We start from the raw sequence: 71,494 nt of genomic DNA on the forward strand, positions 1-71,494 counted from the left end.
ACCCTCTACAATGGCGACCGCGGCAGGAGCCCGGTGGTTTGGAGTATGTGACTTGGCAGAGGGGGTGAGGGAACGAAGCAAAATGGAGGAGAGAATATCCTCGTATTTGTGGCAAAAGGTCAACCTCACCAAACCTTGGGTTTCAGAATTGATCAATGCGGAGCAACCGGTAATGGCGGCGGCCGCATGGACAGAAAGCAAGGCGCACAAAAGGCACTTGGAGAAGGCAGTTTGGCTGGTTTGCCTGTCCGAGCAGGTAGTCAAGACAGAGGATAGGGTCGAAGAGTTAGAGCAGGAGTTGAGAGAAGTGAGGGCCAGCGCAGGGGACAGCGCGAGTGTAGCGGAACGACTGCGGGAAGAAATGGCAGAAATGAGACAGGAAAGCGAGTCTAACCGGTGTGAGAAGGACTATCTCCACTGCCAGATAGTGGAGGGTAAAGAAAAGGAACGGAGGCTCCAGGAACTCTATGCTCGGAGTACAGAGCAGTGTAGGAAGCTGGAGGGGAAGTACCGGGACATCCAGGCAGCATACCGAGTGGCTCGCGAGGAAGTAGGGGACTGTGCCCATGGGCCGTGCCAGGCACGAATAACGGAGTTGGAGGAGGCCTTGTCCAAGGTCAGGGGACAGATACACCTGGTAGGTCCAGGGGGGTCCCCAAGGGGCAAGGTGCTCCTCGCAGCGGATGATTCCCCAAAGGCCAAGGGGAATAGACCGCCTCCTGAGGCACCGGGATTGTGTCCGGGCCGGCAGGGGGGGATCGGACTGCACGTTCAGGGGCAAGTCCAAGGGGGGTCGGCAGGGTACCCCCAGCTGGCGGCGTGTCCGCCTGGTTTCGTATGTGGGTCCCCATGGGATGGGGACAGACCGCTGCCTGGGATGCCGGTGATGGGGCCGGGTCAGCAGGTAGGGTTTGGACCGCCCGGTCAGGGGCAGGTCCAAGGGGGGTCAGTGGTGTATCCCCAGATAGCGGCGTCTCCTATATGGGTAGTTAGCCCGGGGACAGGGGGGCTACCCAACGAGGCAGGAGAGCTGGACAGTGGGGAGGAGGAGCAGGAACCCCAGGTAGGGCAGATGTGCCCTGTCAGGCAAAGGAGGTATGGTCCCCCGGCGGGGATGGCAAATAGGGGACCGGTTGAGGGCGACATTATCGTTCCTCATGGGGCATCCGCGCTCAGGGGGATGGTGGCCCACGTTCCCAGACTAACTCCAAAGGGGGATCCGTCGCTGCATTTTATGGAGGTGGAACAGGCTGCCAACATCAATGACTGCGACGAAGGGGAGCAAATAAAGATGCTCCTGATAACCCTAGATGCCCAGCTATGCAGGACAGTGACCTCTGGGAATGGGGGAAGACCTGACACCTGGGCGGCAGCACAGACTGCTGTTCTGGAGGCAATGGGCTTGAATCTGGGGAGCCCTTTCATGAGGGTGGGGGAAACCAAGCAGCAACCAGGGGAATCTCCCACCATGTTCGCAGACAGACTGTGGACTGTCTATATGGAGGCATGCGGGATTCAAGCGGATAGACGGAATTTAGGGGAAAGAACTGCCCACTGGCTGAAGACCCTAGTTGCCAATTGTCTCCCTAACGTTAGGGCAAAAGCCGAACACTGGTTCGACCCGCAGACCCCGGCCCTTAACGAGGAAGAGGTCCTCAGGAAACTTACCCTCGCATATCGTAATGGGGAGAGGGGTGAGGACAAGCCCCTTAAGGGTAAAGTGCACGAAATCGTGCCAGCAGCCCCTAAGAGAGAGTGGAAGCATGAGGGCACCCGGACCTCGGACAAGAAACCGGTATGCTACGGGTGTGGGAAGGCCGGGCATTTCAAGAGGGAATGTAAAAACCCCAGCAAGCAGGAGAGGGCTCCCGCAGTAGAGAGTCAGACCCCGGTGGCAGGAGCAGCTGCTCCGGAAACCTTCGAGGTAAAGAAACTTTTAGCCTTTTTGCAAGGCTCAGGACAGGTGGCCATGGCAACGGGCCAGGGTCAGCCCGCCCCCGCACCCAGAGAAGCCTCCGAATGACTAGCCCCTCAGCAACCCACCTTTCTATGCCCACTGGAGTATGGCCCGTGCGGGAGACCCTGGGTCAAAATGGAGGTCCAGGATACGGTCGGGAGTTACCTACTGGACACAGGTGCTTCCAGTACTATAGTCCACACGGACAATCCCCGGGCATCCCCTCTGTCTAGCGGGGTACCCTATAGTCTCATTGGCTTTACCGGGAACGAAAAAGTGGGTTTTTTCTCTGTTCCCCTGTCTATCAGGTTAGGGGCACTCCAGGCGCACTGGAAATGCGTCCTGATGAGATGGGAACAGGAGGGGAAAGGGATCCTAGGAGCTGACTTCATAGTGGCTCATCAGATCCTGGTGGACCTAAGAAATCACTGCCTGTGGGGTGCAGCAACGGAAGGGGCTGAAAGGGAGTTGAGGGTAATAGACAGAGCCCAGGAGAAGGGGGCTTTGTGCGTGGTACAGCCAAAGGAAGGGTACGATCTAGAAGCCCTGGAGAGGAATACCCCGGAAGAATTCAGGGAGTATGTCCGCAAGAATCTGGCTGCTTTTGCCACCCACAAGCATGATTGTGGGAGAGTAACTGGGACAGAGGTCAGGGTAGATGGGGACCCCATGTCCCAGCCCCAGAAACAGTACCGCTTCCCCCGGGAAGCAGAGGCAGACTTGGAGGTGGCCCTAAACTCACTGGTGCGGCAAGGAGTGTTGAGGACAATTGCCACCCATGTAAACTCCCCGCTCTGGCCGGTGAGGAAGCCGGACAACTCCTGGAGGGCCACCGTGGACTACAGAGTCCTGAATAAACACATTCCAGCCTGCGCCCCAACGGTGGCGGCCGTGGCAGACTTGCTAGGAGAAATTCCAGCATCCGCCTCAATTTTTACGGTGCTGGATATTTCGAATGGATTTTGGTCAGTCCCGGTCAGAAGGGAAGACCAATACAAGTTTGCATTTACTTTTAAGGGGCAACAATACACCTGGACCTGTCTCCCGCAGGGATTCCACAACAGCCCGAGCATTTTCCATCAATGTATGGCAGAATGCTTAAAGGGCTTCAGTGAGCCACACAAGCTGGTGCAGTATGTGGACGACATCCTGTTGTTCACCAGTACTAGGGAGGAGCATGGGCCCCTAGTGGACGAGCTGTTGGGGATGTTACACAAAGGAGGGCTGAAAGTTAACCCTAAAAAGGCACAGATCGGGCTAGGAGAGGTGAAGTTCCTGGGGTTAACCCTGAGAGCTGGGGAGAGAGGGATTGACACCGCCAGGAGACAAACAGTGCAGGAACTCCCAGTCCCCGTAGATGTAAAGGGGATACGGTCCTTTTTAGGAATCACCGGCTACTGCAGGGATTTCATTGAGGACTATGCCACCACAGCAGCGCCTCTGCTTAGGCTGCTGCACAAGGGGGTGGAGTGGGACTGGGACAGCAAATGTGAGACGGCGTTCGTCCAACTCAAGCAGGACTTGCAGAAAGCCCCAGCCCTGGGAGCCATTAACCCCCGGGAGGAGTTTTTCCTGGAGGTGGCCGCAGGCAGCGATGGCCTGAGTGCTGTGCTCCTCCAGACCCGACATGGCAAATTGAGGCCGGTGGTGTACTCCTCTCGGGTCCTCACAGACGTGGAGCGGGCATACTCCAACTGTGAGAGGCATCTGCTGGCCACCCACTGGGCGGTAAAACGAATGCAGGTATTTGTTAGGATGGGCCCCATCACTCTCCTGACACACCACACCCCGACCCAGATGCTGCTGGACGGCCGGATTAAGGACGGCACGGTCAGCAGCGCCAGGATCACCAGGTGGACCCTCCTGCTGTCTCAAATGGCCCTTCAGGTAAAAGGGCTGAATGAGCCACAGCTCGCAGCCAACCTGATATACCCCGGGGAGCCACACCACTGTTCCGTAGAAGGGGTATGGGAGGTAGGGTTCGGACTCAGGGCAGGGCTGCACCCGACAGGGAGGGAGATCTATGTGGATGGGTCCAGCACGGTAGCGGAGGGCGTCAGGCTCACGGGTTGCGGGATCTGGGACCCCGATGCCGACATAGCCCTGGCCCTTAAACTTCCCCATACACTCAGCGCCCAGCAGGCAGAGCTGGCTGCAGTGATGTATGTGGTGACCCACCCCGACCGTTTTCCCACGCCGTATACCATCTGCTCAGATAGCATGTTTACATGCAACTCCTGCACGGAGTACCTGGCTATCTGGTCCCGCCGAGGATACACCTCCTCGGATGGAAAACCACTGGCCACAAAACCCCTCCTTGAGAAAATCGTGGCGGCAGTTGGGCAGGGGGAGGACAGGTATATCTTCAAGGTGAAAGCTCACTCCAAAACAGAGCCACGGGGCGAGGGGAACCAGAAAGCAGACGGCCTGGCTCGAGAGGGGGCTAAGAATGGAATAGCGTGGGACCCGTACGAAGAGGGACAAGTAGCGGCCGTTACAAGACAGCCCCAGAGGGGGGATGGGACGAGTTTGGCCCCAGATCTGGCCACTGCCCAGGGACAGGACCCCGAGCTGAAGAAAGTCATAACGGCCATGGGTAGACAGGAAAGGATAGAGGGGCCCTATGGGGGAAAGGACATCACACTGAAGGAGGGCATGCTCTTCAGGGGGGACCAGTGGATAGTGCCTTCCCAGCATCATAGGGAATTTATCGAAATGGCCCATGAAAGCCCCGGAGCGGGACATCCCGGCCCTGAGACCACCTGGCAACGGGTGGAGAGGGTGGGGTGGTGGCCGAGCCTCCGGGAGGATGCTCGCGATTTTTGTGCGAGCTGCCTGGTGTGTGCTACCAATAACCCGGATCCCAAGAAGAGAAAGGTCTCGTTGGGGCACATCCGCAGGGTGGAGGGGCCCTGGCAGTCGATACAGATCGACTATATTGGACCCCTTCCCCCAGCGACGGGGGGTTACAAGTACTGTCTGGTGTTGGTGGATATTTTCACCAAGTGGGTGGAAGCCTTCCCCTGCCGAACAGCCACCGCAGCAGGCACAGCGAGGATACTGGTCAGGGAGGTATTCTCGAGGTGGGGACTCCCACAGTTTGTGGAGTCAGATCAGGGGAGTCACTTCACAGGACAAGTGATGCAAGCAACCCTGAAAGTCCTGGGGATTAAGGCTAAATGGCATGTGGCTTATAACCCTCAATCCTCAGGTCCTGTGGAAAGGTTAAACAGGACTATAAAGGAAAGGATCAGGAAAGAAACAGGCAGCTCGCCCAACCGGTGGGTAGAAATCTTACCCTTAGTTTTAATGGGGATCCGGGCAAGCCAGTCCAGGAGCACAGGGTACTCCCCGCACGAGCTCATGACAGGGAGAGTCATGAGAACCCCGATCCATGTCAGGGTACCTTCCCTGACGGAGGGGCAGCTTAGGGAGGTAAATCGAGACAAGTTTGCTAAGAAGCTGATGGAGCAGCTGAAAGAAATTAACTGGCAGGCAGCATTTAACATGGGAACCCAGCACCGGAGGAACAAGCTGCTGCTCGAGCCCCACACTACCCAGGAATGGGCCATAGGGGACCAAGTAATGGTCCGGAATTTCGCACGGGTAGGAGCCTTTGAGCCACTGTACGCGGGACCGTACAGTATAGTGGACAAGGCCAGCCCCATGGTTTACGCAGTACAGCTCCCCCGGAAGATTAAATGGTTCCACGTGAATCAGTGCAAACTTTTCGACCCCACCAGGGCCGGTAAGAGTAAGTTGGGAAGGGGGCTGGGGGTGATAGTGGAGAAACCGCCTGCAGAATTAACGACGGTGGGGGAGGTCCCTGACTCCACGGTCACACAACCGGGGACAAGGTGCTGTCCCGAAGGGGCAGTCCCAAAGAAACCGACAGTGCTGCAAGCACCCAGCCCAGGGACAGTAAGGATTCCCAAGCCCTTACCTGTGGGTCAGGTAGCCTGCCTTAGTATAGAGGCTAAGGAGGCGGAGGAGAGGGAGGTATCACCTTGGGCTTGGGAACCAGTCAGGGGACGAAGGAGCAAGCGGGTCTCCAAGCCCCCGGTAAGATGGTCCCCATCACACCTCCCTGTCACCCGGTCCCGCAGTAAGGGGACCCGAGTAGAAGGGAGCGATGAGGGATCACCGAACCCTGTTGGGAAAGGAGAGGCAAGGGGCAGCCCGAACCCCCGGGAGGGGACGGTCTGGCCCGAGCCGTTGGACCAAACAGGCGGAATGCCCCAGTGTAACGGGGCACAGTTTTAATTTGGCCACCCGGAGACGGGTGGCATTGTATATATCATATTCCTTTTCCTTTCCCCCTGCTAGTTCTAAATTAGTGTGTAGTTGTGTGTGAGGGATTTGGGATCGTGGGGACACAGAAGCGCCTGGTGCAAGGGTAAAATGATGAAGCACCAGGCACTAGGACCCTGGGGAGCCGGGCTGTGGACACAGAACCACAGACAGGCTGCGGCAACTTCAAAGCGGGAGCTGCTGCTGCCACCGGATAGCGGCAGGCACTAGGACCCTGGGGAGCCGGGCTGTAAACACAGAACCCCAGACAGGCTGCGGCAACTTCAAAGCGGGAGCTGCTGCTGCCACTGGATAGACCCTTGGTGAAATAAACAGATGCAATTGTAAATAGTTGTATGGATTCGCGTGAAATGTGTACTTGATTGTGATATATGTACAGGGACCCTTACGTTTGGGGTTCCGGTGAAATGTGTACTTGATTGTGATATATGTACAGGGACCCTTACGTTTGGGGTTCCGGTGAAATGTGTACTTGATTGTGATATATGTACAGGGACCCTTACGTTTGGGGTTCCGGTGAAATGTGTATATGTTACTGTCTGCTTGAATTAAGTATGGTCTTGTCTTTCCCTCTCATTGAAATCAGGGGTAGCCTAGATTAAGGGAACTGTCTTGGGAATTGTAATTTCGCATGTTGTTGGGGGGGGCCTACGGTCCACACAAGAGGAAATGATTGCCCTTCACCTGTGTCGATACGGTCCAAGCAGGTAGGGACGTATCGAAGGGGCATCTGTAAGGTTTTCGGGCAATTCGGCCTTTTTGGAACTGCCCAAGAATAAAAACTCAGAGACTGTAAACCGACTTTCCAGCCAAGGGAACAGAACCAGTTTTCCCAGCAGGCTTGGCCCGCTGAGCTGAGTAAGGGCATAAATACATAAACATGTACAAACACCCCCCTAGGAGCTACAAGGAAGAAGGAGCCAGACAACAAGATAACATCAAGACACAGACAAAGGGGCACGGGAATACACAGGAGGCTTGCATGCAAGCAGGACAATGGGATGGTCATAGCCCCATGCAGATGTAAATGACTTGGCCTCCACCAGAGCAGAATCCAATTAGCACCCCATCAACATAGCGAGGTGAGAATAGCAGCCATCTCCGGAGCAGCTGGAAGACACTGAAATTCTCCACAGAAGAGCCTAACCTCATTAAAACTAGAAATCAGACTGTCTGAGTCCAGCATATTGCGCTGGAAAAGCCCCTAGAAAATCAGCGGTAGAGAAAAGCCAAGTTGGAGGCGGACCTGGGGGAGGTACTCCAATCTTGACAGGAGCTACCGGCAGAAACTCACTGGGAGGAGGGGGGCGGAGCCAGCGCCAAATTCAAATCGCGCAGGTCTGAAAAAAACCAAGTTGGAGGCGGACCTGGGGGAGGTACTCCAAGCTTGACAGAAGCTACCGGCAGGAACTCACTGGGAGAAGGGGGGCGGAGCCAGCGCCAAATTCAAATCGCGCAGGTCTGAAAAAACCAAGTTGGAGGCGGACCTAGGGGAGGTACTCCAAGCTTGACAGAAGCTACCGGCAGGAAAACCAAGTTGGAGGCGGACCTGGGGGAGGTACTCCAAGCTTGACAGAAGCTGCCGGCAGAAACTCACTGAAAGAAGGGGGCGGAGCCAGCGCCAAATTCAAATCGCGCAGGTCTGCCTAGCTGGAAGAAGCGGACCTGCAAGGAGAACCCGGAAACATAAAGCTCTGACCGGCTCAAAGGGGGCGGGACCAGCGGGAACTTTAAAAACCTACCTTTTCAATGCAAAAGGGGCTGGCCGATCACAGAACAAAGCCAGGTATAACTATATAAAAGGGGCTGTGTTTTCGAGTAGGGTCTCTTCGTTCCTGGCTCGACCTCTGCACCCCTGACTTGACCTCTGCAGCCTGTGACCGTAAGTAACCCGCAACAGCTTGCGAAGCTCCCTTGATTTTAATAGTGGTTGAGGCTTTGGGGAAGGGAACTTGTTTTGTGCCTTGTGATTTTGCTAAAACCTGTGTAACCGTAAGAATTTTCGTTGTGTCCGCTATATTACCTTTTGAATAGACTTAGTTGTATTAGAGCATAAGATTTTATTGTGTTTCTTCTGTTGATGATTTTGACCTGGGTTTTGCAATAAACCTTGATTTGCTGATAATTGGAGTCGTTTAAATTCTTCAATCTCTCACCAGCGACCTCTGACCAAGTCATTGTTAAAATACTCCTCACCTTAATTCCGGGTTCAAGAATCGAGGGTCATCTTGAGCGATTCACTCAGGACAGACTGCTGGTTAGGGAATAAACAGCAGTGTCCTATTCTCTCTCTTGGGAAAGCTACTCTAGTGGAGTAGGAACCGGGTGGCTGTTGCACCACCGGCAAGAGAGAGAATCACCTGGGTATTGGTAGGGGTCTGGAGATCTGTGTGATATAAGTCTCAGGCTGTCGGTTAGGAATAAACGGCAGGCTTGAATCAGTGCTCTCTTCAGTGGAAGTGTCCCAGCGCGACATCCCCTGGCCTCTGAAGTTTCAGTGCCAGCTGGAGAGAGACACACACAGATATTCAAACCCCAGATATCGGCCCAGTAGTGGAGTAGCGGAGATGGTACCCTCTACAATGGGTCGTACTCATCGTACACAACGGACATTGATTCTACCGGATATCGGTGCAAAGGTGTGTCGTAACCAAAATTTGCAAGGGCGTTGCCCAGTTCAAGGTAGACCACTTTGTTGATTCATACCTGACGATGCCGGGTTCATAACTTCAATGATGGTGCTCACTGGCAATCTGGCATTGTCGTGCGTCAAACGGGACCTGTCTCTTACCAAGTTCATGTCTGGGGGAAACTAATGAAACGACACCTCGATCACAATCGCTCACAGTGGTTGCTTCCTCGTAAGTGCCTCAAAAGAAACCTGTCCTGGATCTTCCGGCTCCATTACTGAACCAGGGAGCGGCTGAATGGAAATGTGCATTAGGAAGATAAGGGAAGTGACTTGAAGTTAACTGTTTATTTCAAAAGGAACATGTACAATTATGTTTGAGGTGAGGGATGCAGTTAGTGTCCCTTCTGATTTTACCTGCAGGAAGTGCTGCCATCTCCAGCTCCTCCAAGACCGAGTTAGGGAACTGGAGCTGGAGTTGGAAGAACTTTGGATCATTCAGGAGGCAGAAGGGGTCATAGATAGCAGCTTCAGGGAATTAGTTACACCAAAGATTGGAGATAGGTGGGTAACTGTAAGAGGGACTGGGAAAAAGCAGTCAGTGCAGGGATCCCCTGCGGTCGTACCCCTGAGAAACAAGTATACCGCTTTGGATACTTGTGGGGGGGACGCCTTACCAGGGGTAAGCCATGGGGTACGGGCCTCTGGCACGGAGTCTGTCCCTGTTGCTCAGAAGGGAAGGGGGGAGAGGAGCAGAGCATTAGTAATTGGGGACTCTCTAGTCAGGGGCACAGATAGGAGATTTTGTGGGAGCGTGAGAGACTCACGTTTGGTATGTTGCCTCCCAGGTGCAAGGGTACGTGATGTCTCGGATCGTGTTTTCCGGGCCCTTAGGGGGGAGGGGGAGCAGCCCCAAGTCGTGGTCCACATTGGCACTAACGACATAGGTAGGAAAGGGGACAAGGATGTCAGGCAGGCTTTCAGGGAGCTAGGATGGAAGCTCAGAACTAGAACAAACAGAGTTGTTATCTCTGGGTTGTTGCCCGTGCCACGTGATAGTGAGATGAGGAATAGGGAGAGAGAGCATTTAAACACGTGGCTACAGGGATGGTGCAGGCGGGAGGGATTCAGATTTCTGGATAACTGCGGCTCTTTCTGGGGAAGGTGCGACCTCTACAGACAGGATGGTCTACATCTGAACCTGAGGGGCACAAATATCCTGGGGGGGAGATTTGTTAGTGCTCTTTGGGGGGTTTAAACTAATGCAGCAGGGGCATGGGAACCTGGATTGTAGTTTCAGGGTAAGGGAGAATGAGAGTATAGAGGTCAGGAGCACAGATTTGACGTCGCAGGAGGGGGCCAGTGTTCAGGTAGGTGGTCTGAAGTGTGTCTACTTCAATGCCAGGAGTATACGAAACAAGGTAGGGGAACTGGCAGCATGGGTTGGTACCTGGGACTTCGATGTTGTTGCCATTTCGGAGACATGGATAGAGCAGGGACAGGAATGGATGTTGCAGGTTCCGGGGTTTAGGTGTTTTAGTAACCTCAGAGAAGGAGGCAAAAGAGGGGGAGGTGTGGCGCTGCTAGTCAAGAGCAGTATTACGGTGGCGGAGAGGATGCTAGATGGGGACTCTTCTTCCGAGGTAGTATGGGCTGAAGTTAGAAACAGGAAAGGAGAGGTCACCCTGTTGGGAGTTTTTTATAGGCCTCCTAATAGTTCTAGGGATGTAGAGGAATGGATGGCGAAGATGATTCTGGATAAGAGCGAAAGTAACAGGGTAGTTATTATGGGAGACTTTCACTTTCCAAATATTGACTGGAAAAGATATAATTCGAGTACAATAGATGGGTCGTTTTTTGTACAGTGTGTGCAGGAGGGTTTCCTGAAACAATATGTTGACAGGCCAACAAGAGGTGAGGCCACATTGGATTTGGTTTTGGGTAATGAACCAGGCCAGGTGTTGGATTTGAAGGTAGGCGAGCACTTTGGGGACAGTGACCACAATTCGGTGACGTTTACGTTAATGATGGAAAGGGATAAGTATACACCGCAGGGCAAGAGTTATAGCTGGGGGAAGGGCAATTATGATGCCATTAGACGTGACTTGGGGGGGATAAGGTGGAGAAGTAGGCTGCAAGTGTTGGGCACACTGGATAAGTGGGGCTTGTTCAAGGATCAGCTACTGCGTGTTCTTGATAAGTATGTACCGGTCAGACAGGGAGGAAGGCGTCGAGCGAGGGAACCGTGGTTTACCAAGGAAGTGGAATCTCTTGTTAAGAGGAAGAAGGAGGCCTATGTGAAGATGAGGTGTGAAGTTTCGGTTGGGGCGATGGAGAGTTACAAGGTAGCGAGGAAGGATCTAAAGAGAGAGCTAAGGCGAGCAAGGAGGGGACATGAGAAGTATTTGGCAGGAAGGATCAAGGAAAACTCAAAAGCTTTCTATAGGTATGTCAGGAATAAGCGAATGACTAGGGAAAGAGTAGGACCAGTCAAGGACAGGGATGGGAAATTGTGTGTGGAGTCTGAAGAGATAGGCGAGATACTAAATGAATATTTTTCGTCAATATTCACTCAGGAAAAAGATAATGTTGTGGAGGAGAATGCTGAGCCCCAGGCTAATAGAATAGATGGCATTGAGGTACGTAGGGAAGAGGTGTTGGCAATTCTGGACAGGCTGAAAATAGGTAAGTGCCGGGACCTGATGGGATTTATCCTCGGATTCTCTGGGAGGCCAGGGAAGAGATTGCTGGACCTTTGGCTTTGAGTTTTATGTCATCATTGGCTACAGGAATAGTGCCAGAGGACTGGAGGACAGCAAATGTGGTCCCTTTGTTCAAAAAGGGGAGCAGAGACAACCCTGGCAACTATAGACCGGTGAACCTCACGTCTGTAGTGGGTAAAGTCTTGGAGGGGATTATAAGAGACAAGATTTATAATCATCTAGATAGGAATAATATGATCAGGGATAGTCAGCATGGCTTTGTGAAGGGTAGGTCATGCCTCAAACCTTATTGAGTTCTTTGAGAAGGCGACTGAACAGGTAGACGAGGGTAGAGCAGTTGATGTGGTGTATATGGATTTCAGCAAAGCGTTTGATAAGGTTCCCCACGGTAGGCTATTGCAAAAAATACGGAGGCTGGGGATTGAGGGCGATTTAGAGATGTGGATCAGAAATTGGCTAGCTGAAAGAAGACAGAGGGTGGTGGTTGATGGGAAATGTTCAGAATGGAGTACAGTCACAAGTGGAGTACCACAAGGATCTGTTCTGGGGCCGTTGCTGTTTGTCATTTTTATCAATGACCTAGAGGAAGGCGCAGAAGGGTGGGTGAGTAAATTTGCAGACGATACTAAAGTCGGTGGTGTTGTCGATAGTGTGGAAGGATGTAGCAGGTTACAGAGGGATATAGATAAGCTGCAGAGCTGGGCTGAGAGGTGGCAAATGGAGTTTAATGTAGAGAAGTGTGAGGTGATTCACTTTGGAAGGAATAACAGGAATGCGGAATATTTGGCTCATGGTAAAGTTCTTGAAAGTGTGGATGAGCAGAGGGATCTAGGTGTCCATGTACATAGATCCCTGAAAGTTGCCACCCAGGTTGATAGGGTTGTGAAGAAGGCCTATGGAGTGTTGGCCTTTATTGGTAGAGGGATTGAGTTCCGGAGTCGGGAGGTCATGTTGCAGCTGTACAGAACTCTGGTACGGCCGCATTTGGAGTATTGCGTACAGTTCTGGTCACCGCATTGTAGGAAGGACTAGGAGGCTTTGGAGCGGGTGCAGAGGAGATTTACCAGGATGTTGCCTGGTATGGAGGGAAAATATTATGAGGAAAGGCTGATGGACTTGAGGTTGTTTTCGTTGGAGAGAAAAAGGTTAAGAGGAGACTTAATAGAGGCATACAAAATGATCAGGGGGTTGGATAGGGTGGACAGTGAGAGCCTTCTCCCGCGGATGGATATGGCTGGCACGAGGGGACATAACTTTAAACTGAGGGGTAATAGATATAGGACAGAGGTCAGAGGTAGGTTCTTTACGCAAAGAGTAGTGAGGCCGTGGAATGCCCTACCTGCTACAGTAGTGAACTCGCCAACATTGAGGGCATTTAAAAGTTTATTGGATAAACATATGGATGATAACGGCATAGTGTAGGTTAGATGGCTTTTGTTTCGGTGCAACATCGTGGGCCGAAGGGCCTGTACTGCGCTGTATTGTTCTATGTTCTATGTTCTAAAGAACTCTAACAGATTTGTCAGACACGACCTCCCTTTGACGAAGCCGTGCTGACTCAGTCCTATTTTACCATGCACTTCCAAGTACTCCGCAATCTCATCTTTAATAACAGACCAATCTTACCAATGACCGAAGTCAGGCTAACCGGCCTATAATTTCCCGTCTTCTGTCTCGCTCACTTCTTAAACACAGTGTTACATTGGCCACTTTCCAGTCCTCTGGGACCTTTCCTGCCTCCACAATTTCCTCAGCTATCTCTTTTAGAACCCTGGGGCGTAGTCCATCTGGTCCAGGTGACTTATCCACCTTCAGACCTTTCAGTTTCCCCAGAACCTTCTCCTTAGTAATGGTCACTGCACTCACCTCTGCCCCCTGGTTCTGGAGCTCTGGCATCCCACTGGTGTCTTCCACCGTGAAGACTGATGCAACGTAACTATTCAGTTCCTCTGCCATTTTTTTGTTTCCTATTATCACTTCTCCAGCCACGTTTTTCAATGGTCCAATGTCTATTTTTGCTTCACTCTTACCTTTTATATATTGAAAGAAACTCTTCCTATCTTCTTTTATATTACTAGCTAACTTGAACTCATATTTCATCTTCTCTCCTCTTATTGCTTTTTTAGTTGTCCTCTGCTCGCTTTTAAATGATTCCCAATCCTCTGGTTTCCCACTAATACTCGCCACTTTGTCTGCTTTTTCTTTAGCTTTTATGCTGTCCTTGACATCCCTCATCAGCTATGGATGCCTTGTCCTCCCCGCAGCATGTTCCCTCCTCCTTGGGATGAATTTCTGTTGTGCCTCCCCAATAACCCCCAAAAACTCCTGCCATTGCTGTTCCACTGTCTTCCCTGCTAGGTTCCTTCTCCAATCAACTCTGGCCAGCTCCTCCCTCATGTCTTTGTGTAGTTACCCTTATTTAATTGTAATCCCGTTACATCTGATTGCAGCTTCTCCCTCTCAAACTGCAGGGTAAATTCTATCATATTGTGGTCACTGCTCCCTAAGGGTTCCTTCACCTTAAGTTCCCTAATCAAGTCTGCCTCATCACACATCACCAAATCCAGAATTGCCTGTTCCCTAGTGGGCTCTGTCACAAGCTGCTCCAAAAAACCATCTCTTAAACATTCAACAAATTCCCTTTCTTGGGATCCACAACCAACCTGATTTTCCCAGTCCACCTGCATATTGAAGTCCCCCATGATCATTGGAATATTGCCTTTTTTACATGCTTTCTCTATCTCTTGATTTATTTTCTGCCCCACATCCTGACTACTGCTCGGGGGCCTGTACATAACTCCCATCAGGGTCTTTTTACCTTTGCGATTCCTCAACTCTACCCACAGAGATTCTGTGCCTTCCGATCCGATATCGCTCCTTGCTATCGGTTTAACTTCATTCCTTACTAACAATGCAACCCCGCTCCCTTTGCCATCCGCCTGTCCTTTCGATAGGACACATATCCTTGGATATTTAGATCCCAGCCCTGATCCCCTTGCAGCCATGTCTCTGTGACGCCCACAACATCGTACCGGCCAATTTCAATATGTGCACCAAGCTCATTTACCATGTTCCGTATACTGCGCGCATTTAGGTCCAACACCCTCAGTCCTGCATTGACCACCTCCCGTCTCACACTCGTCACCTTTTCTGCTCTGCCTGACGGTGATGTTCTATTAGTTTGGTTCTCTATTTCCCCTTCAGTTCTGGCACCTTCTAAGCTCACGCTCTGATTCCATCCCCCTGCCATATTAGTTTAAATGATGTGGAGATGCCGGCGTTGGACTGGAGTGAGCACAGTAAGAAGTCTTACAACACAAGGTTAAATTCCAACAGGTTTGTTTCAAATCACTAGCTTTCGGAGCACTGCTCCTTCCTCAGGAGAATATTAGTTTAAACCCTCCCGAGTGACACTAGCAAACCTCCCAGCCAGGATATTGGTGCCGCCTGAGTTTAGATGTAACCCGTACTTCTTGTAGGTCACACCCGCCCCAGAAGAGATCCCAATGGTCCAGAAATCTGAAACTCACTGGTCTATACTTCCCTGTTTTCTCTCTACCTCCCGTTTTGAATAGCGCCGGAATGTGGAGACTCGGGGCTTTTCACAGTAACGTCATTGCAGTGTTAATGTAAGCCGACTTGTGACAATAAATATTATTATTATTATCATTACAGTAGGGAAGTTGCTGGAGTCCATTATCAAGGATTTCATAGCACAGCATTTGGAAAGCAGAGGTGTAATCAGACAAAGTCAGCTTGGATTTACAAAAGGGAAATCAGGCTTGACAAATCTACCAGAATTCTTTGAGGACGTAATGAGAAGGGTTGACCTGGGAGAACTGGTGGATGTGGTTTATTTAGATTTTCAGAAGACTTTCTACACCGTTTCACAAAGCAGAATACTATGTATAGTTAACGCCCATGGGAGTATGGGTAGTGCCTTGAGATGGAGAGAAAGCTGGTCAGCAGACAGGAAGCAAAAAGTTGGAACAAATGGGTCTCTTTCTGAGTGTCAGGCTGTGACTAGTGGGGTATCGCAGGGATCTGTGCTCAGACCCCAACTGTTCACATTATATATTAATGATTCGGACAAGAGAAAGAAATGTTTTATCTCAACATTTACAGCTGATAATTAGTTACAGTGGGGGGGGAGAGTGAGCTGTGAGGAGGATCCAGAGATACTTCAGCGGGATTTGGACAGGCTGAGTGAGTGGCCACATGCCTGGCAGATGCAGTATAATGTGGATAAATGTGAGGTTATCCGCTTCGGGAGCAAAAATAGGAAGGCAGATTATTATTAAATTGAGAGAGGTGGATACTCAGCGAGACCTTGCTGTCCTCGTGCATCAGTCGCTGAAAGTAAGCGCGCAGGTACAGCAGGCAGTAAAGAAGGCAAATGGTATGTTGGCCTTCATAGCGAGAGGATTGGAGTCTAGGAACAGAGATGTTTTACTGCAATTGTATCGGGCATTGGTGAGGCCACACCTGGAGTATTGTGAGCAGTTTTGGTGTCCTGGTCTGAGGAAGGATGTTCTTGCTATGGAGGGAGAGCAGCGAAGGTTAACCAGGCTGATTCCTGGGATGGCGGGACTGTCATATGAGGAGAGACTGAGTCGGTTAGGATTATATTCATTGGAGTTTAGAGAATGAGGGGGTCTCATAGAAACTTACACAATTCTACCAGGATTAGACAGATTCAGAAAGAACGTTCCCGGTGGTGGGGGAGTCCAGACCGAGGGGTCATAGTTTGAGGATAAGGGTAAACCTTTTAGGACTGAGGTGAGAAGAAATTTCTCCACCCAGAGAGGGGTGAATCTGTGGAATTCACTCCCACAGAAAGTAGTTGAGGCCAAAACATTGTAATTTCAAGAAGGAATTAGATTTGTTCTTGGGGCGAAAGGGATCGAGGGATATGGGGGAAGGCGGGATCAGGGTATTGAACTTGATGGTCAGCCATGATCACAATGATTAGCGGAGCAGACTCGAAGGGCCGAATGGCCTCCTCCTGTATCTCTGTCTGTTTCTATGTCGGGATTCTATGAACCAGATCCCAAATTAAATTCCTCCCCGGCCCACCCAGATTGGGGAGATTTTCCAAACAGGGAAGAAATTCCCAACACCAGGTCGATGACTGATCCATGAATTGTTGTGTGTTGGCCTCTATCTCTCCAGTGATATCCCATTGACAGAGTTAGAAAGACTGCTCAGAGTGGAGTGTGACAGATTGAAGTGTCGGACTGCACGCGGTGTGAGCTGTCACCTGACCAATATGGAGCTCGCTCTCCAAGTGTCACATCTCCCAATAAATTACTCTCCGTCTCTTCATTCTTCCTCATTCTTTAACTTTACACCTCAACATCTTAACAGAATCATTTCACTGAAATGTGCAGAGTTTATCTGGTATGAAAGTAGTGATGTGATCATTGACCCAGATTTATTTGTGAGGAAGAATCTAACACGAGACCAAATGTGTAAATGCATCACCCTCTTTATTTCACAGTGAGAATCCATTCCCAGCAGTTTGAAAAACAAAAGACAAACAAAGACTAGAAGACGATGGATTATTTACTGCACCAGACAAACCTGTGAATGGGTCACCTGTTAACGGGAGTCAGATCTGAATCGATCATTTTCTCAGTCACAGATTCAGTCTGTCGATATTCCCAAAGTCAGCTCCCAGTGTGGGTTTGAGGAGATCGGAATGGAAACTTTATTCCACCTTCAGTCTCTGGATTCTAATTTTAAACTGGGATTCTTTCTCCGGTTTAAGGACCAGTTTTAAGCTGCTTCACACCTGGGTCACAAAACTCCCACTTTCACTTTCCTGACCTGGGCCCATCTGTTTCCTGAACTTGGACTGATCTGAGTCAGACCAAACCGAATTGAGAAACAACCTTTTTAATCATCCCCACCACAATGTCCAGTGTTTGATTCTCAGGACTGGCAGGAAAAGGGAATATTTTACTGCCCACACAGGGTGTGGTCTCCATTAGCATGTTTCTCCAGTGAGTGACGTGTTCTTCCTACAGTGTCCAGTGTCTATTCCACACAGTCTGTTATCTGGTCCATTCCCATTATATTTCAGAGCACAGGACACAGAACTATTCAAACATTGAAGCAAAATCTTCCCGATGATGTGATGAAAATCTCATTATTTTACAAATGGTGAACACACTGTCTCTTTACAGTTTAAACATTCCCTTGTAATTAAATAATTCCACCTGGAACTAACACCGAGTGAGAGAGCCCAGGAACAGTCCCACATCTGATCACTCCATGATTTCACATTTAACAGCTTCAATACTCTGTGCTCAGTCACAAATCCCAACTCTTTTCACATCAACTTGAAACATTCTGGGCAGTATGATGGATAAATATGAATATATTCCATGGCTGTGTGAAGATAGAAAATTCTGGAACTATATCTGACACTAGGACCATCTCAGTCTCAGTCTCACAATTCATTGAAAGCAAGATTACAGAAAAAGCAAATTAGTGCAGTGATTAATCTCCGTTCCCCAATAGAGGGCCCACCACCCGGTACAATTGGGTTTTGCCCTGTATCTGTGCCGTGTGGAGATGTGTTCAGCAATGAATTTGAGACGTTGAAGGGAGACCCAATTATAAATAATATTAACGGGAAATAGAGCAGGCGGGACTCAGAGACAGTCAAATATATCAGGGCTGGAGTCACATGTACGGTTAACGTGTGGGTGGACGATCACGTGTTTGCTCCACATTTGGTTGGTTAAGTGAGTGGTTAAGAACATGGCAGGTGGAATATGATGTGGTGATGTTTGGGCTCCTTAGTTAAGGGTGGATGAACCGAGTTTAGTGGGAGTGCATTCCCTGTTTATCAGACAGATTACACACTCGAGGGACAGTGTGGGAAGGTGGAGTTCAGGTCGAAGATCAGCCATGATCTTCCTGAATGGTGGAGCGGATTGAAGAGTCTCTGTTTTTATTTAATTTTGAGGCAGACAAAACGGTCCAGCCCCAGGTGAGAACCAAGATGACCGGACAATGTGGGGAGAAACTGGACATCGAGAAAAGAGCATTGTTTAGAATCATTGAGCTAAATAATCAATGGGACAGTGGATGGAAATGAGGAAGCAATGTTCACTGTTAATGTCGCTGAATAATTTTGAATCTAGAATAAATGCTGCAGTGTGTGTGTGGGAGTCATAATTACTAACTGCCAGTAGAGGGCAATATTTCTAAACAGGGTCACAGGGATTTGGAGATGGACATTGGTGGAATTGTCCAAAATGCCAATATTGACACATATACGTAACCTGTCTGATGAACAGACATTGCGTTCCCTCAAAGGTAAATATAACCGTCTTGAGGTAAGGAGATTAAAACTATGCTCAGTATTCCAGATTAAACCCAATGGAAAGTTAAACAGGTTCAGAATAGAGTGAAGCACATCTCACTGTTTGATGTTTAGAAAGGTAACAGAACCTCCCAGAAAACCTTCATTCTCCTGTCTTTTCAAAGCCAATTCCATTTAGCCCTTCTATGTTCAGAAAAGCAATGACAAAATATGTGTTATCGAAGGATTGGTTGTCCTGTTCCAGCTCCATCAGTAATTGAATCACACGTTCTTCCATTTGTTGTTCATTAACTTTCGTGTCAAAAACCCTGCAACAGGATTAAGAACAGATGAATTTCATTTTTATCCTCCTGACAAAACCTGTTTGGAAACCAAGTTGGTTGCGAGCGCAACAGGGACAGGAGTTGACTATTCAGCCCATTGAGCCACCTGCAGCAGTCAGTTGGAACAGAGAACATACAATGCAGAAGGCGGCCATTCGGCCCATCGAGTCTGCACCGACCCGTTTCCCCAGAACCTTCTCCTTAGTAATGGTCACTGCACTCACCTCTGCCCCCTGGTTCTGGAGCTCTGGCATCCCACTGGTGTCTTCCACCGTGAAGACTGATGCAAAGTAACTATTCAGTTCCTCTGCCATTTCTTTGTTTCCTGTTATTACTTCTCCAGCCACATTTTTCAATGGTCCAATGTCTATATTTGTTCTCTCTTACCTTTTATTTATTGAAAAAACACTCTTCCTATCTTCCTTTATATTACTAGCTAACTTGCGCTCATACTTCATCTTCTCCCCCTTATTGCTTTTTTTAGTTGTCCTCCGCTTGCTTTTAAAGGCTTCCCAATCCTCTGGTTTCCCACTATACTTCGCCACTTTGTATGCTCTTTCTTTAGCTTTTATGCTGTCCTTGACATCCCTCATCAGCCATAGAACATAGAACAATACAGCGCAGTACAGGCCCTTCGGCCCACGATGTTGCACCGAAACAAAAGCCATCTAACCTACACTATGCCATTATCATCCATATGTTTATCCAATAAACTTTTAAATGCCCTCAATGTTGGCGAGTTCACTACTGTAGCAGGTAGGGCATTCCACGGCCTCACTACTCTTTGCGTAAAGAACCTACCTCTGACCTCAGTCCTATATCTATTACCCCTCAGTTTAAAGTTATGTCCCCTCGTGCCAGCCATTTCCATCCGCGGGAGAAGGCTCTCACTGTCCACCCTATCCAACCCCCTGATCATTTTGTATGCCTCTATTAAGTCTCCTCTTAACCTTCTTCTCTCCAACGAAAACAACCTCAAGTCCATCAGCCTTTCCTCATAAGATTTTCCCTCCATACCAGGCAACATCCTGGTAAATCTCCTCTGCACCCGCTCCAAAGCCTCCACATCCTTCCTATAATGCGGTGACCAGAACTGTACGCAATACTCCAAATGCGGCCGTACCAGAGTTCTGTGCAGCTGCAACATGACCTCCCGACTCCGGAACTCAATCCCTCTACCAATAAAGGCCAACACTCCATAGGCCTTCGTCACAACCCTATCAACCTGGGTGGCAACTTTCAGGGATCTATGTACATGGACACCTAGATCCCTCTGCTCATCCACACTTTCAAGAACTTTACCATTAGCCAAATATTCCGCATTCCTGTTATTCCTTCCAAAGTGAATCACCTCACACTTCTCTACATTAAACTCCATTTGCCACCTCTCGGCCCAGCTCTGCAGCTTATCTATATCCCTCTGTAACCTGCTACATCCTTCCACACTATCGACAACACCACCGACTTTAGTATCGTCTGCAAATTTACTCACCCACCCTTCTGCGCCTTCCTCTAGGTCATTGATAAAAATGACAAACAGCAACGGCCCCAGAACAGATCCTTGTGGTACTCCACTTGTAACTGAACTCCATTCTGAACATTTCCCATCAACCACCACCCTCTGTCTTCTTTCAGCTAGCCAATTTCTGATCCACATCTCTAAATCACCCTCAATCCCCAGCCTTTGTATTTTCTGCAATAGCCTACCGTGGGGAACCTTATCAAACGCTTTGCTGAAATCCATATACACCACATCAACTGCTCTACCCTCGTCTACCTGTTCAGTCACCTTCTCAAAGAACTCAATAAGGTTTGTGAGGCATGACCTACCCTTCACAAAGCCATGCTGACTATCCCTGATCATATTATTCCTATCTAGATGATTATAAATCTTGTCTCTTATAATCCCCTCCAAGACTTTACCCACTACAGACGTGAGGCTCACTGGTCTATAGTTGCCGGGGTTGTCTCTGCTCCCCTTTTTGAACAAAGGGACCACATTTTCTATCCTCCAGTCCTCTGGCACTATTCCTGTAGCCAATGATGACATAAAAATCAAAGCCAATGGTCCAGCAATCTCTTCCCTGGCCTCCCAGAGAATCCTAGGATAAATCCCATCAGGTCCCGGGGACTTATCTATTTTCAGCCTGTCCAGAATTGCCAACACCTCTTCCCTACGTACCTCAATGCCATCTATTCTATTAGCCTGGGGCTCAGCATTCTCCTCCACAACATTATCTTTTTCCTGAGTGGATGCCTTGTCCTCCCCTCAGCATGTTTCCTCCTCCTTGGGATGAATTTCTGTTGTGCCTCCCCAATAACCCCCAAAAACCCCTGCCATTGCTGTTCCACTGTCTTCCCTGCTCGGCTCCTTCTCCAATCAACTCTGGCCAGCTCCTCCCTCATGTCTTTGTAGTTACCCTTATTTAATTGCAATCCCGTTACATCTGGTTGCAGCTTCTCCCTCTCAAACTGCAGGGTAAATTCTATCATATTGTGGTCACTGCTCCCTAAGGGTTCCTTCACATTAAGTTCCCTAATCAAGTCTGCCTCATTACACATCACCAAATCCAGAAATGCATGTTCCCTAGTGGGCTCTGTCACAAGCTGCTCCAAAAACCCATCTCTTAGACATTCCACAAATTCCTTTTCTTGGGATCCACGACCAACCTGATTTTCCCAGTCCGCCTGCATATTGAAGTCCCCCATGATCATTGTAATATTGCCTTTTCTATCTCCTGATTTATTTTCTGCCCCACATCCTGACTACTGCGAGGGGGCCTGTACATAACTCCCATCAGGGTCTTTTTACCTTTGCGATTCATCAACTCTACCCACAGAGATTTTGTGCCTTCCGATCCTATATCGCTCCTTGCTATCGATTTAACTTCATTCCTTACTAACAATGCGACCCCGCTCCCTTTGCCATCTGCCTGTCCTTTCGATAGGACACATATCTTGGATATTTAGATCCCAGCCCTGATCCCCTTGCAGCCACTTCTCTGTGATGCCCACAACATTGCACCGTCCAATTTCAATATGTGCACTAAGCTCATTTACCTTGTTCCGTATACTGTGCGCATTTAGGTCCAACACCCTCAGTCCTGCATTGACCACCTACCTCCCTTTTCACATTCTCCTCAGTCACTGTACCCTGTACTGTGGCCCTTTTTGATTTTTGACTATGGCTTCTCTGCCTTACACTTTCCCCCTTACTGCTTTTTGTTTCTTGCCCCGTTTTACGTCCCTCTGACTTCCTGCATCAGTTCCCACCCCCCTGCCACATTAGTTTAAACCCTCCCTAACAGCACGAGCAAGCATTGTTAGGACATCGGTTCCAGTACTGCCCAGGTGCAGACCGTCCGGTATGTACTGGTCCCACCTCCCCCAGAACCGGTTCCAATGCACCAGGATTTTGAATCCCTCCCTCTTGCACCATCTCTCAAGCCACGCATTCATCCTATCTGTCCTGATATTCCTACTCTGACTAGCTTGTGGCACTTTGGCAATCCTGAGATTACTACATTTGAGGTCCTACTTTTTAGTTTAACTCCTAACTCCATGAATTCAGCTTGTAGGACCTCATCTCATTTTTTACCTATATCGTTGGTGCCTATGTGCACCACGACAGCTGCCATTCACCCCCCCCTGCCCCAGAATGTCCTGCAGCCGCTCTGAGACATCCTTAACCATTGCACCAGGGAGGCAACATACCATCCTGCAGTCTCGATTGTGTCCGCAGAACCGCCTGTCTATTCCCCTTACAATTGAGTCCCCTATCACTATTGTCATGTGAGAGAACCTTTAAGAAATGGATGTTTATCAAATCGCTGTAGTTATGTATGAGTATGGGTGGGGATGGGCTGTCTGTCTGTTTTACCTTCGCTTTGAGCTCGCAGCTACAGGGTGTGTTTAGTTTCATTTTGCAGATTGGGAGCTGCATCCAGCAAAACCAGGTGTAATTCTGATTTATTTCTGAATGAAAGGAATGTCTTCAAATCACTTGCTAATTTAAAAGTGATAACTGCTCTCAGTAGAGAATTTAAACCTGATGTCTGTGTTGAAGAGGGTTTTTGTCTTATGGATGTTGCAAGGAAAGATTAAGGATTACTTATAGAGTACTGTATTCTTTGTGGGGATTATTGGTGTTGATAGTTGTTAAGATGTTTATTGTGGGTTTATAAGATGTTAACTGGATTCACAAATAAACATTATTTTAATTTAAAAGTACTTTAACTCTCTGTTGCACTACACCTGTGAAGTGGGTCCTTGTGCTCCCCATAACCACAATCTACTAAAAGTTGTGGGTCAGGTGAATTCTATGATACACTTTGGGGTTCTCTAAACCCTGGGCCATAACAAATTGGGGGCTCGTCTGGGATAAAAGTCTATCTTTCATGATTGGATTGGCTTAGTGAATGTAAAGACAGTGAGTGGTGAGCATATTGTGGTTGCTTTTCAGGTGCGGTCTTTCAGTTTAAGTTGGGAGTGTGTTGTGGACAATGGCTCTATCAGAGGCTCTGAAGTTTTTGGGAGTGGAGATGGTCACACGCAGTACCTTACGGACAGAGACTAAAAGCAGACTGTTAGATTTGGCAAAAACATTGCAGTTAACATTACCTGACAGAATACGAAAAGAAGAGGTACTTACCGTGGTAGCTGGGCATTTAAAATTGCCCGAGATACAGTCTGGCTCATTGGATATGGCAAAGATCCAGTTGCAGATGAAACAACTTGAACATGAAAAATAATTAAAGCAGCTTGAATACGATAGGAACCTGGGATTGTAGTTTTAGGGTAAGGGAGAATGAGAGTATAGAGGTCAGGAGCACAGATTTGACGTCGCAGGAGGGGTCCAGTGTTCAGGTAGGTGGTTTGAAGTGTGTCTACTTCAATGCCAGGAGTATACAAAATAAGGTAGGGGAACTGGCAGCATGGGTTGGTACCTGGGACTTCGATGTTGTGGCCATTTCGGAGACATGGATAGAGCAGGGATAGGAATGGATGTTGCAGGTTCCGGGGTTTAGGTTTTTTAGTAAGCTCAGAGAAGGAGGCAAAAGAGGGGGCGGTGTGGCGCTGCTAGTCAAGAGCAGTATTACGGTGGCGGAGAGGATGCTAGATGGGGACTCATCTTCCGAGGTAGTATGGGCTGAGGTTAGAAACAGGAAAGGAGAGGTCACCCTGTTGGGAGTCTTCTATAGGCCTCCAAATAGTTCTAGGGATGTAGAGGAAAGGATGGCGAGGATGGTCCTGGATATGAGCGAAAGTAACAGGGTAGTTATTATGGGAGACTTTAACTTTCCAAATATTGACTGGAAAAGATATAGTTCGAGTACATTAGATGGGTCGTTTTTTGTACAGTGTGTGCAGGAGGGTTTCCTGGCACAATATGTTGACAGGCCAACAAGAGGCGAGGCCACGTTGGATTTGGTTTTGGGTAATGAACCAGGCCAGGTGTTGGATTTGGAGGTAGGAGAGCACTTTGGGGACAGTGACCACAATTCGGTAACGTTTACGTTAATGATGGAAAGGGATAAGTATACACCGCAGGGCAAGAGTTATAGCTGGGGGAAGGGCAATTATGATGCCATTAGACGTGACTTGGGGGGGATAAGGTTGAGAAGTAGGCTGCAAGTGTTGGGCACACTGGATAAGTGGGGCTTGTTCAAGGATCAGCTACTGCGTGTTCTTGATAAGTATGTACCGGTCAGGCAGGGAGGAAGGCATCGAGCGAGGGAACCGTGGTTTACCAAAGAAGTGGAATCTCTTGTTAAGAGGAAGAAGGAGGCCTATGTGAAGATGAGGTGTGAAGTTTCAGTTGGGACGATGGATAGTTACAAGGTAGCGAGGAAGGATCTAAAGAGAGAGCTAAGACGAGCAAGGAGAGGACATGAGAAGTATTTGGCAGGTAGGATCAAGGAAAACCCAAAAGCTTTCTATAGGTATGTCAGGAATAAGCGAATGACTAGGGAAAGAGTAGGACCAGTCAAGCACAGGGATGGGAAGTTGTGTGTGGAGTCTGAAGAGATAGGCGAGATACTAAATGAATATTTTTCGTCAGTATTCACTCAGGAAAAAGATAATGTTGTGGAGGAGAATGCTGAGACGCAGGCTAATAGAATAGATGGCATTGAGGTACTTAGGGAAGAGGTGTTGGCAATTCAGGACAGGCTGAAAATAGATAAGTCCCCGGGTCCTGATGGGATTTATCCTAGGATTCTCTGGGAGGCCAGGGAAGAGATTGCTGGACCTTTGACTTTGATTTTTATGTCATCATTGGCTACAGGAATAGTGCCAGATGACTGGAGGATAGCAAATGTGGTCCCTTTGTTCAAAAAGGGGAGCAGAGACAACCCTGGCAACTACAGACCGGTGAGCCTCACGTCTGTAGTGGGTAAAGTCTTGGAGGGGATTATAAGAGACAAGATTTATAATCATCTAGATAGGAATAATATGATCAGGGATAGTCAGCATGGCTTTGTGAAGGGTAGGTCATGCCTCACAAACCTTATTGAGTTCTTTGAGAAGGTGACTGAACAGGTAGACGAGGGAAGAGCAGTTGATGTGGTGCATATGGATTTCAGCAAAGCGTTTGATAAGGTTCCCCACGGTAGGCTATTGCAGAAAATACAAAGGCTGGGGATTGAGGGTGATTTAGAGATGTGGATCAGAAATTGGCTAGCTGAAAGAAGACAGAGGGTGGTGGTTGATGGGAAATGTTCAGAATGGAGTTCAGTTACAAGTGGAGTACCACAAGGATCTGTTCTGGGGCCGTTGCTGTTTGTCATTTTTATCAATGACCTAGAGGAAGGCGCAGAAGGGTGGGTGAGTAAATTTGCAGACGATACTAAAGTCGGTGGTGTTGTCGATAGTGTGGAAGGATGTAGCAGGTTACAGAGGGATATAGATAAGCTGCAGAGCTGGGCTGAGAGGTGGCAAATGGAGTTTAATGTAGAGAAGTGTGAGGTGATTCACTTTGGAAGGAATAACAGGAATGCGGAATATTTGGCTAATGGTAAAGTTCTTGGAAGTGTGGATGAGCAGAGGGATCTAGGTGTCCATGTACATAGATCCCTGAAAGTTGCCACCCAGGTTGATAGGGTGGGGAAGAAGGCCTCTGGAGTGTTGGCCTTTATTGGTAGAGGGATTGAGTTCCGGAGTCAGGAGGTCATGTTGCAGCTGTACAGAACTCTGGTACGGCCGCATTTGGAGTATTGCGTACAGTTCTGGTCACCGCATTATAGGAAGGACGTGGAGTCTTTGGAGCGGGTGCAGAGGAGATTTACCAGGATGTTGCCTGGTATGGAGGGAAAACCTTATGAGGAAAGGCTGATGGACTTGAGGTTGTTTTCGTTGGAGAGAAGAAGGTTAAGAGGAGACTTAATAGAGGCATACAAAATGATCAGGGGGTTGGATAGGGTGGACAGTGAGAGCCTTCTCCCACGGATGGAAATGGCTGGCACGAGGGGACTTAGCATTAAACTGAGGGGTAATAGATATAGGACAGAGGTCAGAGGTAGGTTCTTTACGCAAAGAGTAGTGAGGCCGTGGAATGCCCTACCTGCTACAGTAGTGAACTCGCCAACATTGAGGGCATTTAAAAGTTTATTGGATAAACATATGGATGATAATGGCATAGTGTAGGTTAGATGGCTTTTGTTTCGGTGCAACATCGTGGGCCGAAGGGCCTGTACTGCGCTGTATCGTTCTATGTTCTATGTTCTATGTTCTATGATAGAGAGGAAAAAGAAAAAGAGAGAGAAAGAGATAGAGAAGAAAAAGAAAAAGGGAGAGAGGAAAGGAGAGAAGAAAGAATGGCCCTAGCAGAACAAAAAGAAAGAGAAAGGGAGATACAGATCAGGGAAAAAGATAAAGAGTGAGAGTTTGAACTTCAGAAAATGGCCATGAAACATGACAGTCAGTTAAAATTGGCGGATGTAAAGGGAAACATTGGTGGATAGTGATGAGGATAAAGAGAAAGAGCATCATCGTCGAAGGCTTGGTCGGGATCTACTTAAATATGTCCAAGCATTGCCAAGGTTTGATGAGAAGCCTTTTTCATTTCATTTGAGAAGGTGGCTAAACAAATGAAATGGCCACAGGACATGTGGGTGTTACTGATTCAAACAAAGCTGGTAGGGAGAGCGAGTGAAGTGTTTGCATCACTATCAGAGGAGGTATGAGGAGGTGAAAAAATACATCTTCGGTGCATATGAACTAGTGCCTGAAGCCTCCAGACAAAGGTTTAGAAATTGAAAGAATGAACCTGGTGAAACATACATGGAGTTTGAAAATGAAAAAAAAAAGAAAATCACTTATTGTCACAAATAGGCTTCAAATGAAGTTACTGTGAAAAGCCCCTAGTCACCACATTCCGGCGCCTGTTCGGGGAGGCTGGTACGGGAATTGAGCTGTGCTGCTGGCCTGCCTTGTTCTGCTTTCGAAGCCAGCGATTTAACCCTGTGCTAAACAGATCCCTGAAAGGATCAAACAGAGTAATTTTGATTGGTGGATAAAGTCACAGTGTTGGTAGTTGAAGAAAAGCACTGGGAAGGCTGATGTGGTAAAACAGGATAAGACAGTGGGGTTTGTTAAAGTGGTAAAGGAAAGCGCAAGGGAAGCGAAGGAGGTGCAAAAGATTGTACAGCCTGATCAAGAGGTGATTGATAAGGTGCCAGATCTCTTTAAAGAATTTACTTGTGTGGGTAAAGTTTATTCAAGTGTATCAGGGGGATCAGGTAAAGAAGTCACAATTTTAAGAGATAAGGGAGCTAGTCAATCTTTAATGGCAAGTGATGAGGAGTTATGTAGTTTGGGAAGAATATTGTCAGAAAAGGTGGTAATACGTGGAATTCAGGGTGAGAAGAGCAGTGTTCCATTATATAAGGTACGGTTGGAAAGTTCAGTGAAGAGTGGTGAAGTGGTAGTAGGAGTAATAGAGGAACTATCTTGTCCAGAAATACAGCTTATCTTGGGTAATGATATAGCTGGATCGCAGGTGGGAGTGATGCCTACTGTGGTTGATAAGTTGGATTTGGATTTGGATTTGACTTATTATTGTCACATGTATTAGTGGACAGTGAAAAGTGTTGTTTCCTGCATGCTGTACAAACAATTCACACCGTACATAGGGAAGGAAGGAGAGACTGCAGAATATAATGTTACAGTTATAGCAAGGTGTAGAGAAAAGATCAACTTAATACGAGGTCGGTCCATTCAAAAGTCTGATGGCAGTTGTGAAGAAACTGTTCTTGAGTCGGTTGGTACGTGACCTCAAACTTTGGTATCTTTTTCCTGACGGAAGGAGGTGGAAGAGAGTATGTCCGGGGTGCGTGGGGTCCTGAATTATGCTGGCTGCGTTTCTGAGGCAGCGGGAATTATAGATAGAGTCAATGGATGGGAGGCTGGTTTGCGAGATGGACTGGGCTACATTCACCACCTTTTGTAGTTTCCTGCGGTCTTGGGCAGAGCAGGCTCCATACCAAGCTGTGATACAACCAGAAAGAATGCTTTCTATGGTGCATCTGTAGAAGTTGGTGAGGGTCGTAGCTGACATGCCAAATTTCCTTAGTCTTCTGAGAAAATAGAGTCATTGGTGGACTTTCTTAACTATCGTTGGAGGGGAATTTGGCCACACAGTCATAGGTGTATAAGGAGTAGAGTAGGGGGCTGAGGACACAGCCTCGTGGGGCACCGGTGTTGAGGATGATCGTGGAGGAGGTGTTGTTGCCTATCCTTACTAATTGTGGCCTGTGGGTTAGAAAGTTTAGGATCCAGTCGCAGAGGGAGGAGCCGAGGCCAAGGCCACGGAGTTTGGGGATGAGTTTCGTAGGAATGATGGTGTTGAAGGCTGAGCTGTAGTCGATAAATAGGAGTCTGACATAGTTGTCTTTGTTATATAAGTGTTCCAGGGTAGAGATGGCGTCTGCTGTGGACCTGTTGCAGCGGTAGGCGAACTGTAGTGGATCAAGGCAATCCGGGAGGCTGGAGTTGATTCGTGCCATGACTAACCTTTCGAAACACTTCATGATGATGGATGTCAGAGCCACTGGGATGCACCTAATGAGTCAACCAAATTTAGTCCTTTTGAACTAATTTTTGGTCATAGATTTCATAGAATTTACAGTGCAGAAGGAGGCCATTCGGCCCATCGAGTCTGCACCGGCTCTTGGAAAGAGCACCCTACCCAAGGTCAACACCTCCACCCTATCCCCATAACCCAGTAACCCCACCCAACACTAAGGGCAATTTTGGACACTAAGGGCAATTTTGGACACTAAGGGCAATTTATCATGGCCAATCCACCTAACCTGCACATCTTTGGACTGTGGGAGGAAACCGGAGCACCCGGAGGAAACCCACGCACACACAGGGAGAACGTGCAGACTCCGCACAGACAGTCACCCAAGTCGGGGATCGAACCAGGGACACTGGAGCTGTGAAGTAATTGTGCTATCCACAATGCTACCGTGCTGCCCAATGAGGTAAGAGGACCACGTAAATTGATTAAGGAAAAATTAGTGAGTGAGAAAGCGAAACTTACATTCTTGGATTACGTGTCAAATTTTAGGGAATGATTAAGTAGAGCAGGTGAATTGGCTGGACAACATTTAAAGATTGCACCACATGTGATGAAACGGGTAGCGGACAAGAAAGCAAAAGTTCGTAGTTCTGCCAGTGGGGATAAAGTTTTAGTGTTGTTACCAATGGTAGGTGAACCGTGAAAAGCTAGGTTTTCTGGACCTTATCAGGTTGAAAGGAAATGAAGCGAGGCGAGTTATGTGGTAAGAACGCCAGATAGAAAGAAAACTCACCGAGTGTATCATGTGAATATGCTTAAAAGGTACTTTGAAAGGGAAGGAGAGAAAAAAGAGGCGGTTTTAATGATTCTAACTCAAAGTGACGAACCAAATCCAGATGACTTTGAATTTGACATACCTCAAATTAAATTGGAAAACAAGGATGTTCATAAAAATTGGGATAAATTGTTGGGTTACCTTCCAGAGGAAAAACAAACTGACCTGAAAGAGTTATTGATATCACATGGGCAGGTTTGTGGAGATAAGTTGGAAAGCACTAAAATGGCTATACATGATGTAGATGTGGGAAATGCTGTTCCAATCAAACAACATCCATATAGACTTAACCCTTTAAAATTGGCACAGGTTAACAAGGAAATTGAAAGTATGCTTCAAAATGGTATAATTGAAGTGGGTTGCAGCAAATGGAGCTCACCCAGAGTGATGGTACCAAAACCGAATGGTATCCAATGGTTGTGTGTGGACTATAGAAAGGTTAATGCAGTTACAAGAACGGACTCTTATCCTATCTCACGTTTGGAGGATTGCATTGAGAAGGTGGGATAATCAGCTTTTATTTCCAAACTGGATTTGCTTAAAGGTTACTGGCAGGTACCTTTATCCGAAAGGGCGAAGGAGATTTCAGCTTTTGTGACTCCAGATGGTATATACCAATTCAAAGTTATGCCATTTGGCATGAAAAACGCACCAGCCACATTTCAACGGTTAACTAACACAGTCGTTTCAGGATTACCCAATTGTGCGGTATACATCGACGATCTGGTAATTTTCAGCCAGACATGGACAGAACATTTAAAACATCTGATGGAGTTATTCGATCGACTTCAGGAGGCGGGTTTGGTGGTAAACCTAGCCAAAAGTGAATTTGGAAAAGCCCGAATCACTTTCCTTGGCCATACAATCGGACAGGGTCGGATGGTCCCACGGGATGTGAAAATAAAAGTTATTGGGGAGTTTCCAATACCCTCGACACAACGGGAAGTAATGCGATTTCTTGGCATGAGTGGATTTGATCGAACATTTGTGCCAAATCTTTGCAGCGTGGTTGTTCCACTGATGGACTTGCTGAAGAAAGTCGAAAATTTCAGTGGACAGCGGAGTTTCAACGGACATTTGCAGGTCTAAAGATTGTGATAACCAATGCTCCTGTGTTGGAGAATTACAAGGGACTCTGCGATCAGATTGAACTAAAGTATCTGACCTTAAAGAGAAATGCCGAGGCGTAGGGAAATGCATGGATCGTGCAGAGACCTTCTTGTTCAAAGAGACTATCAATCAAGAAGGATTCCAGTTGGCTGAAGAAGAACTAAAATTGACTATGTTATTATAAATGTTTACGTGTTTTGTTTTGTTAAAAAAAAACGTATATTCACTGTCAATATTTCTTAAAGGAAAGTGAGAAGGTGAAAAATGAAACCATCTTGAAATTGATTGTTTCTTTTTTTTTCTTGGGGGAGGTGTCATGTGAGAGTACCTTTAAGAAATGGATGTTTATCAATTAGCTGTAGTGGATGTACCTTTAAGAAATGGGTGTTTATCAAATAGTTGTAGTGGGTGTACCTTTAAGAAATGGATGTTTATCAATTAGCTGTAGTGGATGTACCTTTAAGAAATGGGTGTTTATCAAATAGTTGTAGTGGGTGTACCTTTAAGAAATGGATGTTTATCAAATAGCTGTAGTGGGTGTACCTTTAAGAAATGGGTGTTTATCAAATAGCTGCAGTGATGTCAGAGTGTGGGTGGAGCTCTGCTGTCCGTCTGTTTTACCTTCGCTTTGAGATCGCAGCTACAGGGTGTGTTTAGTTTAGTTTTGCAGATTGGGAGCTGCATCCAGCAAAACCAGGTGTAATTCTGATTTCTTTCTGAATGATCACTTGCTAATTTAAAAGTGGTAACTGCTCTCAGTAGAGAATTAAAACTGATGTCTGTGTTGAAGAGGGTATTTGTCTTATGGATGTTGCAAGGAAAGATTAAGAGTTACTTATAGAGTACTGTATTCTTTGGGGGATTTATTGGTGTTGATAGTTTTTAAGATGTTTACTGTGGGTTTATAAAGTGTTAACTGGTTTCATAAATAAACATGGTTTTAATTTAATAGTACTCTAGCTCTCGGGTGCATCACACCTGTAGAGTGGGCCGTGTGCTCCCCATACCACAATCTATTAAACGTTATGGGTCAGGTGAACTCCATGATACACTTTGGGGTTCTCGAAACCCTGGCCGACAACACTATAGCCCTGCCATTCTTCTTCCTGCCCTCCTGCGCAGCAGAGCCAGCCACGGTGCTATGTACCTGGCTGCTGCTGCCTTCCCCTGGTGAACCAACTCCCTCATAGAACATAGAACACACAGTGCAGAAGGAGGCCATTCGGCCCATCGAGTCTGCACCGACCCACTTAAGCCCTCTCGTCCACCCTATCCCCGTAACCCAACAACCCCTCCTAAGTTTTCTGGTCACTAAGGGCAATTTTGCATGGCCAATCCACCTAACAGCATGTCTTTGGACTGCGGGAGGAAACCGGAGCACCCGGAGGAAACCCACGCAGACACGGTGAGAAGGTGCAGACTCCGTACAATGACCCAGCGGGGAATCGAACCTGGGACCCTGGCGCTGTGAAGCCACAGTGCTAGCCACTTGTGCTACCGTGCTGCCCTGAACAGTATCCAAAGCGGTATACCTGTTTTTCAGGGAGATGACTGCAGGGGACACCTTCACTGCCTTCCTACTCTTGCTCTGCCTTTAGCTCACCCATTTTCTATCTCCCTCAGTAATTTTCATCTTCGGTGTGACCAACTCGCTAAACGTGATATCCAGACTTAATACAAAGAACAAAGGAAAGTACAGCACAGGAACAGGCCCTTCGGCCCTCCAAGCCTGCGCCGACCATGCTGCCCGACTAAACTACAATCTTCTACACTTCCTGGGTCCGTATCCCGCTGTTCCCATCCTATTCATGTATTTGTCAAGATGTCCCTTAAATGTCACTATCGTCCCTGCTTCCACCGCCTCCTCCGGCAGCGAGTTCCAGGCACCCACTACCCTCTGTGTGAACAACTTGCCTCGTACATCTCCTCTAAACTGTTAATGACACAGAGTTAATGACACAGTTCTAAAGAGAGTGCAGTAGCAGTGGGACCTCGGGGTGCCCATCGTGACTAGAAGGTAAAACCAACATGAGGCTGGTGTGAACATCATTTCCATCTGGTACTGGGTAAAGATGGAGACCCTCCCCCCCCCCCACTCCCCCACCCCTTGCACACCCTCCCCCCCCCCCCCCTCACCACCGCCAGGCTGATTCCCTGCCATTCCGGCGGGAAAAACACCAGTGTGAGAAACATTCTTCACAATGTAGTGTGCCAAAGTCAGGATGCGTGGCGCTGCCCACAGGGTTGAGGGTGGAGAGCGCCCACAACCCTGGACCCTGGAGCACCACAGCAGTGGGTTGGGGGAGATTGGGCCCTTGGATCTTCCGTATTCTGTGTTCTGGAGGGGGTCCTCCTGCTGGCCTGTTTCTGGGTGACCAATGTTGCTGGAAATCGATCTGCATTTTCAGGAGGTCCACCTTCTTTTGTCAACATGGCTCAGTGTTGTTGGACATCTTTTCAATATGACACCCGGGCAGGAGGGCGGACTACACACCATCCAGGCCTGACCCACAGCTGAAAACAGCGGAAAACACCCAGGGGAATAATTACTGATGGGTGGCAAGATTCAGAGTGTTTTCCGGCAAGCGGCCACGTTCCTGCCCACGCTCCTGCCCACGTTCCTGCCCATGTTGCTACCCATGTTGCTACCCACGTTCCTGCCCACGTTCCTGCCCCTGTTCCTGCCCACATTCCTGCCCACATTCCTGCCCACGTTCCTGCCCACATTCCTGCCCATGTCCCTGCCCACATTTCTGCCCACGTTCCTGCCCCCGTCCCTGCCCACGTCCCTGCCCACATTTCTGCCCTCGCTTCTGCCAATTCTCTAGCCCATGTTCTTGCCCACGTTCCTGCTCTCGTTCCTGACCACATTCCTGTCCACGTAACTGCCCACGCTCCTGCCCACATTTCTCCCAATGTTCTTGCCCACATTCAGCCCACGTTCCTGCCCCCACCACAACTCTGAGTCTCTAAATGGGGGAATGTAGAGGGGCTGGTTTAGCACAGTGGGCTAAACAGCTGGCTTGTAATGCATGACAAGGCAGCAGCGTGGGTTCAATTCCCGTACCGGCCTCCCCGAACAGGCGCCGGAAAGTGGCGACTAGGGGCTTTTCACAGCCTACTTGTGACAATAATTGATTATTATTATTAGTAGTAATTCCGCCCCAGGCTGAGACATATTGAATTGGATTGGATTGGATTTGTTTATTGTTGCGTGTACCGAGGTACAGTGAAAAGTATTTTTCTGCGAGCAGCTCAACAGATCATTAAGTACATGCGAAGAAAAGGGAATAAAAGAAAATACATAATAGGGCAACACAAGGTACACAATGTAACTACATAACACCGGCATCGGATGAAGCATACAGGGTGTAGTGTTAATGAGGTCAGTCCATAAGAGGGTCATTTAGGAGTCTGGTGACAGTGGGGAAGAAGCTGTTTTTGAGTCTGTTCGTGCGTGTTCTCAGACTTCTGTATCTCCTGCCCGATGGAAGAAGTTGGAAGAGTGAGTAAGCCGGGTGGGAGGGATCTTTGATTATACTGCCCGCTTTCCCCAGGCAGCGGGAGGTGTAGATGGAGTCAGTGGATGGGAGGCAGGTTTGTGTGATGGACTGGGCGGTGTTCACGACTCTCTGAAGTTTCTTGTGGTCCTGGGCCGAGCAGTTGCCATACCAGCTGTGATGCAGCCAGATAGGATTTTGGATTTTGGATTTTGTTTATTGTCACGTCTCACGACTCTCTGAAGTTTCTGAAGATACAAGAGCTGACAGAAAGAAACACCAATCACAATATATCAGTCGCTAAACTCACCTGCCATAGTACCAAACATGAGGTTCTGTTACTATTTCAACTGTTGGATCTGTTGGTTGAGGCGGGTTGGTGACTTGAGGAACTACCTCAAGAAATACTCGGAATCTCTGCTGTATTTCGCCATTTTTCAAGAATCCATAAACTCCCCAAGGTGCAGAGACAGGAACAATAGTACCTGTGGACAGAGACACTGTTACAGCATTTAACTGGGTGATCAGCTGATAGATAGTCAGAGGTTACAGGTCAGGGGGCACGGTCACTTTGGTGAGATGTGGAAAATGTTGTGATATCACTTTAAGGGAATATGCAAATGACCAAGTTGCCAGGATGGAGAGCAGCATGTGACCAGCATGGTCCCACTCGCAGTGTGAGTGCCGACTGTTGTGTTCTGCTTCTTCATGTAGCATGGTGAGAATGAGCTCAAACTGGAGGCCTGTGACCAGTGGTGTGCCTCAGGGATCAGTGCTGGGTCCATTGTTATTTGTTACTAATAATGATTTGATGAGAATGTAGGAGGCACTGTTAGTACATTTGTAGATGACACCAAGATTGGTGGCATAGTGAACAGTGAAGAAGGTTATCTAGGATTGCATTGGGATCTTGATCAATTGGGATAGTGGGTAGATGAATGGCGGATGGAGTTTAATTTAGATGAATGTGTGGTGATGCATTTTGGTAGATCGAATCGGGGCAGGACCTACTCAGTTAATGGTAGAGAATTGGGGAGAGTTATGGAACAAAGAGATCTAAGAGTACAGGCTCATAGCTCCTTGAAAGTGGAGTCATGGGTGGACGGGATGGTGAAGAAGGCATTCAGCATTCTTGGTTTCATTGGTCAGAACATTGAATACAGGATTTGGGACGTCTTGCTGAAGTTGTACAAGACATTAGTAAGGCCACCTTGGAGCACTGTCTACAGTTCTGGTCCTATTATAGAAAGGATATTATTAAAATTGAAAGAGCACAGAAAGGATTTACTCAGATGCCACCAGGACTTGATGGTTTGAGTTAAGAGGAGAGGCTGGATAGACTGGAACTCTTTTCCCTGGAGTGTCAGAGGCTTTGGGGTGAACTTATATAGGTCTATAAAATAATGAGGGACATTAAGGTCAATATCTTTTCCCAAAGATAGGGGAGTTTAAAACTAGAGGGCATAGGTTGAAGGTGAGAGGGGAGATATACAAAAGGGTCCGGAGGGGCAATTCTTTCACAGGGAGGGTGGTGAGTGTCTGGAATGTCCTGCCAGAGGTAGTAGTAGAGCTGGATACAATTTTGTCTTTTAAAAAACATTTAGACAGTTATATGGGTAATATGGGCATCGAGGTATATGGACCAAATGCAGACAATTGGAACTCTCTTGGGGGTAAGAATTGGGCGGCATGGACAAGTTAGGCCGAAAGGCCTGTTTCCATGCTGTAAACTTCTATTACTCTATAAGCTGCCTCCTTGATGTCGGCTCCGACAAAGGAAGGTTCAGACTTGGAGATGGTTTAACACATTTATTGAACAGTTAACAATTCTCCTACTTGAGTTCGACGCTCCTGCTGATCTTGCTGTAGTAACTCAGTCTAACTAACCAGTCTGCTCTCAGCCATGCGGTGAGTGTGATGCTTCCTGATCTGCCCCTGTCTCTCTGAGTGTCGCCTGTGGAAAGAGAGAGAGCCTGTGTGCCCTGTCCTTTTATATGGGTAGCCCCCTTGTGGTAGTGTCACCTCTGGGTGTCTTGACTGCCCATTGGTCGTGTCCTATCTTACTGACCTATTGGTTGAGTGTCTGTGTGTCATGATGCCTCTGGTGCTCCCTCTAGTGTTTATTTAGTTGCAGTGTGTTTACATTAACCCCTTGTGTATTTACAGTGATGCACATCACCACGCCGACACCATATTGAAATGTCCGTCCCGCTCACTCATATCACTCTGTGCAGCCCCCTCCCTTCACCAGGCTGTGCAGCATGTTAACACCCAGCTGGGAAAGTGTCACAGCCTCGAGGGACAGTCTGTTCCTCAATCTACCCCCTGCTGCCCCTGAGCCCCCCCCCACACCCCCTCCCTGTCCCCCGAGCCCTACCCCCCCACACACCCCTCCCTGCCCCCCGAGCCCGACCCCCCACACCCCGCCCTGCCCCCCCGAGCCCTACCCACCCCACACACCCCCCTCCCTGCCCCCCGAGCCCGACCCACCCCCCACACGCCCCTCCCTGCCCCCCCCGAGCCCTACCCCCCACACCCCCCTCCCTGCCCCCCGAGCCCTACCCCCCCAACACCCCCCTCCCTGCACCCCGAGCCCGATCCCCCACACTCACCTCCCTGCCCGCTGAGCCCTACCCCCCCACACCCCCTGCCCACACCCCGATCCCTACCCCCCAACAGCCCCCCTCCCTGCCCCCCGAGCCCAACCCCCCACACCCCCTCCCTGCCCCACCCCGAGCCCTACCCATCCCCCACACCCCCCTCCCTGCCCCCCCGAGCCCTACCCACCCCCACACCCCCCGCCCTGCCCCCGAGCCCTACCCACCCCCCACATGCCCCTCCCTGCCCCCCCGAGTCCTACCCCCCACACCCCCCTCCCTGTCCCCCGAGCCCTACCCCCAACACCCCCCTCCCTGCACCCCGAGCCCTACCCCCCCACACTCCCCTCCCTACCCCCTGCCCACACCCCGAGCCCTACCCCCCCACACCCCCCTCCCTGCCCCCGAGCCCTACCCCCTCGCCCCCTCCCTGCCCCCCGAGCCCTACCCCCTCGCCCCCTCCCTGCCCCCCGAGCCCGACCCCCCACACCCTCCTCCCTGCCCCCAGATCCCTACCCCCCACACCCCCCTCCCTGCCCCCCGAACCCTACCCCCTCGCCCCCTCCCTGCCCCCCGAGCCCTACCCCCTCGCCCCCTCCCTGCCCCCCGAGCCAGACCCCCACACCCCCCTCCCTGCCCCCCGAGCCCTACCCCCCCACACCCTCTGCCCACACCCCGAGCCCTACCCCCCCACACTCCCCTCCCTGCCCCCCGAGCCCGACCCCCCACACCCCCCTCCCTGTCCACAAGCCGTAACCCCCTCACTCCCCACCTGCCCCCCTGAGCCCTACCCCCCACACCCCCTCCCTGTCTCCCAAGCCCTACCCCCTCACCCCGCTCCCTGCCCTCTGAGCTCTACCCCCCAAAGCCTCCTCCCTGCCCCATGGGGCCAACCCCCCCACAACCCCTCCCTGACCCCCCCCCGAGCCCAACACCCCCACACCCCCCTCCTTGCCCCCTCACCCTATCCCCCACTCCCCCTTCCTGCCCCCCTCGGCTTACCCCATTGCCGAGCCCCTCACCCCAGCCCCCCTCACATCCCCTCCCTGCCCCCCTCAACCTACCCCGTTATCCCACCCCCCTCGCCATACCCCCCACACCCCTCGCCCTACACCCCCCAAACCCCCTCGCCCCCCCAAACCCCTCACCCCCACGCACCTACCCCTTGCACAACCCTCCATCCACATTGACCTTCTTGTCTTCCTCAAGCCATCAGGACCCCCCTCCCCCCCCCCCCCCCCCCCCCCATGACCCCAGAACGCACCTCACACTCGTCCCCTGGTCAAACTTTGTGCCTTTGTTGTGGCGGCTGCTGAGTGTCACAGAGCTGTCCAGAAAGACACTGGTGTGTGTCACTGCTGGAAGGGGGAGACAGCACAGAGCTGTCCAGATAGACACTGGTGTGTGTCACTGCTGGAAGGGACAGACAGCACAGAGCTGTCCAGATAGACACTGGTGTGTGTCACTGCTGGAAGGGGGAGACAGCACAGAGCTGTCCAGATAGACACTGGTGTGTGTCACTGCTGGAAGTGACAGACAGCACAGAGCTGCCCAGATAGACACTGGTGTGTGTCGCTGCTGGAAGGGACAGACAGCACAGAGCTGTCCAGATAGACACTGGTGTGTGTCACTGCTGGAAGGGACAGACAGCACAGAGCTGTCCAGATAGACACTGGTGTGTGTCACTGCTGGAAGGGGGAGACAGCACAGAGCTGTCCAGATAGACACTGGTGTGTGTCACTGCTGGAAGGGGGAGACAGCACAGAGCTGTCCAGATAGACACTGGTGTGTGTCACTGCTGGAAGGGACAGACAGCACAGAGCTGTCCAGATAGACACTGGTGTGTGTCACTGCTGGAAGGGGGAGACAGCACAGAGCTGTCCAGATAAACACTGGTGTGTGTCACTGCTGGAAGGGACAGACAGCACAGAGCTGTCCAGATAGACACTGGTGTGTGTCACTGCTGGAAGTGACAGACAGCACAGAGCTGCCCAGATAGACACTGGTGTGTGTCGCTGCTGGAAGGGACAGACAGCACAGAGCTGTCCAGATAGACACTGGTGTGTGTCACTGCTGGAAGGGACAGACAGCACAGAGCTGTCCAGATAGACACTGGTGTGTGTCACTGCTGGAAGTGGGAGACAGCACAGAGCTGTCCAGATCGACACTGGTGTGTGTCACTGCTGGAAGGGACAGACAGCACAGAGCTGTCCAGATAGACACTGGTGTGTGTCACTGCTGGAAGGGACAGACAGCACAGAGCTGTCCAGATAGACACTGGTGTGTGTCACTGCTGGAAGGGACAGACAGCACAGAGCTGTCCAGATAGACACTGGTGTGTGTCACTGCTGGAAGGGACAGACAGCACAGAGCTGTCCAGATAGACACTGGTGTGTGTCACTGCTGGAAGGGGGAGATAGCACAGAGCTGTCCAGATAGACACTGGTGTGTGTCGCTGCTGGAAGGGACAGACAGCACAGAGCTGTCCAGATAGACACTGGTGTGTGTCACTGCTGGAAGGGACAGACAGCACAGAGCTGTCCAGATAGACACTGGTGTGTGTCACTGCTGGAAGTGGGAGACAGCACAGAGCTGTCCAGATAGACACTGGTGTGTGTCACTGCTGGAAGGGACAGACAGCACAGAGCTGCCCAGATAGACACTGGTGTGTGTCACTGCTGGAAGGGACAGACAGCACAGAGCTGCCCAGATAGACACTGGTGTGTGTCACTGCTGGAAGGGACAGACAGCACAGAGCTGTCCGGATAGACACTGGTGTGTGTCACTGCTGGAAGGGACAGACAGCACAGAGCTGTCCAGATAGACACTGGTGTGTGTCACTGCTGGAAGGGACAGACAGCACAGAGCTGTCCAGATAGACACTGGTGTGTGTCACTGCTGGAAGGGACAGACAGCACAGAGCTGTCCAGATAGACACTGGTGTGTGTCACTGCTGGAAGGGACAGACAGCACAGAGCTGTCCAGATAGACACTGGTGTGTGTCACTGCTGGAAGGGACAGACAGCACAGAGCTGTCCAGATAGACACTGGTGTGTGTCACTGCTGGAAGGGACAGACAGCACAGAGCTGTCCAGATAGACACTGGTGTGTGTCACTGCTGGAAATGTGATATTTTTCAAGGGCTTCACCTGTCCGAAGCCTTTTCGACCTTAACGAATGCTTCCTTTTTCTTTTTGACAAGGTTGATAACATCGCTCGTTATCCAGGGTTCCCGATACTTTCCACCTTTATCTTTCATCCCCACAGGTACACCTCCTCCTCTTTATTAATATCGTAAGAAGTTTTACAACACCAGGTTAAAGTCCAAATGGTTTGTTTAAAACACGAGCTTTCGGAGCGCTGTCCCTTCCATTCCCCTGAGGAAGGAGCAGTGCTCCGAAAGATAGTGTTTGAAACAAATTTGTTGATCTTTAACCTGATGCTGTAAGACTTCTTACTGTGCTCACCCCAATCCAACGCCGGTATCTCCACATCATCTTTATTAATATCAACATAGAATGTTAATATCACACATGGGAAACGTTCCCAGATTCTGGGAACATAAAGCCTGAAGGTATCAAAGCAATAGCCCAAATAGCGCCTCAACCCACTAGTCACATGTGACCGAGGAACGCTCTGGGATTGACAATTCTTTGCTCAGTGTGTCAGTCTGTACAGAAAGTTTCAAACGTGACAGGTTAAAGAGTGAGTGGCTGTTTTATAATCTGTTGTTACTTTGAAGGAACATCTGACATACCTGCAACATTCCCACAACGTGCATAACTGAATAGTTTCTCCAGACCGATCGCCACTGCAGTTTTAATATCCACACCATCAACTTCAGTTTCAACCTTCTGCCGAATTTGGTATTCAAACTCAATATAATTCTAAAACAAGGAAATAAAATCCATTACCATGTGACACAACTGAACTCGCACCAAAACACATCAGTGTTGAGGGGACTGTCCTCGTTCCCAGGTGTGGGAGCAGTATTCATGTCCTGCATGGACTGACCTGGTAAAAGGGTTTGGAATTTTTGATGGGAGTCTTGGCATCACCACTTCCAGATTGATTTCCCTGACCCCCTCATGCACTCTTTCAACTTTAGAGTTATCCTGCCCATTGGGCCTCACACCTTCCCCTTGGGCTTTCAATGAAACAAATGTGGAGAATGTTCTGGAAGGCCATCGACACTGAATCATGTCCAGTAATTGTGTTTCCCTTTGGCTGTTTTACCACATTACTGAAACAGAAAGGTTTCAATGGGTTAGGAATTGGTCCTCGTATCCAGGCACTAATCCAGGTGAAAATAAAACAATGTCATTGGACCATAAGAAATAGGAGCTGGAATAGGCCCAATAACTCCTCAAGCCTGTTCCACCGATCAACAAGATCATAGAACATAGAACATAGAACATTACAGCGCAGTACAGGCCCTTCGGCCCTCGATGTTGCGCTGACCTGTGAAACCACTCTAAAGCCCATCTACACTATTCCCTTATCGTCCAAATGTCTATCCAATGACCATTTAAATGCCCTTAGTGTTGGCGAGTCCACTACTGTTGCAGGCAGGGCATTCCACGCCCTTACTACTCTCTGAGTAAAGAACCGACCTCTGACATCTGTCTTATATCTATCTCCCCTCAATTTAAAGCTATGTCCCCTCGTGCTAGACATCACCATCCGAGGAAAAAGGCTCTCACTGTCCACCCTATCCAATCCTCTGATCATTTTGTATGCCTCAATTAAGTCACCTCTTAACCTTCTTCTCTCTAACGAAAACAGCCTCAAGTCCCTTAGCCTTTCCTCATAACATCTTCCCTCCATACCAGGCAACATTCTGGTAAATCTCCTCTGCACCCTTTCCAATGCTTCCACATCCTTCCTATAATGCGGCGACCAGAATTGCACGCAATACTCCAAATGCGGCAGCACCAGAGTTTTGTACAGCTGCAACATGACCTCATGGCTCCGAAACTCAATCCCTCTACCAATAAAAGCTAACACACCGTACGCCTTCTTAACAACCCTCACATCCTGGGTGGCAACTTTCAGGGATCTATGTACATGGACACCGAGATCTCTCTGCTCATCCACACTGCCAAGAATCTTACCATTAGCCCAGTACTCTGTCTTCCTGTTATTCCTTCCAAAATGAATCACCTCACACTTTTCTGCATTAAACTCCATTTGCCACCTCTCAGCCCAGCGCTGCAGCTTATCTATGTCCCTCTGTAACTTGTAATATCCTTCCGCACTGTCCACAACGCCACCGACTTTAGTGTCATCTGCAAATTTACTCACCCATCCTTCTACGCCCTCCTCCAGGTCATTTATAAAAATGACAAACAGCAGTGGCCCCAAAACAGATCCTTGTGGCACACCACTAGGAACTAGACTCCAGTCTGAACACTTCCCACTAACCACCACCCTTTGTCTTCTTCCAGCTGGCCAATTTCTGATCCAAACTGCTAAATCTCCCTGAATCCCATGCTTCCGTATTTTCCGCAGTAGCCTACCGTGGGGAACCTTATCAAACGATTTACTGAAATCCATATGCACCACATCAACTGCTTTACCCTCATCCACCTGCTTGGTCACATTCTCAAAGAACTCAATAAGGTTTGTGAGGCACGACCTACCCTTCACAAAACCGTGTTGACTATCTCCAATCAAATTATTCCTTTCCAGATGATTATACATCCTATCTCTTATAAACCTTTCCAAGATTTTGCCCACAACAGAAGTAAGGCTCACTGGTCTATAGTTACCGGGGTTGTCTCTACTCCCCTTCTTGAACAAGGGGACAACATTTGCTATCCTCCAGACTTCTTGCACTAATCCTGTAGACAAAGATGACTTAAAGATTAAAGCCAAAGGCTCAGCAATCTCCTCCCTAGCATCCCAGAGTATCCTAGGATAAGTCCCATCCGGCCCAGGGGACTTATCTATTTTCACACTTTCCAGAATTGTTAACACCTCCTTATGAACCTCAAGCCCTTCTCGTCTGGTAGCTGAATCTCAGTATTCTCCTCGACAACATTGTCTTTTTCCTGTGTGAATACTGACGATAAATATTCATTTAGCACCTCTCCTATCTCCTCGGACTCCAAGCACAACTTCCCAATGCTGTCCTTGACTGGCCCTACTCTTACCCTAGTCATTCTTTTATTCCTGACATATCTATAGAAAGCTTTAGGGTTATCCTTGATCCTACCTGCCAAAGACGTCTCATGTCCCCTCCTGGCTCTTCTTGTCTCTCTCTTTAGGTCCTTCCTAGCTAACTTGTAGCTCTCGAGCGCCCTAACCGAACCTTCATGTCTCATCTTTACATAAGCCTCCTGCCTCATCTTTAACCCCAACTCTACTTGCCCCACGCACTCCCCACCTGTTCCATTGTGTTGTTGGGTTGGAGAAGTTTCCGTAACTCCCAGAGACTGCTGGCTGCAGACATTCTAACTCTATTGTAACACGTTTACCGTTTGGAGAACATTCCCCGACACGAGCTTCTTTTCGTGCTGCTTTCTGCGAGACTCTCAGATCACGAGTACATGTCACTTCCTTCTAATGACTGGGGCTGGTTTAGCACAGGGCTAAATCGCTGGCTTTGAAAGCAGACCAAGGCAGGCCAGCAGCACGGTTCAGTTCCCGTACCAGCCTCCCCGAACAGGTGCCGGAATGTGGCGATTAGGGGCTTTTCACAGTAACTTCATTTGAAGCCTACTTGTGACAAAAAGCGATTTTCATTTCATTTCATTTCAGGACCTGTCCGAATATACTCCATTATACTGCACCCGCGAGGAACCTAGAATCCTAAATTCTAGCTGTCTTGGCCTTGAATATTCTCAATGATGAAACATCCATTATAGACTGGATAATTCCAGAGATTCACAGCCCTTTGAGTGAAGATATTTCTCCCTATCTCAGTCCTATTTGATGAACTCTCTCTCCTGAATCTGTGCTGCCCAGTTCTCGATGTCCCAGCCAGGGGGAAACAACCTTCCTACCTTATCATCTTGTCTGTTTCAATGAGATCGCTCTCATTCTCCTAAATTCCAGAGAGAAGCCCGGAGCGGACATCCTGAATCTCAGGGCTCTCACCTCGACTGTGAGGAGTGTGATGGTGTTATCCAGGAGGTGCAGGAGAGGCTATCTCCGCAGCGGATATCAGCACATGACGACCAAGTGAGCCCCAAATGCACAAAGATGTCCCAATAGCGAGTGAGCCACCCTCTCCCCCAGACTGCACCCTTCCCAACATCTCACCGTGTGTCTTGTGTTTTGTCTTTGAGGATCAGCAACAGACCATACCCACCTGTCTGGGGCACCTCACCCCCAGCCATAATCCCAGCACCCCCCTGGATGACCAGTCCGGGGACGGCCTCCGCATTCACCTACACCCTGCACCATCCCAGAAGCTATCCCCTCGGCCCTGCATTCACCTACACCCTGCACCATCTGGGAGGGGTTGGTTTAGCACACTGGGCTAAATAGCTGGCTTTGAAAGCAGACCAAGGCAGGCCAGCAGCACGGTTCGATTCCCGTACCAGCCTCCCCGAACAGGCGCCGGAATGTGGCGACTAGGGGCTTTTCACAGTAACCTCATTGAAACCTACTCGTGACAATAAGCGATTATTTTCATCCCGGAGGGGTTGGAGTTCTCGAGGGTGGGGAGGACCTGGTGGAGGGATCGGGAGCCTCCATTGGGCTGGTGGAGGTGGTGGTGGGTGTGGGGGCAATGCAGACAGGGGAGGCCCCGGTGAAGTTGACAAAAGGTTTCCTGGGACCTGGGGTCCCTGCTGGTGAGGGCGTTCAATGAGGTGAGGGAGCAGGGGGTGCTCCCCCCAACGTTATCACAGGCCTCCACCTCCTTAATTCTAAAAAGGGCCAAGGATCCGGAGCAGTGAGGGCCCTGCCGGCCAATTTCACGGTTAAATGTGGGCTCCAATTTACTGGCCAAGATCTTGGCTTCAAGGATTGAGGACTGTGAGCCGGGGGTGATAGGGGAGGACCAGGCGGGGTTTGTTAAGGGGAGGCATCAGGCGGTTGTTGAATGTGATCATGACGCCCCCGGAGGGGCGACGTGGGAAAGTGGTGGTTGCCATGGATGCGGAGAAGGCCTTCGGCTGGGTGGAGTGGGACTACCTGTGGGAGGTGCTGGGATGGTTTGGGACAGGGGTTTGTGGATTGGGTCCGGCTGTTGTACCGGGCGCCCGCAGCGAGTGTGAACCGGGTGAGTTTGGAATATTCCGGGCCACACCGGGGCACGAGGAGGGGTGTCCACTCTCCCCACTGCTCGTTGCCTTGGCAATTGGCGATGGCGCTGAGAGCATCAAGGGACTGGCGGGGGATAGTACGGTGGGGGGGGGAACAAAGGGCCTCGCTGTACGCGGACGACCTGCTTCTCGACATTTCAAACCCTTTGGGAGGTATTGGGGGATTCTGGGAACATTGGAGGAGTTTGGTGGGTTTTCGGGATAGAAAGTGAATGTGGGGAAGAGCGAGGATTTCCGATTCCGGCGAGGGGGCAGGAGAGGAGGTTGGGGGAGTTGCCGTTTCGGGTGGTGGTGGGGGGGGTGGGTTTCGGTATTTGGGCATTCAGCTGGCCTGGGGGTGGGAGCGGCTGCACAAGCTGAATCTGGCCGTGTTGGGGAACAGATGAAGGGGGGTTTTAGGAGGTGGGATGTGCCCCCGCTGTCGCTGGCAGGACGGGTGTAATCGGTGAAGGTGACGGTTCTCCCGAGGGTCTTGTTTGTGTTCCAGAATCTCCCGATCCTCATTCCTGAGGCTTTGTAGGAGGGTGAATGCGCTGATTTGGAGATTTGTTGGGGGGGGTAAGGCCCCGCGGGTGAGGAAGGTGCTGCTGGAGCGGGGTCCGGGGTGGGGGGGTTGCGGGTGGGGTGGGGGAGGGTGGGGGTCAGCTCACCCAAACTTGATGAATTATTATTGGGTGGCAAATGTAGCCATGGTTAGGAAGTGTGTAGTGTGGGAGGGGTCGGTGTGGGTGGGGGAGGGGTCGGTGTGGGTGGGGGTGTGGGAGGGGACGGTGTGGGTGTGGATGTGGGAGGGGACGGTGTGGATGGGGGAGGGGTCGGTGTGGATGTGGGAGGGGTCGGTGTGGGTGTGGATGTGGGAGGGGACGGTGTGGATGGGGGAGGGGTCGGTGTGGATGGGGGAGGGGTCGGTGTGGGTGTGGATGTGGGAGGGGTCGGTGTGGGTGGGGGAGGGGTCGGTGTGGGTGGGGGTGTGGGAGGGGACGGTGTCGGTGTGGATGGGGGAGGGGACGGTGTGGGTGTGGGTGGGGGAGGGGTCGGTGTGGGTGTGGATGGGGGAGGGGACGGTGTGGGTGTGGATGGGGAGGGGTGGGTGTGGGTGTAGATGGGGGAGGGATCAGTGTGGGTGTGGATGGGGGAGGGGTCAGTGTGGGTGGGGGAGGGGTCAGTGTGGGTGTGGATGGCGGAGGGGTCGGTGTGGGTGTGGATGGGGGAGGGGTCGGTGTGGGCGTGGATGGGGGAGGGGTCAGTGTGGGTGTGGATGGGGGAGGCGTCAGTGTGGGTGTGGATGGGGAGGGGTCGGTGTGGGTGTAGATGGGGGAGGGGTCGGTGTGGGTGTGGATGTGGGAGGGGACGGTCTGGGTGTGGATGGGGGAGGGGTCGGTGTGGGTGTGGATGGGGGAGGGGTCAGTGTGGGTGTGGATGGGGAGGGGTCAGTGTGGGTGTGGGCGGGGGAGGGGTCGGTGTGGGTGGGGTCGGTGTGGAAGGGGAGGGGTCGGAGTGGGTGTGGATGGTGAGGGGTCGGTGTGGGTGTGGATGGGGGAGGGGTTGGTGTGGGTGTGGATGGTGAGGGGTCGGTGTGGGTGTGGATGGGGGTGGGGTCGGTGTGGGTGTGGATGGGGGAGGGGTCGGTGTGGGTGTGGATGGGGGAGGGGACGGTGTGGGTGTGGATGGGGAGGGGTCGGTGTGGATGGGGGAGGGGTCGGTGTGGATCGGGGAGGGGTCGGTGTGGGTGTGGATGGGGGAGGGGACGGTGTGGATGGGGGAGGGGTCGGTGTGGGTGTGGATGGGGGAGGGGTCGGTGTGGGTGTGGATGGTGGAGGGGACGGTGTGGGTGTGGATGGGGGAGGGGACGGTGTGGGTGTGGATGGGGGAGGGGTCAGTGTGGGTGGGGGAGGGGTCAATGTGGGTGTGGATGGCGGAGGGGTCGGTGTGGGTGTGGATGGGGGAGGGGTCGGTGTGGGTGTGGATGGGGGAGGGTTCGGTGTGGGTGTGGATAGGGGAGGGGTCAGTGTGGGTGTGGATGTGGGAGGGGTCGGTGTGGGTGTGGATGGGGGAGGGGTCGGTGTGGGTGTGGATGGGGGAGGGGACGGTGTGGGTGTGGATGGGGGAGGGGTCAGTGTGGGTGGGGGAGGGGTCAATGTGGGTGTGGATGGCGGAGGGGTCGGTGTGGGTGTGGATGGGGGAGGGGTCGGTGTGGATGGGGGAGGGTTCGGTGTGGGTGTGGATAGGGGAGGGGTCGGTGTGGGTGGGGGAGGGGATGGTGTGGGTGTGGATGGGGGAGGGGTCGGTGTGGGTGTGGATGGGGGAGGGGACAGTGTGGGTGTGGATGGGGAGGGGTCAGTGTGGGTGTGGGCGGGGGAGGGGTCGGTGTGGGTGGGGTCGGTGTGGAAGGGGAGGGGTCGGAGTGGGTGTGGATGGGGGAGGGGTCGGTGTGGATGGGGGAGGGGTCGGTGTGGGTGTGGATGGGGAGGGGTCGGTGTGGGTGTGGATGGGAAAGGGGTCGGTGTGGATGGGGGAGGGGTCGGTGTGGATGGGGAGGGGTCGGTGTGGGTGTGGGTGGGGGAGGGGTCGGTGTGGGTGTGGATGGGGGAGGGGTCGGTGTGGATGGGGAGGGGTCGGTGTGGGAGCGGATGGGGGAGGGGTCGGTGTGGGTGTGGATGGGGAGGGGTTGGTGTGGGTGGGGAGGGGGAGGTGTGGGTGGGGAAGGGGTCGGTGGGGGCGTGGGTGGGGGAGGGGTCGGTGTGGATGGGGGTGGGGGTGGGGTGGGTGCATGTGTGGATCGGGGAGGGGTCGGTGTGGATGGGGGAGGGGTCGGTGTGGGTGTGGATGGGGGAGGGGTCGGTGTGGATGTGGATGGGGGAGGGGTCGGTGTGGATGGGGAAGGGTCGGTGTGGATGGGGAGGGGTCGGTGTGGGTGGGGGAGGGGTCGGTGCGGGTGTGGATGGGGGAGGGGTCGGCGTGGGTGTGGATGGGGGAGGGGTCGGTGTGGGTGTGGATGGGGAGGGGTCGGTGTGGGAGCGGATGGGGGAGGGGTTGGTGTGGGTGTGGATGGGGGAGGTGTCGGTGTGGGTGGGGAGGGGGAGGGGTCGCTGCGAGTGTTGGTGGGGAGGGGCCGGTGTGGGTGGGTGTGGGGTCGGTGTGGGTGTGGATGGGGGAGGGGTCGGTGTGGATGTGGGAGGGGTCGGTGCGAGTGTTGGTGGGGGAGGGGCCGGTGTGGGTGGGTGTGGGGTCGGTGTGGGTGTGGATGGGGGAGGGGTCGGTGTGGATGTGGGTGGGGTCAGTGTGGCTGTGGATGGGGGTGGGGAGGGGGAGGTCTGAGTGTGGGTGGGGGAGGGGTCGGTGTGGGTGTGGATGGGGGAGGGGTCGGTGTGGATGGGGGAGGGGTCGGAGTGGGTGTGGATGGGGAGGGGTCGATGTGGATGGGGAAGGGGTCATTGTGGATGGGGGAGGGGTCGGTGTGGGATTGGATGGGGGAGGGGTCGGTGTGGATCGGGGAGGGGTCGGTGTGGGTGTGGATGGGGAGGGGTCGGTGTGGGTGTGGATGGGGGAGGGGACGGTGTGGATGGGGAGGGGTCGGCGTGGGTGTGGATGGGGGAGGGGTCGGTGTGGGTGTGGATGGGGGAGGGGACGGTGTGGGTGTGGATGGGGGAGGGGACGGTGTGGGTGTGGATGGGGGAGGGGTCGGTGTGGGTGTGGATGGGGGAGGGGACGGTGTGGGTGTGGATGGGGGAGGGGTCAGTGTGGGTGGGGGAGGGGTCAGTGTGGGTGTGGATGGTGGAGAGGTCGGTGTGGGTGTGGATGGGGGAGGGGTCGGTGTTGGTGGGGGAGGGGACGGTCTGGGTGTGGATGGGGGAGGGGTCGGTGTGGGTGTGGATGGGGGAGGGGTCAGTGTGGGTGTGGATGGGGAGGGGTCAGTGTGGGTGTGGGTGGGGGAGGGGTCGGTGTGGGTGGGGTCGGTGTGGAAGGGGAGGGGTCGGAGTGGGTGTGGATGGGGGAGGGGTCGGTGTGGATGGGGGAGGGGTCTGTGTGGATGGGGGAGGGGTCGGTGTGGATGGGGGAGGGGTCGGTGTGGGTGTGGATGGGGGAGGGTCGGTGTGGGTGTGGATGGGGAGGGGTCGGTGTGGATGGGGGAGGGGTCTGTGTGGATGGGGGAGGGGTCGGTGTGGATGGGGGAGGGGTCGGTGTGGGTGTGGATGGGGGAGGGCCGGTGTGGGTGTGGATGGGGAGGGGTCGGTGTGGGTGGGGGAGGGGTCGGTGTGGATGGGGGAGGGGTCAGTGTGGGTGTGGATGGGAAAGGGGTCGGTGTGGATGAGGGAGGGGTCGGTGTGGATCGGGGTGGGGTCAGTGTGGATGGGGAGGGGTCGGTGTGGGTGTGGGTGGGGGAGGGGTCAGTGTGGGTGTGGATGGGGGAGGGGTCGGTGTGGATGGGGAGGGGTCGTTGTGGGAGCGGATGGGGGAGGGGTCGGTGTGGGTGTGGATGGGGGAGGGGTCGGTGTGGGTGGGGAGAGGGAGGTGTGGGTGGGGGAGGAGTCGGTGGGGGCGTGGTGGGGGAGGGGTCGGTGTGGATGGGGGTGGGGGTGGGGTGGGTGTGGATGTGGATGGGGAGGGGTCGGTGTGGGTGTGGGTGGGGGAGGGGTCGGTGTGGATCGGGGAGGGGTCGGTGTGGGTGTGGATCGGGAGCGGTCGGTGTGGATGGGGGAGGGGTCGGTTTGGGTGTGGATCGGGGAGGGGTCGGTGTGGGTGTGGATCGGGAGCGGTCGGTGTGGATGGGGAGGGGTCGGTGTGGGAGCGGATGGGGGAGGGGTCGGTGTGGGTGTGGATGGGGGAGGGGTCGATGTGGGAGCGGATTGGGGAGGGGTTGGTGTGGGTGTGGATGGGGGAGGTGTCGGTGTGGGTGGGGAGGGGGAGGGGTCGGTGCGAGTGTTGATGGGGGAGGGGCCGGTGTGGGTGGGTGTGGGGTCGGTGTGGGTGTGGGTGGGGGAGGGGTCAGTGTGGCTGTGGATGAGGGTGGGGAGGGGGAGGTGTGAGTGTGGGTGGGGGAGGGGTCGGTGTGGGTGTGGATGGGGGAGGGGTCGGTGTGGATGGGGGAGGGGCCGGAGTGGGTGTGGATGGGGAGGGGTCGTTGTGGATGGGGAAGGGGTCAGTGTGGATGGGGGAGGGGTCGGTGTGGGATTGGATGGGGGAGGGGTCGGTGTGGGTGTGGGTGGGGGAGGGGTCGGTGTGTGTGTGGATGGAGGAGGGGTCGGTGTGGATGGGGGAGGGGTCGGTGTTGGTGTGGATGGGGAGGGGTCGGTGTGGGTGTGGATGGGGGAGGGGTCGGTGTGGGTGGGGGAGGTGTCGGTGTGAGTGTGGTTTGGGGAGGGGTCGGTGTGGGTGTGGATGGGTGAGGGGTCGGTGTGGATGGGGGAGGGGACGTTGTGCATGGGGGAGGGGTCGGTTTGGGTGTGGATGGGGGTGGGGGCGGTGTGGATGGGGAGGGGTCGGTGTGGGTGTGGATGGGGGAGGGGTCGGTGTGGATGTGGATGGGGGAGGGGTCGGTGTGGATGGGGGAGGGGTCGGTGTGGGTGGGGAGGGGTCGGTGTGGATGGGGGAGGGGTCGGTGTGGGTGTGTATGGGGAGGGGTCGGTGTGGGTGTGGATGGGGAGGGGTCGGTGTGGATGGGGGAGGGGTCGGTGTGGATGTAGAAGGGGTCGAAATGGGTGTGGATGGGGGAGGGGTCGGTGTGGATGGGGGAGGGGTCGGTGTGGGTGTGGGTGGGGGAGGGGTCGGTGTGGGTGTGGATGGGGGAGGGGTCGGTGTGAATGGGGAGGGGTCGGTGTGGGAGCGGATGGGGGAGGGGTCGGTGTGGGTGTGGATGGGGAGGGGTTGGTGTGGGTGGGGAGGGGGAGGTGTGGGTGGGGAAGGGGTCGGTGGGGGCGTGGGTGGGGGAGGGGTCGGTGTGGATGGGGGTGGGGGTGGGGTGGGTGCATGTGTGGATCGGGGAGGGGTCGGTGTGGATGGGGGAGGGGTCGGTGTGGGTGTGGATGGGGGAGGGGTCGGTGTGGATGTGGATGGGGGAGGGGTCGGTGTGGATGGGGAAGGGTCGGTGTGGATGGGGAGGGGTCGGTGTGGGTGGGGGAGGGGTCGGTGCGGGTGTGGATGGGGGAGGGGTCGGCGTGGGTGTGGATGGGGGAGGGGTCGGTGTGGGTGTGGATGGGGAGGGGTCGGTGTGGGAGCGGATGGGGGAGGGGTTGGTGTGGGTGTGGATGGGGGAGGTGTCGGTGTGGGTGGGGAGGGGGAGGGGTCGGTGCGAGTGTTGGTGGGGAGGGGCCGGTGTGGGTGGGTGTGGGGTCGGTGTGGGTGTGGATGGGGGAGGGGTCGGTGTGGATGTGGGAGGGGTCGGTGCGAGTGTTGGTGGGGGAGGGGCCGGTGTGGGTGGGTGTGGGGTCGGTGTGGGTGTGGATGGGGGAGGGGTCGGTGTGGATGTGGGTGGGGTCAGTGTGGCTGTGGATGGGGGTGGGGAGGGGGAGGTCTGAGTGTGGGTGGGGGAGGGGTCGGTGTGGGTGTGGATGGGGGAGGGGTCGGTGTGGATGGGGGAGGGGTCGGAGTGGGTGTGGATGGGGAGGGGTCGATGTGGATGGGGAAGGGGTCATTGTGGATGGGGGAGGGGTCGGTGTCGGTGTGGATGGGGGAGGGGTCGGTGTGGATGGGGAAGGGGTCGGTGTGGATCGGGGAGGGGTCGGTGTGGGTGTGGATGGGGGAGGGGACGGTGTGGATGGGGGAGGGGTCGGTGTGGGTGTGGATGGGGGAGGGGTCGGTGTGGGTGTGGATGGGGGAGGGGACGGTGTGGGTGTGGATGGGGGAGGGGACGGTGTGGGTGTGGATGGGGGAGGGGTCGGTGTGGGTGTGGATGGGGGAGGGGACGGTGTGGGTGTGGATGGGGGAGGGGTCAGTGTGGGTGGGGGAGGGGTCAGTGTGGGTGTGGATGGTGGAGAGGTCGGTGTGGGTGTGGATGGGGGAGGGGTCGGTGTTGGTGGGGGAGGGGACGGTCTGGGTGTGGATGGGGGAGGGGTCGGTGTGGGTGTGGATGGGGGAGGGGTCAGTGTGGGTGTGGATGGGGAGGGGTCAGTGTGGGTGTGGGTGGGGGAGGGGTCGGTGTGGGTGGGGTCGGTGTGGAAGGGGAGGGGTCGGAGTGGGTGTGGATGGGGGAGGGGTCGGTGTGGATGGGGGAGGGGTCTGTGTGGATGGGGGAGGGGTCGGTGTGGATGGGGGAGGGGTCGGTGTGGGTGTGGATGGGGGAGGGTCGGTGTGGGTGTGGATGGGGAGGGGTCGGTGTGGATGGGGGAGGGGTCTGTGTGGATGGGGGAGGGGTCGGTGTGGATGGGGGAGGGGTCGGTGTGGGTGTGGTTGGGGGAGGGTCGGTGTGGGTGTGGATGGGGAGGGGTCGGTGTGGGTGGGGGAGGGGTCGGTGTGGATGGGGGAGGGGTCAGTGTGGGTGTGGATGGGAAAGGGGTCGGTGTGGATGAGGGAGGGGTCGGTGTGGATCGGGGTGGGGTCAGTGTGGATGGGGAGGGGTCGGTGTGGGTGTGGGTGGGGGAGGGGTCAGTGTGGGTGTGGATGGGGGAGGGGTCGGTGTGGATGGGGAGGGGTCGGTGTGGGAGCGGATGGGGGAGGGGTCGGTGTGGGTGTGGATGGGGGAGGGGTCGGTGTGGGTGGGGAGAGGGAGGTGTGGGTGGGGGAGGAGTCGGTGGGGGCGTGGTGGGGGAGGGGTCGGTGTGGATGGGGGTGGGGGTGGGGTGGGTGCATGTGTGGATCGGGGAGGGGTCGGTGTGGGTGTGGATCGGGAGCGGTCGGTGTGGATGGGGGAGGGGTCGGTTTGGGTGTGGATCGGGGAGGGGTCGGTGTGGGTGTGGATCGGGAGCGGTCGGTGTGGATGGGGAGGGGTCGGTGTGGGAGCGGATGGGGGAGGGGTCGGTGTGGGTGTGGATGGGGGAGGGGTCGGTGTGGGAGCGGATTGGGGAGGGGTTGGTGTGGGTGTGGATGGGGGAGGTGTCGGTGTGGGTGGGGAGGGGGAGGGGTCGGTGCGAGTGTTGATGGGGGAGGGGCCGGTGTGGGTGGGTGTGGGGTCGGTGTGGGTGTGGGTGGGGGAGGGGTCAGTGTGGCTGTGGATGAGGGTGGGGAGGGGGAGGTGTGAGTGTGGGTGGGGGAGGGGTCGGTGTGGGTGTGGATGGGGGAGGGGTCGGTGTGGATGGGGGAGGGGCCGGAGTGGGTGTGGATGGGGAGGGGTCGTTGTGGATGGGGAAGGGGTCAGTGTGGATGGGGGAGGGGTCGGTGTGGGATTGGATGGGGGAGGGGTCGGTGTGGGTGTGGGTGGGGGAGGGGTCGGTGTGTGTGTGGATGGAGGAGGGGTCGGTGTGGATGGGGGAGGGGTCGGTGTTGGTGTGGATGGGGAGGGGTCGGTGTGGGTGTGGATGGGGGAGGGGTCGGTGTGGGTGGGGGAGGTGTCGGTGTGAGTGTGGTTTGGGGAGGGGTCGGTGTGGGTGTGGATGGGTGAGGGGTCGGTGTGGATGGGGGAGGGGACGTTGTGCATGGGGGAGGGGTCGGTTTGGGTGTGGATGGGGGTGGGGGCGGTGTGGATGGGGAGGGGTCGGTGTGGGTGTGGATGGGGGAGGGGTCGGTGTGGATGTGGATGGGGGAGGGGTCGGTGTGGATGGGGGAGGGGTCGGTGTGGGTGGGGAGGGGTCGGTGTGGATGGGGGAGGGGTCGGTGTGGGTGTGTATGGGGAGGGGTCGGTGTGGGTGTGGATGGGGAGGGGTCGGTGTGGATGGGGGAGGGGTCGGTGTGGATGTAGAAGGGGTCGAAATGGGTGTGGATGGGGGAGGGGTCGGTGTGGATGGGGGAGGGGTCGGTGTGGGATTGGATGGGGGAGGGGTTGGTGTGGGTGTGGATGGGGGAGGGGTCGGTGTGGATGGGGGAGGGGTCGGTGTGGGTGTGGCTGGGGGAGGGGTCGGTGTGGGTGTGGATGGGGAGGGTTCGGTGTGGGTGTGGATGGTCTCCCTATCACAGGAGTCTCTGTGGGGGGGGGTCTCCCTATCAAAGGGGTCTCTGTGGCGGGTGGTCTCCTTATCACAGGGGTCTCGAAGGGGGGGGGGGTCTCCCTATCAACGCCCCTGGTTACCGCATCAAATAATTCAACAATAATTTGTCAGAAAGACCTTCCACGCTGACCATCCCTGATTAATCCGTGTCTAAAGTACAGATAGATTCTGCTCCTCAGAATACTTTCCTGATCCCAGCCTTGAATTTAGAAACCATTAACTGTGTGAGTGCCGGGTCCCGGGATGTGTGAACCGCCCGGGGCAGATATTTCACTGTTTATTCCAGTTCACACACTCAGCATTGACAACCCTCCCTGCCTGAGTCAGACAGATGTTTGAGAGTAAAGAGAGTAAAGGGGACTTGACCCAAAAACACAGGCATTAAATAACTTCCACTGGTACAAATATTACAGAATGCAGTAAACTCTGAACTACACTCACCTTGTCCTTAATGATGACTTCGGGTTTAATGCATTCATCTTGTTCACAGAGTTTGATCATCTCGACTACCGCATCCTGTGCAGCGAGTTGGTTCCAGAAGAGGACACACACGGTTAAGACGATTCTCAGCATCTTGGTGTCGGTACAGGTCACTGGTGAATTCACTGAATGCCCCTCAGCACCTTCTGCTCAATCTGCAGTTTGAGCAGAGAGCTCAGGGATTTTTATACAGTTTTAAGGGGATGGTTTTGAATAAAGTTTAGCTACAGGAACATCAGATGTTGCAGAAATGCCCCAGGTGATTAACTATGGAAATGTTTTTTGGTCGCAATCTTCAATTGAGAAATCATTTAGAAATCATGATCTCTGTGATGCCGGTTGACGGGAAATGTGAACCGCCCGGGACAGATATTTCACTATTGATTCCAGTTCACACACTCAGCACTGACCCCCCTGCCTGAGTTAGACAGGAAACGTGAACCGCCCGAGGCAGATATTTCACTATTGATTCCAGTTCACACACTCAGCATTGACCCCCCTGCTGAGTTAGACAGGAAATGTGAACCGCCCGGGGCAGATATTTCACTATTGATTCCAGTTCACACACTCAGCATTGACCCCCCTGCCTGAGTTAGACAGGAAATGTGAACCGCCCGGGGCAGATATTTCACTATTGATTCCAGTTCACACACTCAGCATTGACCCCCCTGCCTGAGTTAGACAGGAAACGTGAACCGCCCGAGGCAGATATTTCACTATTGATTCCAGTTCACACACTCAGCATTGACCCCCCTGCTGAGTTAGACAGGAAATGTGAACCGCCCGGGGCAGATATTTCACTATTGATTCCAGTTCACACACTCAGCATTGACCCCCCTGCCTGAGTTAGACAGGAAATGTGAACTGCCCGGGACAGATATTTCACTATTGATTCCAGTTCACACACTCAGCATTGATCACCCTGCCTGAGTTAGACAGGAAATGTGAACCGCCCGAGGCAGATATTTCACTATTGATTCCAGTTCACACACTCAGCATCGACCCCCCTGCCAGAGTTAGACAGGAAATGTGAACCGCAAGGGGCAGATATTTCATTATTGATTCCAGTTCACTCACTCAGCATTGACCCCCCTGCCTGAGTTAGACAGGAAATGTGAACCGCCCGGGGCAGATATTTCACTATTGATTCCAGTTCACACACTCAGCATTGACCCCCCTGCCTGAGTTAGACAGGAAATGTGAACCGCCCGGGGCAGATATTTCACGATTGATTCCAGTTCACACACTCAGCATTGACCCCCCTGCCTGAGATAGACAGGAAATGTGAACCTCCCGGGGCAGATATTTCACTATTGATTCCAGTTCACACACTCAGCATTGACCCCCCTGCCTGAGTTAGACAGGAAATGTGAATCGCCCGGGGCAGATATTTCACTATTGATTCCAGTTCACACACTCAGCATTGACCCCCCTGCCTGAGTTAGACAGGAAATGTGAACCGCCCGGGGCAGATATTTCACTATTGATTCCAGTTCACACACTCAGCATTGACCCCCCTGCCTGAGTTAGACAGGAAATGTGAACTGCCCGGGACAGATATTTCACTATTGATTCCAGTTCACACACTCAGCATTGATCACCCTGCCTGAGTTAGACAGGAAATGTGAACCGCCCGGGGCAGATATTTCACTATTGATTCCAGTTCACACACTCAGCATTGACGCCCCTGCCTGAGTTAGACAGGAAATGTGAACCGCCCGGGGCAGATATTTCACTATTGATTCCTGTTCACACACTCAGCATTGACCCCACTGCCTGAGTTAGACAGGAAATGTGAACCGCCCGGGGCAGATATTTCACTATTGATTCCAGTTCACACACTCAGCATTGACCCCCCCTGCCTGAGTTAGACAGGAAATGTGAACCGCCCGGGGCAGATATTTCACGATTGATTCCAGTTCGCACACTCAGCATTGACCCCCCTGCCTGAGTTAGACAGGAAATGTGAACCGCCCGGGGCAGATATTTCATTATTGATTCCAGTTCACACACTCAGCATTGACCCCCCTGCCTGAGTTAGACAGGAAATGTGAACCGCCCGGGACAGATATTTCACTATTGATTCCAGTTCACACACTCAGCATCGACCCCCTGCCTGAGTTAGACAGGAAATGTGAACCGCCAGGGGCAGATATTTCACTATTGATTCCAGTTCACACACTCAGCATTGACCCCCCTGCCTGAGTTAGACAGGAAATGTGAATCGCCCGGGGCAGATATTTCACTATTGATTCCAGTTCACACACTCAGCATTGATCCCCCTGCCTGAGTTAGACAGGAAATGTGAACCCCCCGGGGCAGATATTTCACTATTGATTCCAGTTCACACACTCAGCATTGACCCCCCTGCCTGAGTTAGACAGGAAATGTGAACCGCCCGGGGCAGATATTTCACTATTGATTCCAGTTCACACACTCAGCATTGACCCCCCTGCCTGAGTTAGACAGGAAATGTGAACCGCCTGGGACAGATATTTCACTATTGATTCCAGTTCACACACTCAGCATTGATCCCCCTGCCTGAGTTAGACAGGAAATGTGAACCGCCCGGGGCAGATATTTCACTATTGATTCCAGTTCACACACTCAGCATTGACCCCACTGCCTGAGTTAGACAGGAAATGTGAACCGCCCGGGGTAGATATTTCACTATTGATTTCAGTTCACACACTCAGCATTGACCCCCCTGCCTGAGTTAGACAGGTTTCTGGTGGGAAAGGAAGTCGAGGGTTATGGGGACAGGCAGCAAAGTGGAGTTAAGGCCACAGTTTGATCAGGCATGATCTAATGGAACGATGGAGCAGCTTGGAGGGGCTGATTGATCTACTCCAGCTCCAATCTTTTTTTATTCATTCTTGGGATGTGGGTGTTGCTGGGCGGGGCCGGCATCTGTTGCCCGTCCCTAATTGCCCTGGAACTGAGTGGTTTGCTGAGAGGAAACCGCATTGCTGTGGGTCTGGAGTCACGTGTAGGCCAGACCAGGTAAGGTCGGCAGATTTCCTTCCCTGAAGGACATTAGTGAACCAGATGGGGTTTTACGATAATCGACAATGGTTTTATGGTCATTATTAGACTTTAACTTCCAGATTTTTAAAGTTAATTCCAATTTCACCATGTGCCAGAGTGGGATTCGATCCGGGGATCCCAGAGCTTTCCCCTGGGTCTCTGGATTACCCGTCCAGTGACAATGCCACTGTGCCACCTCCTCCCCATCTCTGAGGGTTTGGTGACACCGCCTGTTACGATGCATCAACCTCTGTTTTTAACAGCGAGAATCCAATCCCAGCCTTTAGAAAAGCAAAATACAGACAAAGGTTCCAAGACATTGTTTAATTTACTCCCCAGGAAAACCCTGTCAATGGGCTGCCTGTTAATAGACCAGACATAGAATCCCTATAGTTCAGATGGAGGACACTCGGCCCATTGAGTCTGCACTGACCCTCTGAAAGAGCCCCTACCTCGGCCCAAGCCCCCTTCCCCGGAAACCCACCTAACCTGTGGACACGAAGGGCAATTTATCACGGCCAATCCACCTAACCTGCACATCTTTGGACTGTGGGAGGAAACCGGAGCACCCGGAGGAAACCCACGCAGACACGGGGAGGATGCGCAGACTCCACACAGACAGTGACCCAGCGGGGAATCGAACCCGGGTTCAACGTTCCGGCTGAATATTCAAGAGCACGAGGGGAGGTTGATGGATTTGGGGTCCGGGGCCTTGTGACCATTTCGAATTGGACATGACCCAGGGACGCCAATGTAGACGGTGGCAAAACGCCCGCAGTCACACACTCGATACGATGCTGAATGACGTTTGCCCAGGAAATCTGTCCCATTGAAACCAACAAGAAACCTCACACGTCGGACATGAAACAGTCACAACTTTATTCATCAAATAGGGAAAGCACGAGAATCCATTTAACATTGACTAAAAAACTTCTGTCTATCTTCCCAGGACCTTCCCAGTAATACTTCCCGGGACCTTCCCAGTAATACTTCCCGGGACCTTCCCAGTAATACTTCCCGTGTCCTTCCCAGTAATACTTCCCAGGACCGTACCAGTAATACTTCCCGGGACCTTCCCAGTAATACTTCCCGAGACCTTCCCAGTAATACTTCCCGGGACCGTACCAGTAATACTTCCCGGGACCTTCCCAGTAATTCTTCCCGGGACCTTCCCAGTAATACATCCCGGGACCTGCCCAGTAATACTTCCCGGGACCTTCCCAGTAATACTTCCCGGGACCGTACCAGTAATACTTCCCGTGTCCTTCCCAGTAATACTTCCCGGGGCCTTCCCAGTAATACTTCCCGGGACCTTCCCAGTAATTCTTCCCGGGACCTTCCCAGTAATACATCCCGGGACCTTCCCAGTAATTCTTCCCCAGACCTTCCCAGTAATACCTCCCCAGATCTTCCTAGTAATAATTCCCAGGACCTTCCCAGTAATACTTCCCATGACCCTACCAGCAATACTTCCCAGGGCCTTCCCAGTAATACTTCCCGAGATCTTCCTGTTAATACTTCCCGAGACCTTCCCAGTAATACATCCCGGGACCTTCCCAATAATACTTTCAGGGACCTTCCCAGTAATACTTTCCCAGATCTTCTTAGTAATGCTTCCCAGTCGATTTCGGAGACAGAATCAGCTGGTGAGTCAGTTTCAGCGGGAGCATTGCGGAAGGAGGTTGCTGGGAGGTAAGTCTGTCCTTTAAAAGCACTTGTCTTTGCAGGGGCAGGCCAGTCGATTTCGGCGGGAGAACAGCTGGTGAGTCAGTTTCAGCGGGAGCATTGCGGAAGTGGTTGCTGGGAGGTAAGTCAACCTTTAAAAGCACTTGTCTTTGCAGGGGCAGGCCAGTCGATTTCGGCGGGAGAATCAGCTGGTGAGTCAGTTTCAGCGGGAGCAGTGCGGAAGTGGTTGCTGGGAGGTAAGTCTGTCCTTTAAAAGCACTTGTCTTTGCAGGGGCAGGCCAGTCGATTTCGGCGGGAGTGGAGCTGGCTGGTTACTCAATTTCAGCAGGAGCTGAGAATTTTTCTTCTTTTTTTTTAAATTAGTGTTTTAGGCGGGAACAGGAAGTCGACCCGCGGACGTCTGGGAAGACCCTCCCCAATAAATTCTGGTGGAGAGGAAACCCGAGACACTACACGTGTAGTGTCTCCCACCCGCCCTCCTCCTCTAACCTAATAATAAAACCCATTGGTCTGAGGTAAGTACCATATTTTATTATATTATTATTATTTTTTATAAAAATTTAATTTAGTTGTTAGCCAGATCTTGGTAGAAAGTTAGAGGAATGGCAGGGAAGGGAGTGCAATGTTCCTCCTGCAGGATGTTTGAGGTGAGGGATGCAGTTAGTGTCCCTGCTGATTTTACCTGCAGGAAGTGCTGCCATCTCCAGCTCCTCCAAGATCGAGTTAGGGAACTGGAGCTGGAGTTGGAAGAACTTCGGATCATTCGGGAGGCAGAAGGGGTCATAGATAGCAGCTTCAGGGAATTAGTTACACCAAAGATTGGAGATAGGTGGGTAACTGTAAGAGGGACTGGGAAAAAGCAGTTAGCGCAGGGATCCCCTGCGGTCGTTCCCTGAGAAACAAGTATACCGCTTTGGATACTTGTGGGGGGGGGGACTTACCAGGGGTAAGCCATGGGGTACGGGCCTCTGGCACGGAGTCTGTCCCTGTTGCTCAGAAGGGAAGGGGGGAGAGGAGCAGAGCATTAGTAATTGGGGACTCTATAGTCAGGGGCACAGATAGGAGATTTTGTGGGAGCGTGAGAGACTCGCGTTTGGTATGTTGCCTCCCAGGTGCAAGGGTACGTGATGTCTCGGATCGTGTTTTCCGGGTCCTTAGGGGGGAGGGGGAGCAGCCCCAAGTCGTGGTCCACATTGGCACTAACGACATAGGTAGGAAAGGGGACAAGGATGTCAGGCAGGCTTTCAGGGAGCTAGGATGGAAGCTCAGAACTAGAACAAACAGAGTTGTTATCTCTGGGTTGTTGCCCGTGCCACGTGATAGTGAGATGAGGAATAGGGAGAGAGAGCATTTAAACACGTGGCTACAGGGATGGTGCAGGTGGGAGGGATTCAGATTTTTGGATAACTGGGGCTCTTTCTGGGGAAGGTGGGACCTCTACAGACAGGATGGTCTACATCTGAACCTGAGGGGCACAAATATCCTGGGGGGGAGATTTGTTAGTGCTCTTTGGGGGGGTTTAAACTAATGCAGCAGGGGCATGGGAACCTGGATTGTAGTTTTAGGGTAAGGGAGAATGAGAGTATAGAGGTCAGGAGCACAGATTTGACGTCGCAGGAGGGGGCCAGTGTTCAGGTAGGTGGTTTGAAGTGTGTCTACTTCAATGCCAGGAGTATACAAAACAAGGTAGGGGAACTGGCAGCATGGGTTGGTACCTGGGACTTCGATGTTGTGGCCATTTCGGAGACATGGATAGAGCAGGGACAGGAATGGATGTTGCAGGTTCCGGGGTTTAGGTGTTTTAGTAAGCTCAGAGAAGGAGGCAAAAGAGGGGGAGGTGTGGCGCTGCTAGTCAAGAGCAGTATTACGGTGGCGGAGAGGATGCTAGATGGGGACTCTTCTTCCGAGGTAGTATGGGCTGAAGTTAGAAACAGGAAAGGAGAGGTCACCCTGTTGGGAGTTTTTTATAGGCCTCCTAATAGTTCTAGGGATGTAGAGGAAAGGATGGCGAAGATGATTCTGGATATGAGTGAAAGTAACAGGGTAGTTATTATGGGAGACTTTAACTTTCCAAATATTGACTGGAAAAGATATAGTTCGAGTACAATAGATGGGTCGTTTTTTGTACAGTGTGTGCAGGAGGGTTTCCTGAAACAATATGTTGACAGGCCAACAAGAGGCGAGGCCACGTTGGATTTGGTTTTGGGTAATGAACCAGGCCAGGTGTTGGATTTGGAGGTAGGAGAGCACTTTGGGGACAGTGACCACAATTCGGTGACGTTTACGTTAATGATGGAAAGGGATAAGTATACACCGCAGGGCAAGAGTTATAGCTGGGGGAAGGGCAATTATGATGCCATTCGACGTGACTTGGGTGGATAAGGTGGAGAAGTAGGCTGCAAGTGTTGGGCACACTGGATAAGTGGGGCTTGTTCAAGGATCAGCTACTGCGTGTTTTGATAAGTATGTACCGGTCAGACAGGGAGGAAGGCGTCGAGCGAGGGAACCGTGGTTTACCAAGGAAGTGGAATCTCTTGTTAAGAGGAAGAAGGAGGCCTATGTGAAGATGAAGTGTGAAGTTTCGGTTGGGGCGATGGATAGTTACAAGGTAGCGAGGAAGGATCTAAAGAGAGAGCTAAGACGAGCAAGGAGGGGACATGAGAAGTATTTGGCAGGAAGGATCAAGGAAAACCCAAAAGCTTTCTATAGGTATGTCAGGAATAAGCGAATGACTAGGGAAAGAGTAGGACAAGTCAAGGACAGGGATGGGAAATTGTGTGTGGAGTCTGAAGAGATAGGCGAGATACTAAATGAATATTTTTTGTCAGTATTCACTCAGGAAAAAGATAATGTTGTGGAGGAGAATGCTGAGCCCCAGGCTAATAGAATAGATGGCATTGAGGTACGTAGGGAAGAGGTGTTGGCAATTCTGGACAGGCTGAAAATAGATAAGACCCCGGGACCTGATGGGATTTATCCTAGGATTCTCTGGGAGGCCAGGGAAGAGATTGCTGGACCTTTGGCTTTGATTTTTATGTCATCATTGGCTGCAGGAATAGTGCCAGAGGACTGGAGGACAGCAAATGTGGTCCCTTTGTTCAAAAAGGGGAGCAGAGACAACCCCGGCAACTATAGACCGGTGAGCCTCACGTCTGTAGTGGGTAAAGTCTTGGAGGGGATTATAAGAGACAAGATTTATAATCATCTAGATAGGAATAATATGATCAGGGATAGTCAGCATGGCTTTGTGAAGGGTAGGTCATGCCTCACAAATCTTATTGAGTTATTTGAGAAGGTGACTGAACAGGTAGACGAGGGTAGAGCAGTTGATGTGGTGTATATGGATTTCAGCAAAGCGTTTGATAAGGTTCCCCACGGTAGGCTATTGCAAAAAATACGGAGGCTGGGGATTGAGGGTGATTTACAGATGTGGATCAGAAATTGGCTAGCTGAAAGAAGACAGAGGGTGGTGGTTGATGGGATATGTTCAGAATGGAGTACAGTCACAAGTGGAGTACCACAAGGATCTGTTCTGGGGCCGTTGCTGTTTGTCATTTTTATCAATGACCTAGAGGAAGGCGCAGAAGGGTGGGTGAGTAAATTTGCAGACGATACTAAAGTCGGTGGTGTTGTCGATAGTGTGGAAGGATGTAGCAGGTTACAGAGGGATATAGGTAAGCTGCAGAGCTGGGCTGAGAGGTGGCAAATGGAGTTTAATGTAGAGAAGTGTGAGGTGATTCACTTTGGAAGGAATAACAGGAATGCGGAATATTTGACCAATGGTAAAGTTCTTGAAAGTGTGGATGAGCAGAGGGAACTAGGTGTCCATGTACATAGATCCCTGAAAGTTGCCACCCAGGTTGATAGGGTTGTGAAGAAGGCCTATGGAGTGTTGGCCTTTATTGGTAGAGGGATTGAGTTCCGGAGTCGGGAGGTCATGTTGCAGCTGTACAGAACTCTGGTACGGCCGCATTTGGAGTATTGCGTACAGTTCTGGTCACCGCATTATAGGAAGGACGTGGAGGCTTTGGAGCGGGTGCAGAGGAGGTTTACCAGGATGTTGCCTGGTATGGAGGGAAAATCTTATGAGGAAAGGCTGATAGACTTGAGGTTGTTTTCGTTGGAGAGAAGAAAGTTAAGAGGAGACTTAATAGAGGCATACAAAATGACCAGGGGGTTAGATAGGGTGGACAGTGAGAGCCTTCTCCCGCGGATGGAAATGGCTAGCACGAGGGGACATAGCTTTAAACTGAGGGGTAATAGATATAGGACAGAGGTAGGTTCTTTACGCAAAGAGTAGTGAGGCCGTGGAATGCCCTACCTGCTACAGTAGTGAACTCGCCAACATTGAGGGCATTTAAAAGTTTATTGGATAAACATATGGATGATAATGGCATAGTGTAGGTTAGATGGCTTTTGTTTCGGTGCAACATCGTGGGCCGAAGGGCCTGTACTGTGCTGTATTGTTCTATGTTCTATGACTTCCTAGTAATACATTCGCAGACCTTCCCAGTAATACTTCCCGAGACCTTCCCAGTTATACTTCCCCAGACATTCCCAGTAATAATTCCCCAGACCTTCCAAGTCATACTTCCCCAGACCTTCTTTGTAATACTTCCCCAGACCTTCCTAGTAATACTTCCCCAGACATTCCCAGTAATACGTCTCCAGGCCTTCCCAGTAATACTTCCCAAGATCTTCCCTGTAATACTTCCTGGGACCTTAGCAGTAATACTTCCCAGGACCTTCCCAGAAATACTTCCTGAGACATTCACAGTAATACCTCCCCAGACCTTCACATTAATACATCCCCAGACCTTCCCAGTAATACTTCCTGGGACCTTCCCAGTAATACTTCCCGGGACCTTCCCAGTAATACTTCTCAGGATCTTCCCAGTCATACTTCCCCAGACTTTCCCAATAATACTTCCCCAGACCTTCCCAGTCATACTTACTCAGCCCATCCGAGTAATACTCGCAAAGACCTTCCCAGTAATACTTACCTAGCCCATCCCAGTAATACTCGCAAAGACCTTCCCAGTAATACTTCTCCAGACCTTCCCAGTAATCATTACCGGGACCTTCCCAGTAATTCCTCCTGGGGCCTTCTCAGTAATGCTTCCTGAGACCTTCCCAGAAATACTTCCCCAGACTTTCCTAGTAATACTTCCCCAGAACTCCCCAGTAATACTTCCCCAGGCCTTCCCAGTCATACTTCCCCAGACATTTCCAGTAATACTTCCCGGGGCCTTCCCAGTAGTACTTCCCAAGATCTTCACTGTAATACTTCCTGGGACCTTCCCAGTAATACTTCTCGGGACCTTCCCAGTAATACTTCTGCAGACCTTCCCAGTAATACTTCCCCAGACCTTCCCAGTCATACTTCCCCAGACCTTCCCAGTAATACTCGCCGAGACCTTTCCAGTAATACTTCCCCAGACCTTCCCAGTAATCGTTCCCGGGACCTTCCCAGTAATACCGCCTGGGACCTTCTCAGTAATACTTCCCGGGACCTTCCCAGTAATACTTCCCGGGACCTTCCCAGTAATACTTCCCCAGACCTTCCCCGTAATCCTTCCCCAGACCTTCCAACTAATACTTCCCCAGACCGTACCAGTAATACTTCCACAGTCCTTCCCAGTAATACTTCCCCAGACATTCCCAGTAATACTACCCCTGACCTTCCAAGTAATACTTCCCGGGACCATCCCAGTAATACTTCCCGAGACCTTCCCAGTAATATTTCCGAGGACTTTCCCAGTAACACTTCTCGGGACCATCCCAGTAATACTTCCCCCGACCTTCCCAGTAATACTTCCCCAGACCTTCCCAGTAATACTTCCCGTGACGTTCCCAGTTATACTTCCCCAGACATTCCCAGTAATAATTCCCCAGACCTTCCAAGTCATACTTCCCCAGACCTTCTTAGTAATGCTTCCCCAGACTTCCCAAGTAATACTTCCCCAGACCTTCCCAGTAATAGGTCCCCAGGCCTTCCCAGTAATACTTCCCAAGATCTTCCCTGTAATACTTCCTGGGACCTTCGCAGTAATACTTCCCAGGACCTTCCCAGAAATACTTCCTGAGACATTCACAGTAATAGGTCCCCAGGCCTTCCCAGTAATACTTCCCAAGATCTTCCCTGTAATACTTCCTGGGACCTTCCCAGTAATACGTCCGAAGATCTTCCCTGTAATACTTCCTGAGACCTTCCCAGTAATACTTCCCAGGACCTTCCCAGTAATACTTCCTGGGACCTTCCCAATAATACTTCCCCAGACCTTCCCAATAATAGTACCCCCGACCTTCCCAGTAATACTTCCCCAGACGTTCTCAGTAATACTTCTTGGGACCTTCCCAGTAATACTTCCCCAGACCTTCCCAGTAATCGTTCCCGGGACCTTCCCAGTAATCGTTCCCGGGACCTTCCCAGTAATACCTCCTGGGACCTTCTCAGTAATACTTCCCGGGACCTTCCCAGTAATACTTCCCGAGAGCTTAACAGTAATACTTCCCCAGACCTTCCCACTAATCCTTCCCAGGACCTTCCCAGTAATACTTCCCGAGAACATCCCAGTAATACTTCCCCAGACTGTCCCAGTAATACTTCTTGGGACCTTCCCAGTAATATTTCCTCAGACCTTCCCAGTAATACTTGCCCAGACCTTCCCAGTAATACTTGCCGGGAGCTTCCCAGTAATACTTCCCCAGACCTTCCCAGTAATACTTCTTGGGACCTTCCCAGTAATACTTCCCCAGACCTTCCCAGAAATACGTCCCCAGACCTTCCCAGTAATACTTCCCGAGACCGTCCCATTATTACTTCCTGGGGCCTTCCCACTAATACTTCTCGGGACATTCCCAGTAATACTTCCACAGACCTTCCCAGTAATACTTCCCCAGAACTTCCCAGTAATACTTCCCCACACCTTCCCAGTAATACCTCCCGAGACCTTCCCAGTAATACTTCCTGGGGCCTTCCCACTAATACTTCCGCAGACCTTCCCAGTAATACTTCCCCAGACCTTCCCAGTCATACACCCCCAGACCTTCCCAGTAATACTCGCCGAGATCTTCCCAGTAATACTTCCCCAGCCCTTCCCAGTAATACCTCCTGAGACCTTCCCACTAATACTTCTCGGGACCTTCCCAGTAATACTTCCCCAGTCCTTCCCAGTCATACTTCCCGAGACCTCCCCAGTAAGTCTTCCCCAGACCTTCCCAGTAATACTCGCCAAGACCTTTCCAGTAATACTTCCCCAGACCTTCCCAGTCAAACTTCCCCAGACCTTCCCAGTAAGTCTTCCCCAGACGTTCCCAGTAATACTCACCAAGACCTTTCATGTAATACTGCCCCAGACCTTCCCAGTAATCGTTCCCGGGACATTCCCAGTAATACCTCCTGGGCCCTTCTCAGTAAAACTTCCCGGGACCTTCCCAGTAATCCTTCCCGGGACCTTCCCAGTAATACTTCCCCAGACCTTCCCGTAATCCTTCCCGGGACCTTCCAACTAATAATTCCCCAGACCTTCCCAGCAATACTTCCCCAGACATTCCCAGTAATACTTCCCCAGTCCTTCCCAGTAATACTTGCTCAGACATTCCCAGTCATACTACCCCTGACCTTCCCAGTAATACTTCCAGGGACCATCCCAGTAATATTTCCCGAGACCTTCCCAGTAATAATTCCTAGGACTTTCCCATTAATATTTCTCGGGACATTCCCAGTAATACTTCCCCAGACCTTCCCAGTAATACTTGCCCAGACCTTCCCAGTAATACTTCCCCAGACGTTCCCAGTAATACTTCTTGGGACCTTCCCAGTAATACCTCCCCAGACCTTCCCAGTAATACTTCCCCAGACGTTCCCAGTAATACTTCCCCAGCCCTTCCCAGTAATACCTCCCCAGACCTTCCCAGTAATTGTTCTCGGGACCTTCCCAGTAATACCTCCTGGGACCTTCTCAGTAATACGTCCCAGGACATTCCCAGTAATCCTTCCCAGGGCACTCCCAGTAATACTTCCCCAGACCATCCCAGTAATCCTTCCCGAGACCTTCCAACGAATACTTCCCTAGACCTTCCCAGGAATACTTCCCCAGACCTTCCCAGTAATACTTCCCGGCACATTCCCAGTAATACTTCTGGAGACCTTCCCAGTAATACTTCCTGGGACTTTCCCAGTAATACTTCTCGGGACCTTCCCAGTAATACTACCTGGGGCCTTCCCACTAATACTTCTCGGGACCTTCCCAGTAATACTTCCACAGACCCTCCCAGTAATACTTCCCCAGACCTTCCCAGTCATACTTCCCCAGACCTTCCCAGTAATACTCGCCGAGACCTTCTCAGTAATACTTCCCAGGACCTTCCCAGTAATCCTTCCCGGGACATTCCCAGTAATACATCCCCAGACCGTCCCAGTAATCCTTCCCGGGACCTTCCAACGAATACTTCCCCAGACCTTCCCAGTAATACTTCCCCAGACCTTCCCAGTAATACTTCCCGGGACCTTCCCAGTAATCCTTCCCAGGACGTTCCAACAAATACTTCCCCAGACCTTCCCAGTAATACTTCCCCAGACCTTCCCAGTAATACTTCCCGAGACCTTCCCAGTAATACTTCCTCGGACTTTCCCAGTAATACTTCTCGGGACCTTCCCAGTAATACTTCTACAGACATTCCCAGTAATACTTGCCCAGACCTTCCCAGTAATACTTGCTGGGACCTTCCCAGTAATACTTCCCCAGACCTTCCCAGTAATACTCCTTGCGACCTTCCCAGTAATACTTCCCCAGACCTTCCCAGTAATACTTCACGAGACCTTCCCAGTACTACTTCCTGGGGCCTTCCCACTAATACTTCTCGTGACCTTCCCAGTAATACTTCCTGGGGCCTTCCCACTAATACTTCTCGTGACCTTCCCAGTAATACTTCCACAGACCTTCCCAGTAATACTTCCCAGGACCTCCCCAGTAATACTTCCCGGGACCTTCCCAGTAATACTTCCCGAGACCATCCCAGTAATACTTGCCCAGACCTTCCCAGTAATACTTGCTGGGACCTTCCCAGTAATACTTCCCCAGACCTTCCCAGTAATACTCCTTGCGACCTTCCCAGTAATACTTCCCCAGACCTTCCCAGTAATACTTCACGAGACCTTCCCAGTACTACTTCCTGGGGCCTTCCCACTAATACTTCTCGTGACCTTCCCAGTAATACTTCCTGGGGCCTTCCCACTAATACTTCTCGTGACCTTCCCAGTAATACTTCCACAGACCTTCCCAGTAATACTTCCCCAGACTTTTCAGTCATACTTCCAGGGATCTCCCCCGTAATACGTCCCAGGACCTTCCCAGTAATACTTCACGAGACCTTCCCGGTAATACTTCCCAGGACCTCCCCAGTAATACTTCCCGGGACCTTCCCAGTAATACTTCCCGAGACCATCCCAGTAATACTTCCCCAGACCTTCCCAGTAATACTTCCCAGGACCTCCCCAGTAATACTTCCCGGGGCCTTCCCAGTAATACTTCCCGAGACCTTGCCAGTCATACTTCCCCAGACCTTCCCAGTTATACTTCCCGGGACCTTCCCAGTAATACTTCCCGAGACATTCCCAGTAATACTTCCCCAGACCTTCCCAGTTATACTTCCCCGGACCTTCCCAGTAATACTTCCCCAGACCTTCCCAGTAATACTTCCCGGGACCTTCCCTGTAATACTTCCCGAGACCTTCCCAGTAATACTTCCCGGGAACTCCCTAGTAATGCTTCCATGGACCTCCCCCGTAATACTTCCCGGGACCTTCCCAGTAATACTTCCCGAGACCTTCCCTGTAATACTTCACGAGACCTTCCCAGTAACACTTCCTGAGACTTTCCGAGTAATACTTCCCAGGACCTTCCCTGTAATACTTCCCGGGAACCTCCCAGTAATACTTCCCGAGACATTCCCAGTAATACTTCCCCAGACCTTCCCAGTAATACTTCCGGAGACCTTCCCAGTAATACTTCCTGGGACTTTCCCAGTAATACTTCTCGGGACCTTCCCAATAATACTTCCTGGGGCCTTCCCACTAATACTTCTCGGGACCTTCCCAGTAATACTTCCACAGACCTTCCCAGTAATACTTCCCCAGACCTTCCCAGTCATACTTCCCCAGACCTTCCCAGTAATACTCGCCGAGACCTTCTCAGTAATACTTCCCAGGACCTTCCCAGTAATCCTTCCCGGGACATTCCCAGTAATACATCCCCAGACCGTCCCAGTAATCCTTCCCGGGACCTTCCAATGAATACTTCCCCAGACCTTCCCAGCAATACTTCCCCAGACCTTCCCAGTAATACTTCCCGGGACCTTCCCAGTAATCCTTCCCAGGACCTTCCAACAAATACTTCCCCAGACCTTCCCAGTAATACTTCCCCAGACCTTCCCAGTAATACTTCCCGAGACCTTCCCAGTAATACTTCCTCGGACTTTCCAAGTAATACTTCTCGGGACCTTCCCAGTAATACTTCTGCAGACATTCCCAGTAATACTTGCCCAGATCCTCCCAGTAATACTTGCTGGGACCTTCCCAGTAATATTTCCCCAGACCTTCCCAGTAATACTCCTTGCGACCTTCCCAGTAATACTTCCCCAGACCTTCCCAGTAATACTTCACGAGACCTTCCCAGTACTACTTCCTGGGGCCTTCCCACTAATACTTCTCGTGACCTTCCCAGTAATACTTCCACAGACCTTCCCAGTAATACTTCCCCAGACTTTTCAGTCATACTTCCAGGGATCTCCCCCGTAATACTTCCCGGGACCTTCCCAGTAATACTTCACGAGACCTTCCCGGTAATACTTCCCAGGACCTCCCCAGTAATACTTCCCGAGACCTTCCCAGTAATACTTCCCGAGACCTTCCCAATAATACTTTCCGAGACCATCCCAGTAATACTTCCCCAGACCTTCCCAGTAATACTTCCCGGGACCTTCCCAGTAATACTTCCCCAGACCTTCCCAGTAATACTTCCCCAGACCTTCCCAGTTATACTTCCCGGGACCTTTCCAGTAATACTTCCCCAGACCTTCCTAGTTATACTTCCCGGGACCTTCCCAGTAATACTTCCCGAGACCTTCCCAGTAATACTTCCCCAGACCTTCCCAGACATACTTCCCGGGACCTTCCCAGTAATACTTCCCCAGACCTTCCCAGACATACTTCCCGGGACCTTCCCAGTAATACTTCCCCAGGCCTTCCCAGTAATACTTCCCGAGAACTCCCTAGTAATGCTTCCATGGACCTCCCCCGTAATACTTCCCGGGACCTTCCCAGTAATACTTCCCGAGACCTTCCCAGTAATACTTCCCGAGACCTTCCGAGTAATACTTCCCAGGACCTTCCCTGTAATACTTCCCGGGAACCTCCCAGTAATACTTCCCGAGACCTTCCCAGTAATACTTCCCCAGACCGTTTCAGTAATACTTCCCGGGACCTTCCCAGTAATACTTGCCCAGACCTTCCCAGTAATACTTCCCGGGACCTTCCCAGTAATACTTCCCCAGACGTTCCCAGTAATACTTCTTGGGACCTTACCAGTAATACCTCCCCAGAT

General features: G+C 51.8%; 1 protein-coding gene across 1 annotated transcript; it reads right to left on the minus strand.

Annotated features, from left to right (window-relative positions):
• Positions 1-17,140: 17,140 nt before the first annotated feature.
• Positions 17,141-55,311, minus strand: LOC140411763 (uncharacterized). The gene is made up of 4 exons (XM_072500745.1): positions 55,137-55,311; positions 41,100-41,229; positions 35,056-35,230; positions 17,141-19,264 (listed from the first exon to the last, which is right to left on the minus strand). Exons 1-4 carry the CDS (start codon positions 55,266-55,268, stop codon positions 19,099-19,101), a joined length of 603 nt encoding a protein of 200 aa, XP_072356846.1. The 5' UTR covers positions 55,269-55,311; the 3' UTR covers positions 17,141-19,098.
• Between the last annotated feature and the right edge of the window lie 16,183 nt (positions 55,312-71,494).

Source organism: Scyliorhinus torazame, chromosome 4 (assembly GCF_047496885.1).
Source record: "Scyliorhinus torazame isolate Kashiwa2021f chromosome 4, sScyTor2.1, whole genome shotgun sequence".
NCBI lineage: Eukaryota > Metazoa > Chordata > Chondrichthyes > Carcharhiniformes > Scyliorhinidae > Scyliorhinus > Scyliorhinus torazame.

Coding starts and splice junctions, on each gene's coding strand:
- LOC140411763 (XM_072500745.1), bottom strand. CDS start 55,268: ATGCTGAGAATCGTCTTAACCGTGTGTGTCCTCTTCTGGAACCAACTC. Junction 41,230..55,136: donor AAGTCATCATTAAGGACAAG/GTGAGTGTAGTT, acceptor TCCTTGTTTTAG/AATTATATTGAGTTTGAATA. Junction 35,231..41,099: donor ACGTTGTGGGAATGTTGCAG/GTATGTCAGATG, acceptor CTCTGTCCACAG/GTACTATTGTTCCTGTCTCT.